This window comes from Poecilia reticulata, linkage group LG2 (genome assembly GCF_000633615.1).
Source record: "Poecilia reticulata strain Guanapo linkage group LG2, Guppy_female_1.0+MT, whole genome shotgun sequence".
NCBI lineage: Eukaryota > Metazoa > Chordata > Actinopteri > Cyprinodontiformes > Poeciliidae > Poecilia > Poecilia reticulata.
The window spans coordinates 1,667,718-1,731,246 of record NC_024332.1 but is presented as its reverse complement, the minus strand read 5'-3'; the positions used below and the strand labels follow the sequence as shown (position 1 = coordinate 1,731,246).

The 63,529-nt window shown below is 39.9% G+C and overlaps 2 protein-coding genes across 2 annotated transcripts in view; one reads left to right on the top strand and one right to left on the bottom strand.

Annotated features, from left to right (window-relative positions):
* The first annotated feature begins 2,860 nt into the window (after positions 1-2,860).
* On the top strand, positions 2,861-51,498 carry mgat5 (alpha-1,6-mannosylglycoprotein 6-beta-N-acetylglucosaminyltransferase). The gene is made up of 17 exons (XM_008428463.2): positions 2,861-2,995; positions 12,410-12,867; positions 16,582-16,746; positions 27,199-27,275; positions 28,284-28,373; positions 31,137-31,208; positions 31,951-32,112; positions 33,242-33,411; positions 33,642-33,776; positions 36,874-37,007; positions 39,530-39,663; positions 45,875-46,024; positions 47,932-48,078; positions 48,154-48,270; positions 48,461-48,535; positions 49,174-49,331; positions 49,444-51,498. Exons 2-17 carry the CDS (start codon positions 12,627-12,629, stop codon positions 49,640-49,642), a joined length of 2,226 nt encoding a protein of 741 aa, XP_008426685.1. The 5' UTR covers positions 2,861-2,995; positions 12,410-12,626; the 3' UTR covers positions 49,643-51,498.
* A 1,167-nt stretch (positions 51,499-52,665) lies between these two features.
* Positions 52,666-63,529, bottom strand: part of LOC103476330 (transmembrane protein 163) — a 21,380-nt gene continuing 10,516 nt past the window's right edge. Inside the window, exons 6-9 of the mRNA XM_008428618.2 lie at positions 59,650-59,746; positions 56,081-56,192; positions 55,003-55,144; positions 52,666-54,844 (exon numbers count right to left, since the gene is read on the bottom strand). Of these exons, the coding sequence (XP_008426840.1) occupies positions 54,784-54,844; positions 55,003-55,144; positions 56,081-56,192; positions 59,650-59,746 (412 nt within the window). The 3' untranslated portion in view covers positions 52,666-54,783. The remainder of the gene's footprint in view (positions 54,845-55,002; positions 55,145-56,080; positions 56,193-59,649; positions 59,747-63,529) is intronic.

The window sequence follows — 63,529 nt, the reverse complement described above, 5'->3', positions numbered from 1 at the left end:
TATATATATATAAACACGGCCTGGTGCGCCTCACAAGATATATGCTATCATAAGAAAAGAACATTATGTGGATTATTTTCAGCAGGAATATGAGTGGACTGTTCACTTTTGTGGCGACACGAAACAACCGTAAATGTGGCCACGGGCTAAATATTTCAGAAATCTATCAAAATTAAAATGAGCATAAGCTTTTTTTCCCCAAAAAACATTTGATCAGAAGTTTAGTCGTCACTTTAGGAAACAAGATCAGTGAAAACAACATTATCTCCTTGCAGAATCTGACAGCTTTCAGTAACTTATTAGCTGTGATAATGCAGAAAAAAGAAAGAAATTAAAATATGTGTTTAAGCCAAAGTAGTGGAAGCTATGGTAACTTTGCTAACCTATTACCTATTACCTTTACCCCATTTTCCATTTAGTTAGAACCACTCACTACAGCTCACACTGATACCCTTATCTCAAAATGTCAGACAGACTTTCATCATTATTTATCACCATTTTGAAGCAACGACCACACTGATAATGTATTAAGAAGAACAGGATTATAAAATGAATGAAGCTTTTGAATATACTCTGTCTTGTCATTTAAATAGATTTAGGATTTAGAGCACAGTGTTGGTAGTGATGTATTCTGATCTCAAGTGCCTTAGTGGGAAACAAGCTCACCTCTACTGTACCTTCAGCTTTTTATATCTGTACAGTACATTTTGTGTGTTTTTAATTTATTCAGAATGATTTTCCACATTGGATTTATCATAAGGTGTGTGATGTCTAAATAAACTATAAGGTATAACTTAAGATTTTGAAATAGAAATTATATATATATATACATCATGAACTTCTTCTGTATTCATGTTCTTTCTAATGATTAGAATTGTGAACCTGCTGTGTTCACTGTTCTCATTTGAATAATAAAACTATTTTCACAGACTGAGCATGAGATTTGTTTTTTATTATTATTGTTGTTGTTGTGTTGTGTAGATAAGTGAGAGAGGGAGAGAAAGAGAGAGACAGTCTATGTAGATTTATTTAACAGTACATTTCCACTTTATTTTCCCTTTTCACCTTACATTTACAAATATATTTTTTAAACACAAATATATTTTTTAAAACATTTTATAAAGTCGCATCATTTTATTTATTTATTTATTTTCAGGGGAATGCTGAGTCACAGGTTCTGTAAACTATGGTGATAAATAACAAAGACCGCTGCCGTAAAATGTGACAGCATTGTTTATTGTCTAACAACCAGCAGTACCGGCAGATGACCAGCAGATGGCAGTAAACACAAAGTATTTGTCTTTCGCTGCAGAAACTATTAGGGATCGTCTTGCATTTCTATATCAGTAAAGAAAAACAATCTCGCTTTGTTCTATCTTTAAGGTTCATGCTGTACATTATTTAATATTAATTAAAAATAATACATTTAAAAATCCCAGAGAAGTGAAATGAGATGATCCACTATTATAATAAATAACACGTTTCTGATTTGGCACTAAAATTTAAGCTATAGATTTAGTCCAGTAAAAGTTTACTTGCTTAATTACAGAATACATGCCTCTAACATAAGTTTTTGCACTAATTTAAGTGATGCATTGTTGATATTTTTAGCTGTAAAAATTGTTCGGTGCTAGAATTTTTCAGATTTTAGATAACTTTAACAAAATTGAAACATTCAATTTAGGGGGGGAAAAAGCCACTTTATTGTACATAATGCTGTAAGTATTGTTTTACTTCTGCACATGATAAAATTGCAGTCACTGACTGTTGTGTAGAGAAATCTGTTTATCACCACAGTCACCGCAGAGACCATCCTTATGATGAAAAGAGATGATTAGCATACTTAGACTGTCAAAATAATTTTCCTTTTTCCTCCTGCATGTTTGAAAACAATTGCCTGCTTCTAAAAGTTATATATGCTTATTTTATATAGCCACTTAGCATGCAAATGAGTTAAGTGGCTGGTAAGAACCCCCATACCACCATGAGGGGCCAATGAGCACCAAGCTAGCATGATATATATATTTAAAAGAAAAAGGAACAATGCATACAAAATGCTATAACACATGGGAAACTGATTTGTGCTGCCTCTGTTGGGGGAAATATAAGATATTAAACTTCTTAACTTGTTTACTGTAAATTGAGTGTTTGTCAGCTGATGTTACTTTCAAATCGTTAAAATATTATGCATTTCAAAAGCCGATTTTTTTTTGTTATTCCCGTTAAGTTAAAATCAATGGTGATATTAACAACAACATGATGTAAACTAATTAAAATGACGCTAATGATAGCAGGTATGTTAGATACATAATATTATTTGTTGACGTGTTGGTATGTGGGGGAACAAATTAAATATGCACAGGGTCCCAAAAAGGCTTGGATCACCCCTGTATGCACACCAGGGTGTCAAACTCATTTTCATTTTGGGCCAAATCAAAAATCTGAATGTTTACAGGGCCAGTTGTGCCAGAATGTATTGATAATCTGTTAAAATATAAATAAATAGTTGCTTGTTTCAGCATTCAGTAAGTGTTTCTTTAAATTAAATAATATTGAACATATTTTCACACTAGTTAGGATTTTGTGATTGTTTTTGTGTTTTGTGTGGCGAGGGGGGGGGGGGGTATTTTTGGCAATCAAATTCACAGATTTGGTGTTACTAATTTAGAAATATTTGTAAGGAGTTTTTAAGATATTTGTGGTATTTGACCCCCGGACCTTGAGTTGGACGCATGGAGTATAGTATACTATAGTATAGTCGTGTTTTACGTTTTTTGGGGGAACTGGTAAAACTCAGACGGTCCCTAAATCTGTGATTGGGCAGAGCTAACACAGGTGGGAGGGGGAACCAGTACGCTGAGCCTGCCTGGGATCCAATCTCCCCAGACCGCTCCGCACGCGCGGACGTGTTCTCCCTGTTCCTCTCTGATCTTTTAACTCTCCCTTCTTCCTTTCTAGCAACACCGAGGTGGTTGTGGGTGGATTTACTTCAAAGGTAAGCTTTTTTTTGTCAGCTGAAAGCCATGGCGGGCATTGTTGTTTTTTTTTTCTTTTTTTTTTTGCCAAGGCTTCTGCTGCTGGTGTTAAAGGAGGCGCAGTGTTTTAGCCGCGCGCGTGAGCTCGGGAGTGGGCGACTTGTCATTGCGGTGATGCGTGTTTTGTTGGTGGTCGACCGAGACGGTACAAAACAGCAAGCCTGCTGTAATTGGAACACGTAGTAGCTCAAATATGTGGAGTAAATGAGGAGAAATGGGGCGGTAAAATGAACAAAGTAGCTAACGGTTATTTAGCCATTTATGGAACGAGGACGTAAGTCGCTGCGGCGAGCTTGGGGTCCCATTGTTATGAGACTACCGTCTCAGCTAGCTTAACATCAAACTACAATATCGTTAAAAACACACTGTCGGCGCAGGGTACAGAGTGTTTAATTATAACTGAATGCTCGGACTGTTTCGGGCAATGTGGTTTTCACACCAGCAGTCTGTAATTCACAACAAGTGCTCGAAGCTGTGTTTTGAAGCAGCTCCACCTGTGTTTGACAGGTTTTCAACAAACTGGTGGAGACGGGATCGTTAACATATCGCTGTGCCTCAAAGGCGACCTTCCTGTCACCATATCGTTGCTTACTTCCTTGTGTGCTTGGAGAACTTTGAACAGACAGCAGCCGGTTCGCCTGGTTCTGCTGACACCAGAGAGAGGGATTGTTTTGGTCCTGCTTTTGGTAATGCTTTGGAAAGCAAGCCTTTTAATTCGTGGATTTTATTTGTCTCGGAGCCGGCCCAAGGCTTAAGCGAACTTTGCTGCTGCTTGGGGACGTTTATAAAACTTAACATATTTCAGGGACATTTTTTCTCTCTCTTTGATACACAAAAAAATGCAATCTAAATTCGCTAAATGGTTGTTACATTAAGTAAAACATAAATTAATGGGTATCTTTCCATTTAGTAGCTGTAATTTATTTTGTTTTTCTCATAGAAAGCATTACTTTTTTTCTCCAATTAAAAACAAACGGCAACATTTCACACATTTTTACCATTTTCTGTTTTCTTAGCATACTAGCCTTAAAAATTGTTAAAACACCAAAACTATGTTTTGGTGTTTTAACTTTCAGACCAAAGTACCTTTAAAAAAATTAACTGATCTGGAAATTATTTTTGCTGCCAATCTCAAATAGTAATATTTATTATTAAAGACTTATTTAAATGTAAATTGTGATGGCATTTTTAAACTAGCTTTAAAAAATGTGCCTCTTTGAAGACAGACATACTTTTTTGAAGGTTGCATTTATTTATTTTTGTTGTACTTTTGCATCCTGGGGATACATTTGCCAGATAGTTATGTGATTATGTTAATTTTTGTCCGTTTGAGAACAAGCAAGCCTAATTAGTAAAATAACTCTTCTACAAAGGTGCGGTAACTGTGTCAGATTGAGTAATTTGGCTCATTGCAGAAGCACTTAGCAAACCAGTTCAGCCATGTTTGTATCTTCTTGTAATCAGGATGACATAATGAGTTGTTTATAGGACATTATGATTGAGGACTGTTAAGATATTTGCTTTGTTTAATGGGAGATCCTCGACTGTATACATTGTAGGCTAATACTGACTGTCCAGAGGTGAGCCTCGGACTGACCCGACTTTATAAAGAGCTCTTTCAGCTGCTATTTTTTTTATTTGCCAGGGCTTTTGGGATTATAAATCCTGCAGAAAAGGAGCTTTGCTTCGGTGGCATGCTTCACTGGCAAGGAATCGTTTGAGGGGTGTTGGTGCGAGAGGGGTGGGCTCTGGTTGAGAGCCAGCGGAGGGTTTGAAGACGGAGGGGAGCTGAGCTGTGGTGACGGAAAGTGAACGCTTTTTGCTCCCTGTGATTAAAGGGCTCCTGTTCTCTCTCCCTGAACAAGCGAACGCATTCACACACAGGCAACACCTGCCTTTTCTTAAAGCAAAACTATTCCGTATTTCCAAAACAAGCACCTCCTCTGTAAGGGATTTAGATTTTAGTGTTAAGTTTCAGATTGTGTAGACGGGATACTGAGAGAGATCGAATCATGGGGGAAAATTTGGGCCACATTCTCTCCCAACATTCAACTCTTGTGGGTGTTTTTTCATCATCTGGTATGCATTTCACTTTTCTGAAAGTTGGCCTAAAGTTGAAAGTTGATGAAGCATTACCAGATGCTGGCATAATAGAAATCCATTTATTGTTTCTTCAGCACAATCTCACTAAAAAATCCAACTTTTAATTTGAGTACAGTGTGGAAAAGATGCTGAAATTGGCCCTAATTTATTTAAATTCTGGGTGATATGGACTTAGTTTTACCATGATGTTTTGTGGTACTTTGTGATAAGAGCTATTTATTACTCTTTTAGGGAACTGTAAGGCTGCGACTGTCAAAGAAATTATGGCCAGGGTTTCCCCCAATGTTTTATAAGTCTGGTGGGCCACCAGGCTTTACTTGTGCCCCCACCAGGCTAAGCAATTTCTTATTTACTTAAGTATTTTTCTATCCATCCATTTTCTTGCACCCTTGTCCCTTAGTGGGGTCGGGAGGGTTGCTGGTGCCCATCTCCAGCTAACGTTTCGGGCGAGAGGTGGGGTCACCCTGGACAGATCGCCAGTCTGTCGCAGGGCAACACAGAGACACACAGGACAAACAACACTCACACACACACACACTCACACCTATGGGCAATTTGGAGAGGCCAATTAACCTGACAGTCATGTTTTTGGACTGTGGGAGGAAGCCGGAGTACCCGGAGAAAACCCATGCATGCACAGGGAGAACGTGCAAACTCCATGCAGAAAGACCGGGGCCGAGAATCGAACCCAGAGCCTTCTTGCTGCAAGGCAACAGCTCTACCAACTGCCCCACTGTGCAGCCCCTTAAGTATTTTTAAAATGTTTAAATTTTTTTAAACTTTGTTTGTGTTCAGGTGTTAATCTTTAAATTTTTCAATAGGACATAATTATCAAGTGATATTTTCAAATTTCCTGTCAACTTTAAAAAAAATTTAGCTCAAAAATATGATGGGCTGCAGAATAAACGACTGCTCCAGCATCCAAACACCGGGCTTAGCATGTTTTCTGGCTGGAACCTTGGATAGCGCTACAAAAACAACTACTGTTTTTGAAATTTGTAATACATTCAAATTAAATCTTTTAATCATATCTTGAGATTTAATTATATTTATTGAACAGACAATGGGAAAAAAAAATCCATTTATGTCAGAATTGTTGATTTTTAGGTTTTTAGCTTTAGAATTCAGGAAGCCACTTCCCGAATTCTAAAGAAAATAATTGCCTATCTAAACCAAGTTCCTCATGTCACCAAGGATGGTGAGCAAAAGGAGGTGAAAACAATCAACAAACCTTGTTGTTGGGGAGTAGCATCATGGAGTCTCCATAGCAACCATTAGACACGATTGACATGCTCTTTGGTTGGGAGGCATGCCTGTAACTTCATTGGGAATTTAATTTTGAAATGTGTTCAGATGAAAAATGAACTTAAAAGAGCAACGATAAATATAGGATTTTGAATTAAAGGTTGGATTTTTTTTTCCAATGCAAAGGCTTTTTATGTAAATTTTTATCATATCTTGAGCAGAAAATTTGTCCAGATGTGTATTGTCAGGTGGATCTGCTTTCCGCACCCACTCTATAAATTCTCTTTGGCTTTAGCACTTTGACCGACTGACTTGCACTTTACCATCATTGTGCAGTTAGTTGCTGTAAAGCAGGTCCGACAACTTCCTCCTTTGCGCCGTTGCCGCAAAACCAGCGCCCAGGTGCTCGTCTTTCCTCCCTCCAAACCTCATTTTCCATGACGTCTTTGTATTTCTTCATGAATCTGGGTCGTTGAAAGTTGACCTTAAAAGTGTCTGCTTTAATCTAAAGGTTAAAGTTTGGGTTATGTTTCAGATAATTACCTACAAGTTGTACCTGCTCCAAAAATTCCCCACAATTACACTCTTAATAGAAAAGAAGAGGATTCTGATTAAACATTCATTTCTGTTGCTCTAATGATACTTGTTTGAAAATGTTTGCTGTATTTTTATTCATTTCATTTTTTATCTGTTACATTTAAAGGATTTATAGGATTCGAATCTGTATTAAGAATGAGGAGCAGAGGAAGGATTTGTTTGGTTTTAGGCGGAGTGTTTAGTATTAGGCCTAAAGTGCAGGGGTTTAGCGATTTAGTGTAGTGAGGGAAAAGCCTCGCTGGCCTTTTCCGTATCAGTGTGTGTTTGTACTGTTGCTTAACGGCCCCCTGCCCCTAAATGCTGCCCTTAATTTATAGAATAGCCACGTCAGCTAAAAATTATTTGCTCTAATGTGTTGAGACAACTCGTGTTATTGGAACAGCAAAACCTTGTGTGGTGGTGACAGGAAAAGGGGTGGGTGTTGTGGCTAGCTTCAAAAGCTCATATGCAAGTCTGCGCCATGCTTTGTCTGTGAGCTTGTTTTGAACATGCAGGTTCTGTTCTGGGTGGTCTCAGCTTCGCACGTCCAGTTGTGTCTGGTTAGACTCGTCAGTCTAAAGGTTCCTTACCTTTGCAGCACTGATGATCCAGAGGTATTTTATAGCTTGAAACTACTTCTATTTTACTTAAATTTTAGCTAAAATCTTTTTTTTTTACAAGATAATTGTAAAATTAGGAATGCTTTCCACTGCTTTCCTGGTGGTAATAAATTATCTAACTGTAGATCCTTTAACTAAAGTTTATTGTGGATTTTCTCTAATCTACACACATCCCCAGTAATGTTTGGATAAACGTCCCTTTGCCAGTTGCACCAACTCTAACATATTTCTTCTGCAGCCCTACAGGAACAGGACAGGTCTGGCTGAATATTCGACCGGTGTTCTTGGCAGAGTTGATGGTTCATTTAAATTGCTTTGCATCTTTGCACAAACGTGTCTTTTGGGCTTTAGACTTTAAAGAGTGTTGAGGTTGGGGCCTTTCCAGACTCTAACTGTACATTGGTTTTCAAATCTGGAACACCAGATTCACTGCACACAGTGAAGGTAGTTAGACTTGCCCAAGGATTGAGAAGGTTTGATCAGGAATGAATCCAGTTTTCTGCTCGGATGAAAAGGTAATTGATCAGTGTTAGCATCATGCTAATTACACCGTTGCATTGCAGAAGGCAGGTGGAGCAATGAAAAGCAAGACTACCCCCAGATTCTTTAACTTTTCCTCAAAGTCTAAATGATTTTCCCCAGAAAACTTGCTAAGCCCGGTGTTTGGGTGATAGGGCAGTCATTCATCTGGGGGCCTGTCATGTTTTTGAGTTAAAAAATGTTTGAAGTTGACAGGAAATTTGAAAATATCACTTGATAATTATGTTCTATTGAAAGATTGGAAGATTAATACCTGAACACCAACAATAAAGTCTTAAAAAAATGCAAACATTTTAAAAAGACTTAAATAAGTAAGCAATGCTTAGCCTGGTGGGTAGTAAAGCCTGGTGGCTCGCCAGGCTTAAAATACGCTGGGGGAAACCCTGCCAAGTTGGTCATATAATCATCCAGAATTATGCCACAATGTTTCCTGTGAGAAACCACACACCTTTCTGGTGAGGGTCTATGAATATATTTGAGCTTGTAATAGTATGTAAAATATCTTTCTTGTTTTTAAAATAAAGTCGTAATGGGATTATTAAGTACGGGTTTCAAATAAACCATTAAAAGGTCCAAGTTGTTTATGTAAACACCATTTTACCATCTTTGTACAAACTCACCACAAACGCATATTTCTTATGAATTTTTGGGAAGTAGATTAAAGAAATGAAACCAGTTTTCCACTCCTCAGTCACACTACCCGTCTGTTTTCCTGAAGACTGGTGAGATTGTTTTTATCGCCCTGCTTCAAAACTGCTGAGGCAATTCCTATTGTGAGGAGTCTTTCAGGGAATCTGCCTCAGGGTGACAGTGGATGTGGTTTCACCCGCCACCCCGCTCCAGGAAAAAGCTGTGCAACTTGTTCTAGATGTTGTTTATGATGAGAGCCAGGTTTACTAACTGTTACTGTCACAATTCATTAAAAACCTGCTTGAATGCGTCTGGATATTTAGATCAGTGCTAAAGTTGATTAGCTAAAAAAGGCAAGGATGGCGTGTTGTGCTTTTTAAAGGGACAGTATTATGTAAAATCCACTTTTTTGAGCTTTGCATCATGATATAATGTTATACACTCATTGAAAACATACCTGGAGAGTTGCCTTGATTCTTTCACACATGTTTGAGAAATCCTTGAATCAACCATTCAGCTGTTTAAAGCACCTGGTTGGACCTAGCCCCACCTTTGAGACAGAGCTCCTCCAGAGCTGCAGTTTCCCAGCTTTTGCCTCTCAGAGCAGGTCCTTCAGACTAGTCAGTAACAATTAGCAAACACCTGGTGAAAACTGCATCTGCCGACATCATAATAGGAGTTGCTTCTCAATGAAACACTGGTAAAAATGTTGTCAGAGGGTAAATAGAGGAGCTATGTTGCCCCTTAGTGTGATTTGTTAATTTGAGTTTTTTCATAAGATAAAAAATAAAAATGCAAATTTTCTTTTTCCCTATCTATTTCTTTTTCCCAATTGACGAGTTTTTTTCTTACAGTGAATGCAGTGTCACTGGAAGTGGAAGTTGGGTGGACGATGAGATAATTTATTTTTTAAAATGAAAAGCTCGTGTAAAGAGAAATTGTTAAATATTCTGTTCGTTTTATGCTCCAGACTTTGTGCTTTTCTCTATTTGGACTGCCTAAAGGAAAATGATTCCTTGTACATTTAATACCTCTTGTTTAACATCTGCACGGCTGCGACTGGATAAGGTGGAGGTAGCTCTGATATCCAGTTACGACACCAGAAATGTGGCGAAGCTGCAGCATAGCCCGTTTCTCTGGAGGACCGAATGAATAATTAAGGAGCGGTGCTTATGTGAAGAAGTTCATTAAGATGCAGACTCACGCCGGTCTCCATGGCAGCAGCGCTGCATCTCTATTGGGCCAACAACCCAAGCTGGCAAGGTGGCGATGTGGGTGAGGTAGGAGGTTTCCCAGAATAAGGGATGTCCCTCGGTTATTACTGCAATCTTCACTTGCATTTGGTTGTGAGATATGAAACTTAAAAAATAATTACATGTCTAAAATCGGCTGGTTGTCACCACCTCTTAGCTCTGCAGCCACCTGGGCATTACATTCCTAGAATCTATTTATATTTCAGGGTAAATGGATGCTTTTTCCAATGCTGATCAATAATAAATAAAGAATATGTCTGAGGCACATTTCTAGTGGTTGTGTTCATGCAACCAGCAGTCAGAAAAAGTTTTTTTTGCAGTTTGTTGCGATACTCTTTCATAATGCACCCCTGCTGTATGGAATATCCCCTGAACTCCACGTAAAAGGAAGTTATTTTCAGCTGTGAAATAAACAAATGGAGACTTTATCTGGGTGGACTTAACAGGTAAGTAAGCAACAGAGGGTGAAGGTTACATAGTCGGGACTCCTGTGGAGCAATATTAAAGCCTAAGATTATTACAGAGTGATTTGGGGATATTGTTCACTCGTAATCCCAGTGACATTTTCATTAAGCCCTCACATCTGGGGAAAGCAGCCTAGGAGTCACGATGGCTGCAGGTTAGACCGCTACTGTTCATCAGCAAGCGTGCAGGAGCCCTGTTGGAAATTAATCTGCATTGTTCCTGCTGTTTCTGTATTCTTGTCACAATCTGTGCCCAATATCGAATCTCAGCGCTTTCGGGATGTTCATCTTTCATCCTGTTTTAGCGCTGCTGCTGTGTTATCTATACTGTAAACCCAACAGTTAAGTTTAAATTTCATTGCTTTTGTCCCCAGCAGAAGGAAATCCCTTTAGAGCGGGCCGGAGAGTACACCGAATCCCCCAGGCTTCAATCGTTCAATTGCTTTTTGTCTCTGCTCTTGAGCCTGCCGTTCAGTCCCTTCTACCAGCGTGTCGTTGTTGCAAAGGATCATATCCTTTTCAACCTCCGCTGGCTGTCATCGTCGCTTTGCTCGGCTTTTGTCGTCGCTTTTGGCCAGTTAAATTTAGACCCTCAATCAGAAAACGACGAAGGGCAACCGAGACGGGAATTACGCATGTCCTCCTTTTCTCTAGAGATCACAGAGCACAGCCTGGGTTTGAAAGTCTTCTTGATGAAAGTGGGAGGTTCTCTGTTGAGCAGGGAGGATGGATTTAGGCAATCCAGGAAGACAAGAGGGAGACTACAGTCTCTGAGAATCTGCCTGTAGCGTTGGCAAAAGAGAATAAGCGTTGCATGGCGTTGCATTGTACTGCAGAGATTTTCCCTTTATCTTTGTCATGCAAACAGTGTAAAGCAAATACTGCTGTTTCTTATGAAATGCTTGCAGTAAATTCAGTGGAATCTGCTTCCAGCTTTCCTTGGCGTATTTATGAATCTGATGAATGGAAGGTAAAGACAAGCCGATAGCTGCTGAAACCTCCCATCCTAACCCAGAGATGATGATGATGATGCTTCTGATGATGATGGTATGGACGGGCAAGAGAATAGTGTGTCCGTTAGGGCGATTATTGCTCTGTCCCAGTTAGAGGCAAATTTATAGAGCATAAGAAAGATGCAGCTGAAAAGCACGGCTGCAGTAATCCCCTCCACACACTTAGCTGCCTTTTCAGCGACATCGGCTGAATGCAGATGAGAGAACATCTAAGATTTCTCTTTCTTTTTTTTTTGTCTTGGTTGCATGGTTGAACAGTTTGCTATTTAGTTATTGTTAGATGCCTGTAGCCAAAGGCGGTTATTTGGCTTTGCATCGACTGCCCAGGGGTGTCAGTTATGACTTGTTGAACAATTTAATGGCTTTAACAGTGCTATCGGCTAATTCACACACACACACACACACACACACACACTCTGTCTGTGCTGTGTTAATTTATTTAGCAGGAAATCCAATGGAACTTATTTCTCTAAATATTTGCATTCAGTTTGTGCTGTTGTCACTGAGAAAGATGAATTTAGATGATCAAAGTGTTTGTTTTTTTGAGCTGACTATAAATTATCTCCATGTCTTGTTTCTGCATGGCTGCATCAATCACTAAAATCACAATGTCTGGATTAAATGAGGAAGTTCTCTTTCACTGTCGAAGCAAAGACGAGTTTCTGAGAAATTATTGTATTTTTTCTAACTGCTGCTTAAAATATATAGCGTCTGATCAGACAGATATGAATACTTGTTTCTTATTCTCTCTCAACTATTTTATTGTCATGTGATGCCAAAATATACTTGTTTTAGCAGTAAATGAGTAAAGAAGTTGTCTTGTTATTCCGATCATCTATAGTTGGTTGTATTAGGTTAGAAGAGGTGGATTCTCTCGTCATCAATGTTTAGCGAACTAATGAGCAGAACTGTCCTCTGATTTTTCTACAGGAGGATGCAGCAAACCCTCTGAGATGTTACTGGGAGGTGATGATGGGCCAGCGACGGTTGTAGTGGTTTGCAAACCCCCGGACACGGCCCCAGCAAGCAGCTACGCTAAGCGACACAGCCATGCCGCCGCTGGCGTCCTGATCCTCCTCCTCCCCCCTGACTTCCTGAATCTTTCTCCAGTCGCGTAAGACTCGCAGCACGCAGCAGACTGTCCAGCATGGCCTCGCCCTTCATGTGGAAGCTGTCCTCGCAGAAGCTCGGCTTCTTCTTGGTAAGCTTTGGCTTCATCTGGGGCATGATGCTGCTGCATTTCACCATCCAGCAACGGACCAGCCACGAGAACAGCGCCGTGCTGCGCCAGCAGATCCTGGATTTGAGCAAGCGCTACATTAAAGCGCTGGCGGAGGAGAACCAAAGTGTTATGGACGGCCCGTATGTTGGAACCATGACGGCTTACGGTGAGTCCTCGGCTTACTGTTTCACATGATCTGACTGACATGTTGCATCACGCTAAAGTATTCATATTTGAATTTAGAAACATGCACCTTTAGTGTAGACAAAATGTAGGAAAAGTCTGTTTCCTAGGTACTTGCATAGTTATTCTGCCCCCAGTATAATGGTTTTTACCAAACTTTTCCAGATTACAGTGACCCAAAACTGCACGCTAATAGCTATAATCTAAAACTCCCTCTGAAAATGCTTGTAACCAAATATAGCTACAGTATCGCAGAAGCTAATATCAAAAATTTCTCTTGGAGCCAATCAGCAGCAAGAAAAATAAATCGCATTTCTGGATTTCATTTGCAAATTCCAGTCAATTACTTGTCAATAAATTTCTAATAAATGTCAGTTTCTGATTGCATGACTAAATCAAACTCCTTTTTAACTCTCACAATGAGATTGAGAGCTTTTATTTCTGTTTTATTTATTGTTTTTGGTTGTTGTACATTACATTTTATGTGTAAAAAGAGTGCAGAAAATGCTACAAACCTAGTAACAAGTCGTATCAAAATGGAGAGCAGGGTTTCCCCCAGAAAACTTGCTAAGCCCGGTGGTCGGGGCGTCGAGGCGGTCCGCCGTGTTTTTGTATTAAAAGATGTTAAGTTGACAGGAAATGTAAAAGTATTGCTGTGTAATTATATGTTACAGGAAAACATCTCCAGTGAAATGCTATTTAAACCCACAACTAGTCTAAAAACAACAAATTTTCACTTCTGTTTAATCCAAATTAAGTCAGCGGCTCCATCAGGCCCCAATGGCTTCAGGGGCCCCATAAACACTATTATTTTAAAACAGACCACAGATACATAAATCTAACACTTGTTTATTGAGATTATCAATGCTGTTAAATTTTATTCAATTCTTTAGGCATACATAAATGATTTTAAATTCTTTAACATTTAACTACAAGATTTTAAGGAGCTGGTAAGTTTACTTTGTAAAATTTCAAAGAACAATATTCATAGTTAAATTGTTTTGTTAAAATACCAACAATCTGTTGCTGTGAGTTTAATCTTTGAATTAACAAATACAAATTAGTAAACTGCAATTATAACTTATTGCTTTTTAGGCTGGCCAATTAAACTACTCCCTTCTCCCATATTTCACTAAATCCAACACAGAAGCTGTTAGAGGTGCTGATATTTTTAGCAACAAAAGGGACCCCTAAATCAGATTCTGCTCAAGGTCTCTAACAGCCTTGGACCGGCCCTGTAATCTGCTGCACTGCGCAGAGATGTGCAACAAACGGGAGATTTAATTCACTGCTGCTAATGTGGCTTTAGTAGCTCTTTCATTTCGTGTCTGTTGAGTTTTTAATAAACATCACAGAAACTATTTTGGTTGGTCGAGTTTATGGGACGAGTTTCTCAGATCTCTGTCCGGCCGCGCACATTAATTCTAAGTAGACAACGCATTTGATATGGTTTGATGCATCGTGTAACCTGAAAAATACTACTACTAATAATAAAATAATATAAAATCAGGGTGATGCTTGACTCCGAGGAGAGCGTTAAAGCTCCTCACCGGGCTGAACCTGCATGATGAGGTTAGCGCTGCTCGTTATCCACAAACTCTTCGGCCACAGACCTAAACTTTACAGAGAAGGCAGACACAGAGCCACATGCTGGGCAGCGTGTTGAGATGTAAACGCCGCATATAATTGTTCGTTAACAAAGATAAATCATTCTCACTGCTCCACAATGCGACCTCTGAATTCGCTACAAGTTATTCCTGCGGTTCACATAGAGCTGGTTTTAAACTCTTACCTAGAGTTCTCCAAAGGATCATAATTCCTCACAGTAGGTTGATGTAAACATCCATACAGGTCAGCCTTTGTCCAGTTTGAGTGAAAGGAGGCACGCGCGATCCTGCCGAGGCAAAGCGCAGAGGCGCCAGCTATGTGATTAGTCCGCGCGCTGTTGGGTTTAAATGCATAAACTATAAAACTATCTATTTTAAACCTATCCTTTAGGAATAAATCTGCTCTGCTAGTGAAATGCCAATAGCAAAAGAAATGCTTGCAGTCCGGCTTTAAAAAAAAAAAAAAAAAAAAAAAAGCATTACAATTTTTATTTTTTTATTTTTCTAGAAACGTAAACAAGCAACGCTTAGCCTGGCGGAGGGGCTAGCAAAGCATGGCGGGCCGCCAGGCTTATAATACACTGGGGCAAACCCTGGAGAGTAATTACGCTAACCTAGCACTGCCGCAGTAAAAAAAAAGCTAGCTGTATGTCTTGAGTCAAATCTACGTTTCAGAATAACTGATAATTAATTTTATGTTTTAGTAAAATGTCAAACAAAAAGATGTAGTGCTGACCCAGCTGCACTAGAGTGTAGTACTGTTTTAGAAAAGGTCTAGAAAAGCCATCAATAACTTATTCATGCCATTAATAGACCTGTGCGACTCGATGGGAGTCTTCATTAGAAACCTGAGATTGGAATTGATTGCAGTCTAATTCCCAGAGAAACAACAGCATACAGTGAAGCTCCTGGAGATTAAATCAGCTCTCCCACAACCTGAAGGAGATGCAGAGGTATCGAGCGAAATGGGAGCTGCACCAGGCTTATGGATTTCACTTGGATTTATTTTCCAGGACTGTAATTCGATATTTGTGTTTTTTAACTTCTGTCTTATTGGTAGTGTTTTTCAGCAGCTTTAAAGAATTTTCAGACTAAAATTGAGTGAAGAATTTCAGACATTATCCAGGGATTATGATTCTCTTTCCATTTTCAGGGAATACTTCCTCGTCCTGTTTGTTTGTTTTTTGTTTTGTTTTTTTCTTCCCGTAATGCGATTGAGTTTCTCATCGCTACAGCTGTGTGTCGTCCACTGTCCAATATCATATAAAAATCCATTTCAAATCCTTGATTAGGAAGCCAGGCAGCAGGATGCCCTGCGCTTCCTGCATTTGTCTTGATCTGATTTGTAATGACTTCAAGAGGCCGGCTGGGGATCCTCTTTGTTACCCATGAAGGACCCATAAAATCCATTTCAATTTAATTCTGTGAATCCCAAAAGCTCTTTCAGGGACCGAGGCAGCTTTATCTATATAAAGAAATGTCATTTTGCAAAACAATTGGCTGAAACTTAAAAAAAAAAGAAAAAAGATAACATTCTTTTTAGACACTTATTAACAACAGCATCTGTATTTTTAAGAACTGTTACTAACATTGTTAAAAATCTATTGCTAATATTGAGATATTTATGTATCTCAATTTATTTATATATTAAGCAGTATTTATGGCTGCTTGCCAGTTAAAGCAACTCTCTGTTAGACTTAACATTTTCCTCTAAATGTCATCGCAATCGCTGCAGGTTAAAGTATTGAGGAGGCCAGAGAATTACGCCAGTACCATCCTGAAAATGTCCTTTCCATCTCATTACCGTTCAGAAATATCCCTATTTGATGTTTCCTTTGCAATATTAATGCAGAAAAAGACAGGAAAATAACAACAACAAAAAAACAAACCTGGTGATGATAAAAAAGCTCTCTTGTCCACAATTCGACATTTCCTGCTACATTCAGAGATCTTAAGATACTAAGGGGTCGATGTTGATGCTCTAAATGTTCTCTGAAGGAGAGACGCAGTAGTACACCTGATCCAACTTGTTCTTAAAGTTGATATCTCTGACTGGGGAGGGAAATGAAGTTGCCTGCTCTCGCCTGCAGACTTGAAGAAGACACTCGCAGTGCTGCTGGATAACATCATGCTGAGACTGGGCAAGCTGGAGTCAAAGGTGGAAAGCATTTACAATGGCACCGGAGCCAATCTGACCAATGGCACCGGCACGGCCACCCCCAGCGCCTCCAACTCTGAAAAAGTGAACGTAGCCGGTACGTACTGGACTTCTTGTTTTTCCTCGTGTTGCGCTAAACGTTGCAAGCATTGCACAGTTTGATGCATTTGGACTTGATCCAGATAAGCTCCTGCTCCTGCATGCTGAGATTTGCTCAAACTTGCAATGAATCCTGAAGGTCTGCCTGCAGATGTTTTCATTGTTTTGGTTTGTAGAAGCAGGGAAATATCTCATGCGACTGTTCCTTTTTACGATTTAAGTCAATAATTACTTTACAGATAAGAAAGGTTTGGGATATGTTGCTAATCAGAACAGGTTTTTCAGCTTTATTTGCCACTACATGGTGATGAAGGCTGTTAATCATAATTTCAAACATTTATTTATTAACAACAAATAAATGCAACAAAAATAGTTGAGGTTTTCCAACCATATATTAGAGCATCATTGTCATCATACCATTTTTGCCATATAGTGATAAACACCATAATTATCTATTATTATGGAAGACAGCATCTCCATGGTTGCGTTATGCTTTGGCTTTTGTGATTTTTGCAAATTTCTTTTGTTTGCCAAGTCTCTTTAACATATATTTTTCTTCCACTTCTCAGTTATGCATCACATTGTTTTGATCTCTTAAAATTACAGTAAAACACATTAAAGTTTGTGTTTGAAATGTAGCAGAATGCAAATATTTTATAAATTTTATTAAAACATTAATTTATCTTTTGTTTGAGCTCCTCTTCTGTTACCCAAACCAGCCACACAACGTCTATAAGGATTTGCAGCAATAGCCTTGCAGAGAACTTTCTAATTCGCAGTTGCAGGACAAAGTGAGGCCTGCGGCTCTCCTGACAGTGAACTCCAGTCCCTTGCACTCCGGAGTGTCCTTTGAAGCACGTCTCCTGTGTTGGAGTGGGTAGCAGGCAGAGCTGTTGTCAGCTCCACTGGCGCTCCTCCCCGACTGGAACGCAATTACACAGATAGGAATCTGGACAGTGAAGGGAACACGCCTGTCTTTCATGGCGGCTGCTATCTAGATGGAGCTGAACAGCAGCCCTGGGACTGAACTGTTTCCACCCAGGATGCTCTAAAGCTTCCCAGCTCTGGACTCCGGCTTGTCACAGACCAAAGCTGGGGCTTTTCAGTCTGATAAGTCCATGTTTTTACAGGAGGAAAGACCCGAAATGTTGGGAAAAGTCTTTTTTGTTTTGTTTAGGTGAGTGTACATATTATATTTTCACATGATCTGCTGCCCTCTGTTTTTCATGCATGTATGTCAGATGTTTTCATCACATACAGAAATACAATTGCAATCATATTATGAGTAACAAAAACTTTTATTGACAGTTAGAATTAGTTAATGCAGCAAGTCAATATTTGCATTGTTGACCCCTTCTTCTTCAGGACCTCTGCAATTCTCCCTGGCATGCTCTCAATCAATTTCTGGACCAAATCCTGACTGATAGCAGTCCATTCTTGCACAATCAATGCTAGCATTTTGTAAGAATTCCTAGATTTTTGTTTGTCCACCCGTCTCTTGATGATTGACCACAAGTTTTCAATGGGATTAAGATCTGGGGAGTTTCCAGGCCATGGACCCAAAATCTCTATGTTTTGTTCCCTGAGCCAGTTAGTTATCACCTTTGCTTTATGGCCATGGTGCTCCATCATGCTGGAAAAGGCACAGTGCATGCAGATGCACTCACACCTGCCTGCTGCCATTCCTGAGCAAGCTCTGCACTGCTGGAAGTCCGATCCCGCAGTTGAAACACTTTTAAGAGACTGTCCTGGCGCTTGCTGGTCTTTCTTGGGTACCCTGGAGCCTTTTTGGCAACATTGGAACCTCTCTCCTTGAAGTTCTTGATGATGCGATAGATTGTTGACTGAGGTGCAATCTTTCTAGCTGCGATGCTCTTCCCTGTTGGGCCATTTTTGTGCAGTGCAATGATGACTGCACGTGTTTCTTTAGAGATAATCATGGTTCACAGAAGAGAAAAAATTATGCCAAGCACCAGCCTCTTTTTAAAGTGTCCAGTGGTGTCATTCTTACTTAATCATGACAGATTGATCTCCAGCCCTGTCCTCATCAACACCCACACCTGTGTTAATGGAGCAATCACTGAAACGATGTTAGCTGGTCCTTTTAAGGCAGGGCTGCAATGAAGTTGAAATGTGTTTTGTGGGATAAAGTTCATTTTCTAGGCAAATATTGACTTTGCAATTAATTGCTGTTAAGCTGATCATTCTTCAAAACATTCTGGAGTATATGCAAATTGCCATTATAAAAACTGAAGCAGTATACTTTGTAAAAATTAACATTTGAATCATTCTCAAAACTTTTGGCCATGACTGTAGTTGATGACTATTTAATTAATTGGAAAAATATTAGGTTTTTGAGATTCCAGCTAGTTTATAAAATTGGATAATTTCAGTCACTGTCCAGTTTTTTCCCCAATGCTTCTCTCTAAATTTCATAAAAATCTCATCCATTTTACAAATCTCACATTTCACATGTCAGAAGAATACTGCATGGATCAGTGGATGACAAATTGACATATTAAGTATATTTACTTGTATATAATTATATATGTTTTAGCATAAATTGCAAGAAATTTAAATGAGTTATTTCTAATTTTTAGCACCACAGTGAACATCATATATAGACATTCGTGTCATACTTGAGGCAGTAATTTGGAGAACAAACACAGGCCAATAAATGACAAAACAAGAACCAAAAGTAAAACAAAACACACACACAAACCCCAGCAATTCTTTCCATAAGTAGGTGGATCAAAAGTAGATTACTAAAAAATAAACAGAGGTTAGAGAAAATAAATAAAATGCAAATGAAACAGAACGCGAGCCTTTTCTCTGAAGATGTTAAATAGTGTAAAGGGAAGCTAAAGCTTTGCGACTTGCTGAATTTAGCTGTAATGGGAAGTCTACACAGATATGCAAACATGCACAAACAAGCAAAAGCAACCTCTAACGAGGAACTTACCTTTCAGCTCTGACTGATGCGGTTTCTCGTAGATTCACATGCTGTCGCTGCCTTGGTTCTCACATGCCTTACACAATTCATAACTGCCAGTTCCATTAAACATGTTACCAAAACATCTGAACCAAATATTGGCAAACATTTGTGTGTTGCATTGTGATTAGAAATGCACCAGTTCAATAGTTAAACCTGTATTGGTCTTGATGTTGAAAACATTGATCCATAAGAGCAGATCTATTGGGTCTAATTCTATGCTTTGTGATCAGCTATGTTATGTATTATACGTTATATTTAAAATTCCTAATTGCACTTTCTGAACCATTTGAAACAAAGTTTGCGGCATATTTTTGCATGTTTGACCAAGTTAATCAACTTATTATCAGTTTATTTGTTTCACATTGTCTGTTAAACTAGTTGCATTGACAGAAAAATTTTAAGTTGTTTGTAGAAGTTTGACCAAGCTTGTGAAGGTAATCGCGTATTTAAGTGTTATCAAATCAATTTGTAATCCAGTATTTTTATTTTAAAAAATGAACATTGAAGTTATTTCAGCGCTGTTTTTCTGTGTCGAATCGGCATCAACCGATACTAATCCTCCAATATCGGTATCAGTATCGGAAGTAGATTGGTGCATCCCTAGTTGTGATGTCATCAGTATGTTTCTATTTTCAATTTTTTGGTCATTTACCTAATTTTCTGTATTTCTTGTGATAAATCTGAGTAATTATTTAGAGGGTGTTTTTTTTTCCTTTTCGAATGTGGGCGGAGCCTGCGTCTTTAAGACGTCGCATGATGTCAGTCTGAGTCTCCAAACAATTCAGCAATGCCGTGTGATTGCTGAAATCAGCCGCCAAATCCAATTTGACAAACTGCTTTTGTCTTTTATAAATGCAGCGAACATTTATGGACTGGACCATATAGATTAGATTTCCTTGAGGAAACCGGGGAGGTTGCTGCCTCTTCTGGCTTGCACAGGAGTCTCTGATAGGATCAGATTGTCCATCCAGCTTTGCCCAGCAGGAGGCAAATGGAACTGGACCCAGTGGCGGTGTGTGAGACGCCTTGTCTCCCTGTGTCTCACTGATGTGGATAATCAACCTACCCACTGGTGCTTCATGTGTGGTCCTGCCAGCGGCGTTTTTAATCTCATCCCACGCTCACACACTCCACGGCAAACAGACAGATGTAATTTATACCCAGGTTGTGATTTGCAGCTAACTGGATCTCGATGCTCTCTTCTCCCATTTAAGCCCCCCTTGCAATATATTTCTCTCTCCCTTGAGTGTGTTTAACTTTATTAATGTCCTTTTCATCTCTGCTACATTGGTGGAGATGTCACCTTTGGCTATTTCTGCAGAAAGAGATGCTTCACAGCTTAATGTGTTTGTACCACTTTGTCTCTCAGCAGTGCTATCTGCTGACTTTTTACCATTCGCAGCAAAAATGAAATCCAAGGACAAAATGGCAGCACTTTGGCTGAGAACAATGTTAATTTTATCCTTTTGACTAAAAGTATTCCTAATAGTACATCCTGCTGTGTATGAATTATTTGTCACTTTACAAGATGGATTTTATTGAAATTGTATGAGATAGTTTTCTCATACATTTTGATTTCTTAAGGTTAAAATATATCTCTACACATAAATTGCATATTTTTCATTTGATTTGCTGTATCGCACATTAAGTTTAATTTCTTATTTGACTAATTAATGAGCACCCAAAGACAAATATAAAAATATTCAGACTTTTAAATTGCTTTAATTCAGGGTTTAAAGGTGGATCTGTTGTTCTTAAACATGATTTAGAGGCCAAGCAATTTGTTGACTGGCTACATTTCACATTTTGAAATTAATCCAGTCCAGATGCAACAATAATAATAATAATAAAAAACTTTCAAAATTCATCCCCAAGCTGTCAAGAACTTTATAGGAACTACATAAATAGATCTATAAACTCAAGTCTGGAGAAGTGTGCAGTTTTAAAAAGAACATGTCACAGCCCTGTTTTTAAACCTCATGTTTAGTATGAAACCACTGCTGTAGCTAACACCTACAGTCTCCAAATGTACACATAATGTGTATTAATAGGACTGGCAGACAAGACTAGTAACAAGACTAGTAACAACAACACTGCAGTCATAAACACGTGGCGCAACTTGCTCATTATTCCTAATAAACTGTAGCTGACATAAAGTTGAAAGCTAAATTTAAATGCTTGTTTAAGTAGCAGCTGGTGCAAATGGGAAAAATGGTATTTTAAATGTAGCAATCTCTAATCGGTAGCAGACCGGATTGTAATTCTGAAGCTCTGGGTCTGCTGGTTGGACTGGTGGGACCTAAACTGAGTAAGATTCCTTTTCGTTTCATTTTCCCCCATGTGACTGCCGCTCAACAGAAACTTGTGAATCATCAAAAGGACAGTGATGCAGATTGAAACATCCTTTGTTTCAATCCCTTTGATGTGGAGTCGTTGAAAGAGTTTCCCCTCGTATAAGAGCAAGCAACAAGTACACCCAACTACTTTCTCTAGCAGACTGTACATCTGGAGAACTCCTCCTACATTTTGATTAAGAAAGCATGGTTGGAATGGGAGGAACATCTGGACCTGACTCCATTGGATGCGACATGTTCTATCTAGTTTCTCTTTCAGCCTAAGTTTCCTTTCGTGCTTTTTGACTTTATTTAATCTGTGGTTCAATGTCAGAATATGTGATCAGATTTTTTGTGTAATGGCCAAAAAACTTCTTAGGATTTATATCTCAGTTTTCACAAAATTCCAGTGTCCAGACTGTCTCACCGCCCGAGCCTCCTCAGACAGTGGAACATTAGTCAAACCTGAGGCCTCTAAAAGGTTTTCTGGATTAATCTCCTGTCCTTGGATTGCTCTCGGTGTGAAATCTGGATCTCTTTCCCGGATAATTTTGTTCAAGCCGATCAGATTGCCCGAGCACAAAAGGCGGATTGGTGGCAGCCAAACTTTGTGCTCACCGCAACAGAGGGGAATGAGATCAGGGTTACGTAGCAGAGGGGGGGGGACTTGGATTTGGTTTTCTGCCTCAAGGACTTCGCTGTGGACCGGAGGTAGAGGGAGACATGTGTTGACCAGCTCCAAACACGTGCTCGACAATCTGGGAAGCCCCTCTGGTTTATGTTACCCCGCTATGTGTCTTTAGGTTGTAGACTGACCTGAAAAAAGCTTTTATTCTACCTCCTCTCCATCTGCTATATGATAGCATTCAACTTCTCCCTTTTTCATGAAGTATTCTTGTCCAGTTGCATTGTCACTGAAAACACAAGTGACTGGAAAGTGACTTTATCATATTTCAACTTCTAACACCAGTTGCATGTGTTAAATGGCTTAATTGGGTCAAAATAGTTGTCATTCTCTTGAACATTGATCTGGGTCTGAACACTATAGCATCAAAGATGGAGTCATAAAGGTGACTATCCAAGAGACCATCGACTCTTCGGTTTGGTCTGGGTCTTCCCAATGGAGGTCCTTGAAGCTTCCCAGTCAGACCGCCTTAGCAAACTTACTTGAATGTGAAGAAGCAGCAGTTCTCATCCAAGTTTCTTCCATATTGTCCATGGATAAAGATTTGGAATGTAGACTGACTAGTAACTCACCACCACAACCGTTCAATTTATCAGTTTATCTCCAATTCCATCCAAGCATCACTAAACAAGACACTTAGAAACCTGAACTCCCACACTTGAAGTAGAGATTAAGTTGTAAAGACCAACCCACTTTTTTCCGGGTTGAGAACCATGACCTCAGGCTTAAAAAAACCAACTCCAGTTTAAGGTCACTACTTGAAAAATGGCAACAGAACATCATCTGCTGAAAGGAAAGATGAAGCCCTGACATTTCCTAACCAGACACCCTCCAAACTACATCTTGAGAAGTGGTCATAAACAGGATCAGTGACGAGGGGCAGCACAAATGGAGTCCAACATGTACTTTTAGGGAGCTTCACTTGGTGCTGAGGCTACAGGCGTACCTCTCGATGCGGGTCATAGGCATTCTCTGGATCAACAAAACACACGTGGACCGGACAACCAAACATCCATGACCCCCATCAACAATGAATCAGGGATACAAACCTTACCTACCAGTTCTCGGACTGAATCAGAAAGCCGTAAAATCAGTTCATTCCAAACACCACAGTCAGTTTTTCCAGGGAGGTTCAGAAATCCGAAAACACGATAGCTGGAACACACTGTGACCTTTTAAAACCCCATCCGCAATTGTCAGGGAACATCATGTACCTTCAAGAGGTTTATGAACTACAACAGGTTCTGCTTGTCATTTCAGCTCCTCTCTCAGTTGTATTTAAACTGGAACTGGCATCGAGTCGGGTTACGTATTTGTTTAAGGATGTTCTAGATATTCACTTCCATTTCAATAAAACTTGTGAGCCACTCTGTTATATTTAGTGTCATTATAAGTTATCCAGGATTCTACCCTCTAATCTACAAGGATCCAAGCGGGACTTCCTGATTATATCTCCTGATCTCTCCACTTGTTTAGCTGTCAGCGCTCTGCAGTTAGCTCTGCTTTCCTCCTGTCTAACTGAGCTGCCACAATGATGGCTAAATTTGCGCACATTAATATCTTCCAGGAAAGTGCCTCAAAAGTGAAGGTTGTTTCGCTTGAGGGGGAAACTGCACTTTTCACCTTAATTTTTTTTATTTTTATTCTGTACAATTACACTCTAAATAAAGCTGTGAATCTTTTTCAGTCCATCTCTACCTCAGATTCCCAGTTAAATTTAGGTCTGGACTTTGACTTAGCCACAAATACGTTCATATCTAAAGGTGTAAACCAGTATTCTATTGTTTAGTCGCAAAAGATTCTGGTCGGAACATTACAAAATGGTGGAAAGTGTATAAAAACTATTGAAGCTTCATTTTTGTTTGGGGACTGAGGTTAAAAACTGAGTGGGAGTGAAAGAATAACATAAGCCAGATTTCCACTGTCCACTTCTGTAGTTGTCAAATGACTTCATGAAATCGGACCAACACATGCAGGGAAGGAGAAGGGGGAAAAGGAAACGTGTGGAGTGTTGCATATCTTCACAGATGAGGCCATTAAAGTGCTATCAGATGAACAACAGCGAACTCTAAGTGCTGGGTAACGGTGACTTCAGTGCAGTCAGATGCCTCTGGATACACCATTCAAGTTGAAATGATCTCATTTTTCTCAGCTGATTATTTGAATGTTTTATAGACTGCTTGCCTCATTTTCTTAACTTTCATACGCTTTCTGCCCTTAGTTTTATTTTATATGCTGCAGCTACGTATAAACTTTTGTACTGGCATGTTTTCATTTGTGGTTTCAGGCTCTAAGAAACCATTTAAACACCATTTTCAGCTGTGTGCTGTTGGCTTCTAGTTTTGTTTGTTCTTCTGTTGGCAGCTTAACTTGTGGTCTTATATATTTTCTTGTTAACCTCACCTGAGGAAGCGTATGTGTGACGTTCTCGTTTGGTTACGTTTGCATCTGACATTTCCTGCCCATTCAAAGCATTCAAACTAATGGGCCCAGATTCCCTGCTGTGTGATACTTTGGACTTGTAGCGAAACAGTCGTCTTAGTCTGGCGTATCCAAGAGGTAAAACTGCCCCATCTTTCCTGTTTTTGATTATGAAGGCGGCTATATTTAGCTTCCTCCTTGGAAACAGCTTATGCTTGATTAAATCGAGGAAAAGATTTGCCTGGTGGCGTTTGTGCGAACCGCTTGATGACAGCCTGCCTTTCCTGGTTGTTCATTTGGTTGGCTGACTGGTGCGCTGATGTGGCCGGGTGACTGAAGGATGGAATAACAGCGGCTCACTCCATGGCCTCTGTCTTGGGACATCCCCTTTACCAAACAGCTGAAAGCTCCTGTTTAATTAGGCTTCTCTTTCAAAGAACACAGCAACCCAGTGTTATTTACTCAAAGCAACTCCACAAATACGGTTGAAAGTTGTTGTAGACTATTTAGAAAGGTGCAGCCTTCTTCGCGCTCCCTTAGACGTTGCATCAGACTAAGCATTTCCTGCTCTGAAGAAGCCGGAGAACCTTTAAACCTTCTAATTAAAGAGTTTACAACCATTTTGTTTGTATTTGGGATGACTGTCTCACAGTAGTTTACTCTAATTTTGGCCCATTCCTCCTGACAGAACTGCTGTAACTGAGTCAGGTCGAAAACACTCACTTTGTTCTCCTTAAGTAACTTTGTCAACCATTGTTCATAAAAAAAAAGACATTTATCTCGAAGATGATATTGTCTCAATATTTCCGCTTGATGCTGTTTTGTGAAATGCACCAGTCCCTCCTGCAGCAAAACTGACATCATCCTTGTTCAAAGTTATTTAACTGCAAGTTAAATGTCCTGTTTTATCGTGTATGTGAATATGTGGTTTTAACTACATGTAGTTCCTTCACACTTTTAAGGACGTGAAAACAGCCTTAAAATAAATTCCTCTTTTAATGTTGTGATTTCATTGAAGCTTGTTTAAGAAAAACAACAACCTTTGACTATTTTGAATTTATTTAGCGCTTATCAACTCTCAGCAGTTAGTGCAAAATGTTGTTTAATGTATGCATTTTCAACCTTTACAAACTGTTTGAGTAATCTTTTAAAGCAGATGTTGGTTATCATAAGACATTGTTTTGAGCTGATGTCATGCTGCTCCTCGTGTCATGGTAACCAGTTATTAGCTTGCATAATTCCAGGAAAGCACCTGCAAAGCCAGCCGAGCAGGTCCACCCTGTTTCCAACAATAGCCTCGCTTTCCCCCTCAATAAATGTGTTTACTTTTTATTTATTCATATAACATTACCTCTTTACCTCTTTCTTTTTTTTAAACACGTTACCTATATTGAAACCATATCATTCTGCTCCAAATCTTATTTTGACACAGTTTTCACCTTCTGCCAGTAAACGTCAGTTCTGATGAAGCCAGCTCCTCTGAATGACAGGCATGAAAGAAAACCCTGCAGGCTCATCTGATTGTGACACTTTCAGCATCACCTTTTGTTGTGAGGAAATGGGTTGGAGAAGGATGAAGGTTTTTATCAGTTGCTGGGTTTGTTGGTGGTGAGTGGTTGTTATTGTGATGGAGTCTAGATTATTTACCACTTGTCCCTATCACATTTTAATCTCTCACACATAACAAGCTCTTTACCAGATAAAAATTAGCCATGTCTTCCGTCTTTTGTTATCATAAACACATTCCCACAGCATTATGCTGCTACCACCATGTTTAGTGTACTATTTAATGTACTTTTTTTCGTTCCTAGCCATCTTATTATCTCTCTGAAATGTAAGATGCTCTGTCTCCGCTCCATCCTTCCTCCAAACTGCAGCATCCTAAAGTTTCTCCTCTAAATTGCCATCTCCAGTGTGATGGTGTCAAAGTTGCAGACCATAAAAAAAATAAACTTTATGGCTGACCCAGTCGACCTTATTGATTTTCTTCTCCCGTTTCCCCCTGCGTTCCCTCAGACCTCCTAAACGGAGCCCAAGAGAAGTGCGAGCTGCCGTCTCTGGATGGTTTTCCTCACTGCGAGGGCAAGATCAAGGTAAATCACAAACACACACTCATCTTTCCATCTGCTCCTACGTTTTTGTTCTACTCCCTTCAATTATTTTTTGTGAGATGTTTTTATTTCTTTATTTAAAAAAGAGGCTGACCTGGAAAGACCCAGACTGTGAACTTGATACATATTTGCACACACACAGTTTGCAAGTTACCACCCACTTCACACACTAGAATGATAAATTATCTGTTGCAAGGGTATGCAAATAGAAAACAGAACATTTTTATCACTGCCATATTGAGTCCATTCACTATTTAATTCCAGGCAGATGACATAGCAGTTCAGCCGTTTGGGTTACTAACAAGTCTGTTTCATTCATATCTTCTTTTTTTTATTGCTGGATGGATTTTTATGTGTTCCTCCCAGGGAAAAATTGAACATTTTGTTTTGTATTTTCATTGAAGATGAATCACAAGTGTGCTTGTTAAAGACATGTTTTTGCTAGGTACTATCATATTTTAACATTTAACCATTTGGTTTTAATATTTAAATTTAAACAGTTTTTTTCACACAAGTGTCAACACACACCCAAACACAGCCAACATTGCATACAAGCTTGAAAAGTCCCTAAACTGCTGTCCCACTGCAGTCAAATCTTCCTAACTTTCTTCTTAAACATCTGATGAATCAATTTTCCTGCAGTTTTATGGACCTCATTTGGTTGTGGTTCAAATAAAACGCCACCCAGACAACCTGTGTGCCAAGGCCTGATCAGATGTGTCATTTCTCCTATACGCTGCTCCAATAGGGTCACTACAAGTCAGTGTGAATGAAGTAGTGAGCTCACAGAAATCCGACTGCTGGAAGGATTTATATTGGCAGCGTTCATACAGACAGATTATAAACAAACAGCAGGCATCAAATGGAAATATTAAACTCCTTAAGGGCTATTATGGTCCCTTTACATTGGTTTCAGACTCTGTGAAAAGCTTGTGAATTTCTTTAATTTGCAGCAGGCTAACGTTTTATTTCTTCTCGTCTTTTTTCCAGTGGATGAAGGAGATGTGGCGCTCTGACTCCTGCTACTCCAACTACGGCGTGGACGGCTCCACCTGCTCCTTCTTCATTTACCTCAGCGAGGTGCATCTGCCATTTACAGCTGTTTAAATTCAGATTAAATTTAAAATCCAGAATAAATATCAAATATTTGTGCTTTTATTTCTGCATCTTAAAAAGAAAAGGATGAAAATGTAATTTTTTTTGCAGAGAACATGAAAAACTAGATCATATAAGAATTACATAAAGGATTCATTTTTTATGTAAGCAAATGAGTGTCCTGCAGAGAAGATGACAAAGGAAATGATTCACTGACTTTTCTATTTGAAGGGATGAGGTTTTAGCCTGCAAGGGAAAAACATGGAATGACTTCACATTTCCTCGGCACACCGGGAAGAGATGGAGTCATTCATTATTGACAAGCCTTAAAGTATAGCGGCTCATGTTCCTTCAGGGGACACTTTTAGACTTTCTGTTTTCCAGGTGGTGGAGTGAAATATTATGAGGTTTAGTTGAAGTCTTTAAAGCTGAAGAAGAAATGTTTTAAATTCATCGCCACCACTGATCTCTAACTCATCCAAGTATATGCTAATTTCAGATCTGCTCCTCTGGCTTTTATCTTCTCTGCTCCAAAAACCGATGCTGCTTTTCGTTATCGTCTCTGTTTGCTTTTTATTCCTCAAATTGCCTCTTTTTTTTCCCCTGCACTTCTGGCAAAGTTTTATCAGTTGATCTAACATCTGCTATTTCAAGTGAGAGCATTCTTTTTTTTTTGTTGACCATGAATAATGGCAGATGGCTGAATGATTTTAACAAAAGTAAGTTTTCAGTCGTGGCTCCGGTTCTGGAAATAGTGTGTTGTGAATATTGTATACAAGCTAAAAGCCTTTCAGGCGGCAAAGAAGAAAACCTAAAGCGCAGCGGATGAAAATAGTGATGGAAACGGGAAACAGGAATGTTTGTGATAAAAACTCAAACAGAAGATCTCTCTCTGCGTCTCTGTTGTTTCAGCTAATCCAAACCCACTCCCCTGCGCTCGGAGTCATGTGAGCGGTTGCCACGGTGACGCGCATATATTTCCCATCCAGAAAACGGATGCGATCAATCTCCCCAGCGCATCTCCTGCTCATCTGTTAACACACACACACACTTTAAGCGCGTGTGTTAGCGTGCATAATTCATGCGAGGAGTGCCGTGTTAACCTTGCACAGGGGCGAACCGGAGAGGGCGACTTATCGCGATGGATGTCAGCAGTGGATGGCTGGGGCTTAATCAGCATGATTTGCAGGAGTTGTGGTTGGAGTCGGAGGGTAAACAAACATTACTTCATAAAAAAAGAGAGAAGCGTGGTTTTCCCCCTGGTATTGTTCGTGATTTGCACGTCAGTGTTGGCTGATCAGAGAGGAAGCGGATGCAGACACTGACAGCTGGGGAACGACTTGATTTGATCTAATCACAGTTCCTGAAATGTGACGAGTATCTATTCTTTATCGTACAAATTAACTACCGCTTGTGGAGGGGTGGTACTTTCTCGTTTACTTTCTATCAAAAGCAACATTTCCAGCTCGTATGTTTACTGTCGGCATATAAAGGTCAAAGTTTCCCCCAGAAAACTTGCTAAGACTGGTGGTTGAACTCTAGAGCAGTCGTGTTTTTCAGTTAAAAAAATGTTTAAAGTTGACAGGAAATTTGAAAATATCACTTGATAATCATATGTTATTGAAAGATTGGAAGAATAATATCTGAACACCAACTATAAAGTGTTAAAAAGTACAAACATTTATATAAGTAAGCAATGCTAAGCCTGGTGGGGGTACAAGTAAAGCCTGGTGGCCCGCCAGGCTTATAATACACTGGGGGAAACCCTGAAGGTTATAGCTTTCCTTGCAAATATATTTCCTGTTTTGACATGTTGAAACTCCGCACTTTGTTTGGTATTTTACACAACAGAGGAACAAAAAAGTGGTGACTTCTTATGTCACCTAGTTAATAAATTATTGATCCTTAATCTCAAAGGATAGGTAAGCAAACAGTATCACCAGCGATTCAGTTGTAGAGAAGTTTAAAACAATTTTGGACTATAAAATAACATCCTAAACTAACAAAGTATTACTTATGAATAAATCTGACGTGCAAAAGATCCGTCAAAAATGTAGTCATTTTTTTCGCGGAGAGGCAGCTACGATAAATCCCTGATGGAGCTAAATGCAGGAAGAGAATCTCGCTAAACATGGAGATACAGCTACAATTATCTAGTTAAGCTCCAGACATAAATCAAATTTAGAATCTATTGTGACAAATTGTTGTCTATAGATGCTAACAATTAAATCTGACTTTTGCAAAGAAAAATTAACAGAAATTTCAGCTACAAGACTTTCAAAGCTGATAAATATCCATTACGGTCAAAGCTGTGACTCAGAGGAAAGTGAATGCAAATGTAGATCACATTAATAGTATTTAAATTTGTAAAGGATTTTACAAACCTTGTAACGTTCCCTTCAACTTCACACAAGTGTGCTCACTTAAAATCCCAGTGAAATGTTTGATTACAAAGTTAGTAAAGCTGCAAGGGAAAATTATGGAGTATTTGTTAATAAAGCTGCAGAAATTCTCTGTCATCCCACAGATGTTTTAAAACCGCTCCTTGCTTTTCTTGGGAACAAGTGCAGAAACAAAGCGATGTTTTTCTAATGACCATATGATGTTGTGAAAACTCTTGCAGCTGTGCTTTACAGTTCACCGTTCCACGTTCAGAGGCAGAAAACAGCAGCTGGCCTCATTAAAAAAATCTACAGTTTAGTTAAAACATGCAGGTAACTGAGGATCTGTCTTCTTTTTCTACTTTAGGTGGAAAACTGGTGCCCTCGTCTGCCCTGGAGGCTGAAGATCCTGAATGAGGAAATTGACCGGACTGGACAGGTGAGAATCTGGTGGTTTAAAACTCCTCAGCTGCTTTTCATCATCATGCTACATACACCTGCTTCTGAGCAAAAATCTGTATTTCATATAATTGATTTGAAGCTATATTTGTGATATTTTAAAACAGCCCAACAGCAACCAGTCTGCTCTTATCAAGGCTAGCAGGCTTGTGCCCGGTCCACAGTAATCAGCACTTAACAAAAACACTCCCCCCCTGCACTCCCCTTCTTCCTCTCTGCTGTGAATGAATCAATATTAAGCACTCTTCATCTCCCTCTCTGGATGCCTCAACAGCCCTGAGCCCTCGGCGCTGGAGAGGCGGGCTTTAGAGATTTTAATTCAGGGCTGGATTTTAATTGGTTCAGTCTGCGAAAGTGATTTCCTGTCGTGATGAGGGATGCTAATGCCCCACAACAGCCTTGTTCCAGCCACCTTAGCAGCTGGTAATGGCTCTGTGGTTTTTCCTCTCGTTCGCTGAGGCTTTCCACCGTTGCTACAGTTGCCTCTGTTTCATTTCCACATTTTTGCACAAGTTTGCTCATCAGGATTGTTACAACACAGGAAGACATTGACATGTTGCAACATCATGATTAACAGCAAATCTCTTTATAAAAAGAAATGCTTTATTCATCATATTGCAGCTCTGATCTGAGCTGGGTCTTAAAGTTGCTTTCTAGAGTGGTGTAAACTGTGTGTGTGTGTGTGTGTGTGTGTTTGTGCGTGTGTGTGCGTGCGTGCGCAGGCGGAGATCCGGACCAGCTTCGCGGGGCTTTACCACTCCATGTCACAACGGGAAGAGTTTCGCTGGATGATGATGAGAATCAAACGGATGGCCGAGCCGTGGGTCAGCGCCATCCGTTCTCTGGCCGCCAAGCAGAACCTGACCAAGCGGCGGAAGAAGAAGGTGAGCTCGATGCGTGGCGCAGCTCCCAGGATTTATCAGAAGATTCTTCAAAACAGACTCGAGCTGGAGATTTTCCCGGGAGTTGCGCAACCGTCCAATGGTGTCACGTCTCCAGAGAGGACACAAACACAAAGCCAAGCACTTATTCACACTTCCAGACTGTCCTACTTTAGCTTGAGGGAGAGCGGAGCGATATGGATGATAGATCTAGCTCTGCATTATGTACTCCACACTTTCCTCAAGCCTTAGGAGGAATTGGTGGTGCTGATCCAAAGCACCTGACCTGTGCGGTGAACCTTAAAGTATAGAAAAAGTTGACGTGTTGAGGGTTTTTGAAAGCATTACTGTTTAACCCTTCCAGGCCAAACGTATCGGCAACGACCCATCTGAATTTGCTGTACCGTAACGCTGCCACACGTTGCACTAGCTGAAAAATTTCAACAGTTTCTGAAAGGGGAGACGATGCTCTTTCCAGCCAATATCAGGTTATTATGGTAGTTTCACTCCCGCCGAGTGATCTGATGAGACACGCTTTTAATACGCAGTAAATTGCTAAAATAATAATTTGTTAGATATTGAACGTTCCAGTTGTTATGGATAAATGGGCAAATATATTTACTCACAGGACATTTAAACAATTAAAATAAGCAAAAATATCCAGGTGGAGATTTAAAAATTGGGTCTTAAATTTTTAAATTTAAAAGTGTTAAAGCCTTGTCAATTAATCAAATTAAAATGAGATCAATAATTTCCATTTGCATGATTTATTGTTTTTCTCTTTCTACCAAAAACTGGATGACAAAGTCTTCAGTCTGGTGTTTTGGTCTCAACTATCCTTTTTTTTTTTTGAAGAACAGTTTTGTCATTTTGTTTATTTATTTAGGATATTTACAACATCTTGTTCATTAGAATTTTTAATGTATCTTTGAGAATCCATTCTTGCCATTACTTTTACTGTACTTGAAAATGATCTCAAAACAATGTTATTATCACTTTAACTTCTGGGATAATTTACTATCCAGCAAAGTTTAAACGTTAGCTCTGTTCTGCTTGATTTCCCGTAGTCACTTCTCTGTAATCCACATCCTCAGTGTCAGGTGTTTAATCTTCTGCCTTCCTTCCCTGGCAGATTCTGGTTCACTTGGGCCTGCTCACCAAAGAGTCGGGCTTCAAGATAGCAGAAAACGCCTTCAGCGGCGGCCCGCTGGGGGAGCTGGTCCAGTGGAGCGACCTCATAACCACGCTGTACCTCCTAGGCCATGATGTTCGCATCTCAGCATCGCTGGCTGAGCTCAAAGAGTCAGTAGCCGAGTTTCTCCATAGCTACAGATGTTTTATTAAAGGAGAAGTGAAACATAAAAGTTCAAACCTATTGTAATATAAGCCGCTTTTTTTCCTCTGTAAATCTTTGTTTACAACTCATGCAAACAAAGATTTATAGCCTTCTTCAGCTTAGTGACTTTATTTGTTTTTTTTTATTGTTGGTATAGTCAAATATTTATTTGTTCACTGCAACCTTTACTCCACAGGATCATGCGCAAAGTGATGGGGAACAAATCTAGCTGCCCCACTCAGGGGGATAAGGTGGTGGAGCTCATATACATCGACATCGTGGGTCTGACCCAGTTCAAAAAGACCCTCGGCCCTTCCTGGGTCCACTACCAGTAAGAGCTTCATTTGTTTGCCATTAACCTTCCATGTATTGTTAAATAACCCAGGAAATTCTCAGATGGATGTATATACAGCACTTTAAATTACTTTTTATGGGTATATGTTTGAATAAAATTAACATTGTTCTTTTATTCTATGAACTACTGACATGTCTCTGAAATTCCAAGTAAAAATTTAGTATTTATTTGCAGAAAAATAACGAAAAAAATGCAGTGCAAAGAAAATTTCAGAAAGATTTCAGAAATCCATTTTTGGTGCAACAACCAGGAGGTTTTCAATTAGGTTTCTTCCAAAGCTGTATATATTTTTTTTCGGTAACTCTTTATTTGAAGGGGTGTGCATAAGACTGACATGACACTGTCATAAATATGACAAAACATCTGTCATGGACATAAAGAAGTCTTTATAAAAATGACAGTTGTTATGAAGTGTCATTCAGTAAATAATGACACTTTTAATGCAAAGTTGCTCTAAAAGTCCATTAAAAGTGCCAACTTTGGATGACTTTGTAAATGATACTAATTTAATGCAAAGTTGGTATTTTTAATGGACTTTCAATGCAACTTTTAGAGCATGTCAGTCTTATGCACACCCCTTCAAATAAAGTGTTAACTTTTTTTCTATATAAATGGAAAAAATACCTTTTTATAGTTTGTAATAATCCACAGGGTTTGTTGAGAGTGTTATTGTTTCCGTCTGTTTCCATAGAAATGTGTAAAGTCAGCGCTCTGTTTTAATATTTACCCTCAGGTTGGAAGATTTTATCAGTGTAATTGAGTCCAAATGCTGTAAAATACTGTTTAAAGTTTGTTTGCTCACAAAAAAACACAGAAGTTATGAGAAAATAAAAGCTGCAAGAGATGACTGAAATAAAATAATGGAAATATTCAGCCAACATAAAGTGCTTAACTTCATAAAATCAAAATGAAGCACAGGTAATGTAACATGTAAAAATGTTTAAGGTGTAAATACTTCTGCAGTGCATTGTGGGTATGTGCTCTACCCTCAGTGGTTAAGCTGTTGAAGTCACATCTGCCCATGTTTCAGAGAGGAAGTTTGTCTGTCGGTACAATGGGTCTATTTTCTGCTCACACATTACTGCAGCGTCCCTAACGGCCCGAGGTCTACCTTTTGTTTACAGCACTGTAACCGGCCCAGTCTATTCTTTCTCAAAGTGCCCCATCGAGGACTGTAGATTAGGTCGCCCTGGTTTGTTTGGAAAAAGCTCCTGCCTGCTCCTCCTGACAGGAAAAGAGGGGCAACAATAAGCCTGGGGGCACTAATGGCTCCGCTGGTTCCTCTTTGCTTGTCACAAACCTTTTGTTTCCCTGTGAAGTAACACCTTCAACCCCATCTGCTTGCGCTGAGCCCAGAGGAAATTGATTTTGCCTCAGGCTTAATGGGAGGTCCAATTAGTGTTTTTCTGCATTGTTGCTACACATTCATATCTGAGCAGTTAATGCCACATTAAGCTGTTTATGTGGTTTTATGAAGGAAGTGAAGAGCTGCTAGAAATGTTATCTTTAATCACAAGAAAAAAAACTAAGTTTGCCTTCTTTTATGTTAATTACTTTCCCTATAAATCCTTAGGTGCATTGATATAAAGATGATAAAGAGGAGAAAGCGTTTTATTTATAAAACTAAAAAGCTTCTTTGTAAAAAAAAAGCTTCTTTCATCATTGTAAAATATGATGTTTTTGTTTACCTCCTTCCTCCATTTTGCTTATTTCTACCATGAAGTAGTTTTCCATTGAGAAAACTGAAGCCATTTGAGAGATTTTTATCTGTCATTTCCTTGGAAATTTAAACTCTTTTCCATCAGCTTGGCTGCAGGAAATATGATTGCTTTGCGATTGCACCGTAAGCAAATATGAAGCCAATAAACCAGCTTACAGAACCTACCCAACTTCAACAAACAGACTAAATGTTCACATTTCAAACTGATGTGGATGAAAATCAACACAATGTGCAACAGCTACTATTGTTCATAAGGTTTAGCATTTTATTAGAAGAAGTAAATACAGGATGTTTCATGTGGAAATGACTGTATTAGAAAACATCATTGTTTCCGTTTCCTCTTTCAATACCAGCCAAATACTTTCCTCGTCAGGCAAAATGATTCAAAAATAACTGAAAGTATTTAAATGCGTTTAGCCGATTTAATTAATTTGTTTTAAACCACAAAAACTGACTCTAAGAGTTCCCATGCGGTGACGCTGGCTCAAGTTTCCATGACGTCCTCACACATTATGGAAACGGGAAAATCTTTTGAATTCATCAGGGATCACTTCATCTGGATTACATCCTTTACTTCCATGATCAGTCAGGTTAAATTAAACGTTGCCATGCATTTGTTGGCTTTCGTACGATTCAGGCCGGCTGAAGGTCTACCTACCACGGACAGATGAAGGTTGTTTTCCTCTGGAGATGGCATGTGGGCTCTCTGTTTATGCTCTACTTTCAGTAGAACGGTTCCTTCTGGTGGATCTGCTCTCCCAGGGGATTCCCACGGTTCACACAGCCAGATGTATGTTATCAAAGTGGGCAGACTATAACTGAAAAACGAGATGTTTTTCTGCTCGAATTGCTCAGGGATAATAACGCCACTAACATGGAGAATATTCAACCAAAACATCATCTAGAAAAGCTAAAGCGAGTATCAGGGAGTGAGTTTGAGTTAAAGGTCAGCAACCAGTTTAAGATTTCCTTCCCCTGGATGTGGGCTAATTAATTGCGTGCCGTGACCTTTGAGTTTGCCGTGTTGCTCACTCAACGGTGTTTTCATCTGACAATTAAATGTTAAATTTAAAGACATTATCAAAGTCTTTAAATTGGCTGGTTTTTTGCAACGTAAAAATATGATTTTTAGGTTTTGTTGAGTTTTGAGGATCTTCTTCCAGTCACCAAATCAACAAGAAGACAATCATGACTAACCAGTAGCTAACATTGTAGTAAAAAGGCAGCTTGTTTTAACTAGTAGCTATAAAGAGTTTCCGATTGGTGCCAGAAACTAACAACTTTGATCGTAGTTGTAGTTTCTGCCAGCAGTTAGTTTAACTCTGATTTCTTCTCTCTTTTGTTGCACTACAGGTGCATGCTGCGCGTGCTGGATTCCTTCGGGACGGAGCCAGAGTTCAACCACGCCCACTACGCCCAATCCAAGGGTCACAAGACGCCGTGGGGGAAGTGGAACCTCAACCCACAGCAGTTCAACACCATGTTCCGTAAGTCCGGATTTCCTTCACAGCCCGGGAAAATCCAGAAAAGTCTGGAACTTAATTGTTTTCCAGGTCTTGCTAAGTTTAAATCCGTTGTACTGTAAAGCCCCTCTTGGTAGTTGCATCAACTCCATTTCCCAAGGCAGAGCAAGAGCCATGTTTTCAGGAGGAAGAGGGCAAAGCCCCCCTGGGGTGCTGACCTTTTCCCCACGGCCAAGAGAAAGTGAAATTTTACCCCTGCTCTTCCAATTTGCGAGGTGAAGCCAGGAGCTCAAGCGCACCTGAATAGCCCCTTTGTCTGCTGAATAGGGTATGTCTTTCTCAGAAAACACTGAAGATCCAGCTAAGAGGCGCTAGGTTAGATGATATCTCGGGTAAAACAAGTGCTCTGTGGTTTGGTCCGAGTGTTAAACCCACAACGTGGCATCAGTTCCAGATACAAAACGCTGGGGATTTTTCTCCCTTTTCTCTTCTGAGCTGCGCCTTACCTTCAGGCTAGAGATTACATGTTCTCATTATGTTTTCACAATGAAGTAATCTTTAATTGTAGGACGATATTAAGGACTGAATTAATTGCTTCTAGACATTTTTATTATTGTATCAGGATGTGCCAAGATGACGCTGTCTCAATTCTCATGATGTTGTGACTACAAACTTTTTCTACTTAAAACGGGCAAATTCAAACTACAAAACTTTCCTTATTGCCTTAGGTTTTTTTATTTTTTTATTTATTTATCTTTCTAGACTTGCAGTTTTGAGCCAAACAAAATAATTTCATGGGCCACAAATGGCCCCCAGGCCACACTTTGAACAGCCCTGATGTTCAGCGTTTGTTTTTCTTGACGCATCCTTTTTAGCCTCGCATGTTTACTTGGGTCAAGAAGGTTCTGGGTTTGAAAACACCTCCTTGTGGATTCTGATTGGTTCATTTGTTGTGATTAGGTTTGGCTCCATAAATCACAGAGTCTGGGGAATTTGGACTGTTTGGTCTCCGGTCAATAAGACAAGACCGAGTTGAAACGACCTCATTAATCTATATCACAGTTGGGATTGCAGCGAGTGTTTTCTTGCTGTTTGCTTTCCGTTCGAATGACCTGCAAGTCCTTTTAGTTTCAGTCTGGAGACAAAAAGGAGGGGAAAGTAGTTTGGTTTTCCCAAGCTGAATGTTTTTCTTCTAGCTTGTAAAATAAAATCAAATTTCTTGGTTATTTGCTGCTTCTAATCCCTTCCAGACTTGGAAAAGAAACACATGTAGGAGATTCAGCTGCAGGCATTGGCAATCTACCAGTCTGATTCAATCAATTACATTGTCTGCATACCTTTTTCCCTCTTTTAAATATTAACTTTTCTCTCCAACACATTCTTTAGAAGTAGCTCCAGAAATCTTTCCCTGAATCCTGGAAATCCGTCTTTTTTTCTGCCTGTGTTTATTTCACGTCAAACCGGTGAAGGAAAATGAACTTCCAGAGAAAGTTGATGCTTTATCATGAAGCAGATTTATCTCCCGACTCCCCAAGTTGATCAGTAGTAACCGAGCAGCTGCTTCTCCAGCAGCGCTGTCCTCCCAGGCTGTTTGTTAGCTAATAGCGATTGAAACTGTAGCAAGCTGAGTGACATTTTGAGTGGCGGCTCTTGTGGGAGAGGAGGCATCTGTTGCCAAAAGCATCAAGAGGGCCGAGCGCTAATTAGCAGCCCGTCCTGTTTACACGGCCAGTTTGCTACGCGAGTGCTAGCGTGGCCTGTTTGTAGCACTGCCTGTTAACCAGGCGTAGTGTTGTTTTGAAAGACGATGCATACGAGGAGCGCGGTGGAGCAGATGTGCTGAATCACGCTGGTGTTGATGTTTCTGTGCCGTTTTGGCGTTGTTGTGATCCTTACATTCCTGCAGGTGTTGATGGGAGTTGTTTTTTTGTTTTCACGTGGCTCCTGCTCACACTGATATGCCGACATCCTCCCACATTCCTGTTTCCCACCCACACAATCCACATGCAAAGTTGGAGCGACCGCGCTAACCAATCCAGCACAATCCTTCCTTTTTGAATGCGAATACTTTGGATTATATTAGCTTAGATGTAATGTGGCTTCATGCTTTCTGTCAGAGTAGAAACATAGTGATTCATTTTCATTCATGCAATACACATTTTTGACATTGCAAATTGCTCAGGCTGTTTTTTTTTTTTACGTAAACCTCAGCTGAAGAAAGAACCCCAGAGAAAATAACTTTCTTACTGCAAACACTGGTTCCTATTTGAAACGATATCATCAGGCTGGTTTCGCTCTTTACTGCTTCTGTTCCGGTCCAGACTCTCATTTGTTTTACAAGACAGATGGCAGCAAGGTGAGGCGCTGCCAGCTTCGGCTGCCGCTCTTGACCTGCTCATCTTCCCGTTCCCATAGTTACCAGTCATTGCTTGGCAGTCGAAGGGAGTAGCATTCGTGTCCCTCAGAGTTTACGATGTGTAGATTTAAACAGACAACTTTTCACACAGTTTTGAGATTCCCGTTTCTTTTTTTCCCCTCCACTCCAGCTCACACCCCAGACAACAGCTTTCTGGGCTTCGTTGTGGAGCAGCACCTCAACGCCAGCGACTTCAGGCACATCGACGACATCAAGAGGCAGAACCAGTCGCTCGTCTACGGCAAAGTAGACAACTTCTGGAAGGTACGGTGGACGTTTTTCAAACCTGATGGCATTTTTAAAGCTACTCCAACACACTTGAACTTGCCCATCTTTCCGTCTGCCCAAAGTCCAGCATAAAGTGAATAAAGTATCATTATGAGGGTATGAATGTGAAGGTGTTGCTGGTTTTCAGGCTGTGAGTCTGCCAGTCGGTGAAGCTTTAAAGAGGGCAGGCAGAGAGGGGGAGCCCATTGCTCACAGCAAGGGGCATTAGCTGCTAATCAGACTCCCGAGTGTGTTCATTACCTCCTGCTTTTAATTAAAGGGCCGTTTTAGGGCTGACTGATAACGAGCTGATAGACCGACTCTGTTTCCCTATCTTGTCCCTTTAGATTGTGCTCTTCTCGGATCTCTTGCTCTGCGCTCCAGAGGGTTCGTTTTGCTAACTCATGTGCATTTTTTAAATGATGCACGCTGGAAATCTGCTGCGATTGTCGGTGCCAGTGGCTCGTTTCAGAAAAACTCTGGTTTCTGCAGAGGTCAGGAACAATACGCAAACAGAATCGTTAGCTTTACTGGAAGACCTTTTACTGCCACGATAAACAGCGGAGCGTTGCTTTGTAGCATATAGATAACCTCTTCCTGTTAGCTCAAACAGGAAGTAGTGGGTGCTGTGGGTTATTGCTCACAAAGGTCTAATGAGATCATTAAAGAAAAAAAGCTTGTTGTTTTTATTCCTTGATAATTGTATGAATAATCGTGTTGCAATCTGTTTTAATATTTCTATTTGTCTATTAGTTTCCGTCTTTTGTCTTGGCACGCATTGTACGATTTTAAACATCGGTTAAGACGTAAACTTGTCACACCGCACAGCTGGTTGCTGCTACGCAACCACATCACACCAATCAGTTAATCAATACTTGGACAGCCAGATACACTGATTGGAAACAAAAATCAAGAGTAAGAAAAACATGAGTTTATATCTCTGTAATATACCACAGCAGTGCTGGACATGTCTGAAAAACATGTCACAGTAGAAGTGTTTCAAATTGATCAATATTGATAACTATTGATTAGTTTTTTGTTTTAAATATCTGAAATCCTGCTGAATTGGTTAAACTTTCCTCTTGTATCCAAAGTTTTCATTCCGCTTTTGTTTTTAATTTTTATGAAACTGTAAAACTGCCGCTGTGCTAGTTCTGAACAGGTTGTTGCTAGGTAACCAAAGAATGAGAGTTGCTAGGTAACCAAAGAGTGAGTTGATTCCACCTAGCTAAGCTAGGTTGGTGTGTAGCCGAGCAGATGCAACCTTTCCTCTGTCTACATTCCCCAGAATCCTGTGCGGTTCTGAATCAGAGTCGAGTGAAATTATTGATTATTCAAACAGAAGTGTAATCTATTGATATGTTATTGGCCTCTGCAGCGGTAGAATCCTAAAGCCTGTTATTTTGATTAAATTATGCATTTATGCATAATTTTATGCATTTATGCATTTTAACATCCAATTTTTGTGAAGCTATCATGGCATTAGGTAGTTTTCCCCTGTTATCTTGACTCTCGCCTGGTTTCTTTTTCCACAGATTGGATGTTTAGCTGAGAATGAATGTGTCTTAGTAAAGTAATAGACCTCAGATAAACTCCAGCCTGTTTGGATGCCCCTCTCTCTCTCTGGCTGATCAGTATGCTTAGGAGCACAGGTGCAGCAGCCACATTCATCCTGCGAGTGTACAGAGAGAAACGCTGCGTGAAGGAAGCAGCCTGACGAATCACCAGCGCTGCATACACACCGTCATTTACACCCATGTTTTCACCACACGGTTTTAGCAGCAGCAGCACTGATGATGAACCCGTTCTATCGTTCTTTTCCTTTTAGAGCAAGTCCTCTGAAGCAGAAACACAAGAATCTAACTCCGAAGCACCTCGGGGTGGGAGTTATTTACAGAGACTGGAAAGCTCGTAAATTGAATCTTGTGCTTGTGTACGTTGGCGCTCAGGAGCTGCCATATTAGATCAGGTTAGAGTGTGTGTGCATGAATCTGCTTGTAGCGCAGGACAAACATAATCTCCCTGCTGCGCCACGGAGGGCTGATGAGCAGCAGAATAACACATGACGGGCTCTTCCTCTGAAGCACCTGCTGACCTCAGACATAAATCGCGCTACGGCTGCGTCTGGTTTGAAATGTGCAGCTTTCCACGCCACTTCCTGCTTCGTTTGCATCCGCGTTGAGGTCAGCGTCATCATTAGCACTGAACTGCTTCCATTAAAGATCCAGGATGTCGGCAGAGAGACCTAAAATAAAATGGCCAGACCACCTCTGAGATGTCCGTTTCCATGGCAACCCCAGCTGAAGAGTAGAGATGCAGAGCGAGCCAGCAGAGAACGACTTCCTGCCTTTTCTTTACCCTTATCTTTATCTCCCCCCATACACACACAAAACTGATCGGTGAATAATACATCCATCTTTAGTAAAATATTGAACAAAATGTAAAAAAAAAAAAAATAGCTTAGGAATGTTTTTTGTCAGGTTTTAAGCCCATGTGAATTCTTCAGTACATCTTATTTTGGCGGTGAAAGGGGGCATTCATGGAGGCAGAAAGGTGAGAATGAGCCGGATACACAGAGAGGTGAAAGCTGCAGGCCTCTGGCTCCAGATCAGAGAACACGATGAAGAAAGAGGAACAACACACACGCACACACACACACACACACACAGATGGCTTAAACAAAGTAAGGTGAGTCAGGCTCATAAACACACACTCAGGTGTGTTTACTGCCAGCTTTATGGTGGGTTATTGCGTTCAGCTGTAAACCTGATCTGTCATGTTGTCTTCTGCACTCTCTCCATTGTTAGTTTTTTTTTAACTAGAAACAATGGAATAGTGGAAGAAAAAATAACAAATTTGCACTTTAAGATGATTAAATGATTAACATGACCACTAGCACAATATTCAAAGTGATACAGGAGGCGTTTCGGGTTAAATGTGAACTAAGAAAGGCAGATAAGAACGTAATCTTTGTATGAGCGAAGCCGTGTTCGGTGTTTACTCCTCTTCCTCACATATGCTCAGCTTGGATGCTGGAGCCCACAGTCGCACAGCGGGGACCGAGCCATCAGCCATCACAGAGCTGCTGTTGCTGCTGCTCCACCGTCTCCCAATCCAAAAGCAGAAAGAAAAAAAAAAGAAACTCCGGCTCTGGCAGAACACCAAACACCAATAGATTCTGGGCTATTCTGTCTAATGGGCCGTAACAGAGCGTTGAGAAGAAACAGGGTTTCCTGACTGCACTCCAAGCACCTCTGGATATTATTACACCACAACTAGTTACTGGACGACTTTTAGATGGTTATAGATGTGCTGCTGGTTTGAATATGCTTCATTTATCAAAACACAACAAAATATTTGATTAATAGCCAAGATATGAGAAAACAACAGTAACATTTGCAAAGGTGGTTGAAGATTATTAGACTAGAGTTTCTCCAGGTCTGGCTTCAATATTAAAAGGGTAAAGATAAATGTTGGTCTAAAGTAGTAAGTACTCCATAGTTTATAAAAGTAGCTAAATGTTGATCTGAGGCACATGTCAATCTCGAGGCCCGGGGGCCAAATCTGGCCCGCCGTAGCTTATTATGTGGCTCTTTAGACTCCCGATTGAGATTGCATCAATAAAACCCTCCAGTTTTTCATAAATCTGCTAAATTCACACAAAATCAATAAAAATCAAAATTTTTCCAGATTTTACTGCAAATTGGTCAAATAAAAAGTCACATTTAACATTTAGCAAACATTCCTAACAAGCATTTTTAATTGGCACCACTAAATGTGCAATTTTGATTGTAAAATGCTGAAACAAACAGCTGTTTAGTGATACTTTAACTATTTAATTGGTTTTATTAATATATCCTGTCACAACCGGCTCTTTAAGAACATGAGTACCGCACAATTTCTAAAAATAATAAACAAAAGTCACCATTTAAACAAGTTGGTAAGATTATTAGAAGGTATTTAACAATGATGTTCTTTATAACTTGGAGAAAGTTGTGTAAATCCAGTCTGTAATGGAAAGTGTCACGCTTTTCCACCATGTATGATCAAGGTGCGTCAGTCAGTTATTGATTAATGATGCTTCTTACGGTTCAAAGGTCACACACGCTTGATATGAAAATCTTCAGACTCTTAATCTGCAGCCAGATAAACGACAAGTCGGACCAAAAGTCACTTCATCGTCCAGAAACGTTTCCATATTTCAGCTGCAGCTTTCATCCTGGTGATCAGAGACGACGCGCGTTACGCTGGGAAAATAAAGGGTTTTTTTTCAGCTGAACTCCAGAGCGTCTGAAGTGAATTTTCATTCTGGCCAACGAGATTCCAGTTCTGAGTCTGGAAATGGCTGCAGACTGTTTGATGTTGAACTCACCGAGTGCTGCCGTCTGCATCCTAATGATCCCAGACTATGTTGGTCGACCCAAAAGTTTTGTAAATTACAAAACAAAAAGTTGCTGCTACTTAAATAAGTTTGTAATCTAAAGACTTTAATGCGATTCCCGGCTCATTTCTGAGAGGCTGTGCGCTTTCCCTCCCAGGACGCTCGTCAGTCAACCCTCCCGTTTCCTCAGAGCCAGAGTTTACAAATTCCCCCTGATTTACACGACCATAAAGCTCCGTCCCTCCTCCTCCTCCTGCAGCTTCAACCAGCCTCGCCAGCTCAAGCAGTAATTTTATAACTCTCTGAGCATGTATTCGGCTCAGAGCATCCATCCATCTGCTTCCTGCTCTTACAGCAAGTTGCAGGCAAAAGCCTGAGATGACAACATGAATTTCTCATGCATTTACCTGCATGCACCTGTTTCTATTTCTGACTTCTTTATTTGTAAATCCGCCCTTCACAAACACAAATCCTTGCTCAGTTCTCCAGAGTGAAAAGATTATAGGATTGTAATTTCACCTCCTAATTAGGGCTTCTCTCTCTCTCTCGCACACACACGCACACACACACACACACACACACACACACACACACATCAGGCTGCTTTAGTTACAGCAGGCTGGCTGGAGGCATCTGATAGCGGAGCCTCCAGGGACCCGGACGAGCGGCTACCTGAAATTTAAGCCCCTACAGGAAGCTCTGAAGTCAGCATGAACACACATACAGAAGGAGAGAGAGTGTGTAAATGTGTCATTTAAAAGGTGTTGCTGCCTCCTGGGTGCCTTTGCTATTTTTAATCGATATTTCCGAGGTGTTTGTGCGACTTCCTGCTCTAAAGAAGGAAATGACACAACTTTATCTGCCGTAGAGTCTCAAGATGTTTGGAAAAACATTTTACTCTCTGCAAGTGTATTTTAGTGGGATTTTATGGAAGATCAACACAAAGGAAGAAGCAAAACCAGTACAACCAGTTGTAAAACCTGGAAATGGAAACTGGAGGATGGGGAAAAAAGCATGCCACACTTTGCAGATTTTTGCTCTCATTCAGAATGCTGCTGTCCCTGTAAAGTAAATAGACGTTGGTGGATGCAACCAGAAGATGTGAATGTTATCTTATACAACTGCAGTAACCTAAAAATATAAAGACATTATTTTAAAGAACAGGTTCGGGGGCCAAATCTGGTCCACTGTAGCTTTTTGTGTGGCCCTCTAGACTTCAAATTACATCAATAAGTCCCTCTAGTTTTTCACAAATCTACAAAATCAACAAAACTCCACTTTTTTTCTGAGTGTTACTGCAGTTTTTTCCAAATTTGCCAAAATATCGGGTTTGCTGAAGCCTCATCCTGACTGGATGTCAGTTTATAGTTTGTGATGCAAAAATTAATAAAAAGTCACCTTTAATGTGATACATTAGTTCAAATATGAATGCTGAAGCAAACAGCTGTTTATTGTTATTTTAACAGTACCAAGACATTCTGGCACCTTGCAGAACATTCAGCTTTTTGATTTGGCCCAAAGTGAATATGAGTTTGACACCTCTGCTTTACAGCATCTTGTCTAACGTTAAGATAATCCATAAAGCCAGCGGCTCTGATCGCTGGAATTTAACTCCGGTGATCTTAGATGAACTCTGACACAAGTTGGCAGAGCTTCCTGGGACGTAAATGTTTTATTAGCCGTAATGAAAGCAGATTAGCAAGACTGCAACAATAATAATAAAGTAGTGTGTGCTCAGATTTTCCCCCACAGTGTTGCTATTTTTAACTCCTCCAGATGGTCAGTTCTGTTTCCACAGAAGTAAAGAACCCGTTTCCTCTGCTGCAGGGTAAGGAGCGCTACCTGGACATCATCCACAGCTACATGGAGGTCCACGGGACGGTGCATGGCACCAGCACCGTCTACCTGCCCAGCTACGTCAAGAACCACGGCATCCTGAGTGGCAGAGACCTGCAGTTCCTGCTGCGAGAAACCAAGGTGAGGCGGACGACTTCGCTTTGAGCTTTTCAGAGGAAACCAATCGAGATCGAAGGAGCTTTTCTGTAGTTCTGCTCACTGTGGAGCCGCTTTAACCAGACAATATTGTGTTTTCCAGAAACAAACCGAGACGTGTCTGTGATCAAAGATGTTTTGCATCAAGGATTTCTCCTTCCTCTCGTTACTCTCTTATACACTGATCAAACATTTTCTGTTGTCTTCAACAGAAGAAGCGAAGCTTGATTACAGATCAGAAGGAAAGACGAATTCAAATCTGATCAGTCTGCTGTGGATTCGTATAGAAAGTGGTAGACATTTACAGATTCAGTGTTTTTTTTCCAGCATCTGCTGCATCCACAGCTGTGGAAGCTCTTTGTCACTCGGTCACAGTTTGCATAACGGCTGTCGTCTTTGTCACCTTTATGGTGGAGAATTTACATATAGATGTGGAGAGGACTTTTTTCTCTTTGTCTCATTCCTGGAAACATTATCAGCATGTAGTCAACGCAAACAAAGGCAGAAATAACTTTTATTACCTCAGCAGCAGTGACAGGATCCACTGGTGTTGAAATATTTCATTTTGCTATTATAATAATCTGCTTCACAAAGCACAAAATGTGATTAAATCTCACATGTTGATTGTTTTTGTTGAGCTGTGTTTTATTTTCCTTCCACTAAACTTTATGCATTAATTACAGGGTTTTAAACAGAGGTTGTTTTCCCTGTTTGGAGCTGCGGATGTTTTACACCCATCTGATCAGCAGCAGGCTGATGCAATAATTGCTTTAGGAGGAGAAAGAGTGTGAAAACACACACGAGACACTTTAACATCTCCTGAAAGCGCGTCAGTATGGTGCATCCTGTCGAATGCGACGCTGCGCTCTGCCTCCATGTGAACAGGATTGTTTAATGTGAGCTAATGGGGAGAATGTGGGTCAAAGCCATATTCCTCATTGATTGCTGTAGTTTTTTTTTTTTTCTTTTAATCCACAGCAGTGGCATCAGAGATGCTGGCTGTTCTCCATGAGCTCCTCCCTCTGAGTCCTTCAGTCTGGTTAGATTCGCTCCTCTCCCTATAAATAGAGCTCCTCTGTTTCTCAGCTCTGAGGAGAAACATTCAGGAAGGTGTGTGTCGCGCTGCCACCTGCTGGTGGAGCGTGGAATAGACACTGCAGGAGCCCAAAGAGCAGAATGATCAGCATGAGACTGAGGCGTCATGTGAGCAGCGGCATATTTTAACCTACAATGTAGCATTGTGTTGACAGCAGGCTGTTGTTGTAGACAAGCTTGACTCTGGACATACGAAGCGTTTTCTAGAAAACCTCATTATGTCTCCATCTGAATGCTGACATTCCTGTAGCCCCCCTTCCTTGTTGCTGTAAGGAAATGTGCCGCCTCGACTGTATTTTGTGCTGATGATTTTGTTTCAAACTACTCGATAGCAGAAACTCGTTGGAGACGGGAGAGGAACTTTACTGCTGCTGTAGCCTGGTTAGCATCTCAGAAAAACTGCTAGCACAAGAACTAGAACATCATTTAATTGGTAAATACTGCAGATAAAAGTAGGACGGATTTCATCTGCATGGATGAGTCTAAACCAGCAGAGGTGCACCGATAAATCGGTGATCTTATTGCAAAGGTCAAAAAATCAACTTCTGTCCTCTTTTTCTTTATCAGGTTATTAACTACATGTTTGCAGTTAATAGTCACTCAGAAACTTTCTTGCTATATTTTGTGACATTTGAGAAAAAAAGAAAAAATCAGAATCAAACAGAAAACTGCAAACAGTGTACACCAATTTATCGCTGCCCATTTCCTTAACTTTGGGAAATAAGTGATCAGTTGATACTTGCAGCAAGAATCAAACTTAGAACCTTTAGGAAACTGATTTTCTTCTTTTATTTCAGCTTTTTGTGGGTCTGTCCTTCCCCTACGAAGGCCCCGCCCCGTTGGAGGCCATCGCCAACGGCTGTGCCTTCCTCAACCCCAAATTTACTCCGCCGAAGAGCAGCAAGAACACAGACTTCTTCAAAGGCAAACCCACCCTGAGGGAGGTGAGCGGTCTCAGCTGTGTGGTACAATGACCCGTCTCTGGTTTCTCCTCCTCACCGCTGCTCTCTTGTCCGCAGCTGACGTCTCAGCACCCATACGCCGAGGTGTACATCGGTCAGCCCCACGTCTGGACGGTGGACATCGAGAACTCTGCCGAGGTGGAGCGGGCGCTGCGCTCCATCCTCAGCCAGAAGGTAGGAGAACAAACGCCTTGTGTTGTTGAGCTCTGGAACAGAACAAAAGCTTTGTTCTCGCCTGAAACGTCTCATATGGTTTGTGATCCATAGCGGCCGCAGCTCCAACTTCACTCACTGCAGTTCCTTTAACATCAGACACAAATCTGTCCAGGTTATCTTGGATTAATGTGTTGTGTTTTGTGGTCAGATTGAACCCTACCTGCCCTATGAGTTCACCTGCGAGGGGATGCTGCAGAGAGTCAACGCCTTCATCGAGAACCAGGTACAGATTCCTCAAAATGAGACCAGAGCCTCTTCAGTAGCTGCTTTTCCTCAGGCGCCATGAAGAAGTTATGGTCTAATCATCTTAGCTTCTAATTAGCAGCATGAGGAGGTTATTAAGGCTGACATCCCTGCAGGGTGAACTCTCTTTGTTTGCTTCATAATGTTGTGTTTTCACAACAATAAAACAGCAGGTCATGAGGTTCCTGTTTAACTTTCCACACACTTCCTCTTGTCTGCTGTCGAGGAAGTCGATGAACAACAGAGTGAAATCAAGAAGTAACCAAAGATGGATTTTACGTTTAGTCGCATTAAAGACATAAACTATGAACACAGGCAGGTCTGGGAGAACTTTAAAGCTGCAGTGTGTAACTCATGAAAGTGGTCAGCATGAGAGATTATCTGATGGGGAAAAAATCAAACTCCTCCCTGTGTTTCTACTATTGCTGTTGGCAGATATACACTGAAAAAACAATCAGAAGCGCGGAAGAGTCTTAGCATGTACCTGAGTGTGATTAACAGCGCTAAGGCCCGCCTCCTGGCTCTGATTGGTTGTTTTTAGTTGGCACAGGAAGAAGGCAGAGGAGCTCAATTTTCACAGCACAAATTTCTCATATCAAACTTGTTTTGTTTTGTCAGGACTTCTGCCACGGTCAGGTCATGTGGCCGCCCCTCAGCGCTCTGCAGGTCAAAAAGGCCGACCTGGGTCAGTCGTGTAAACAGGTGTGTCAAGAGGCACAGCTCATCTGCGAGCCCTCCTTTTTCCAGCACCTGAACAAAGACAAAGACCTGGAAAGGTAGGACTCGGTGATGCACTCGCAATACTTCAAACAGCCACAAGAAGAAAGCAGAGACCACATGCTGGTCGGTAAAAATGTTGATTCTCAGCTGAAAATCTTTGTGTGTCAGGTACGGCATCACCTGTAAGACGGTGGAGTCCAGTGCCGACACGGTGGTCCCGGCCTACAGCGCAAGCCGCCACCACTGCGCGTTCCAGTCGGACCTGCTGCTGTTCAGCTGCGCCGGCGCCCACCAGACGCTGAGGCGCATCTGCCCGTGTCGCGACTACATGAAGGGCCAGGTGGCGCTCTGTAAAGACTGCCTATAGCAGCTACAGCCTGCTGGAGTGAAGAGAGGCGGGGGCCGACTGTGGGACGACACACAAACTTTCTAAACTGTGTGTGTTCATATTTATTATTTTCCCCCAGCTGCAGGAAGGGACACTCCTGTAGCCAACCCGAGCGCCCGACTACTCTGATTCACCAGCAGGGGGCGCCGAGGCTCTTTACTTGAATGAACAAAGGGAGTTGAGTGAGTCAGACTGTAAACCCGCAGCTCATATCAGAGACACTAATGGACTTTACCGCCCCCTACTGGCAGCCACTCCAACTGCTCCATCCATTCCTCCCGTCTTGATCTGACACTGTTATTCTGTAGGTAGGTTTGCACTGGACTGGACACACACACTTGCATAAGCTGAAGAAGAACTCAGTTTCACACTGTAACCGTCTCTGTGAGGGCAGACATTTAGATTTTTTTAATTTGCGAGTTTTAAAGTGGAAAAGTCGGAGTTGCTCTACGTTTTTTATTTGCTTAAGTTGCACATTTAGCGGCAGAGCGGCTGACTATTAGTGAGTCGGATTCTGCAAAAGGCCAGTAGCGTGCGGGTTCGCCGTGCAGTTGTGTCGTAGCCGATAGAGACGTGACAAACACTATGACCTTGCAGCCGTCCAGCAGCATCTCCATGTAGGACCAACCAGCTAAACTCGTAGAAAACGTTTTGTCCAGCAAATGTAAGCAGTGAAATCAGCGTTCCTGCAGTGCAGAACCTCCCTGTTCTTTCTTGGATAATCACTAGGATTTTAATTTGCCTGCAAATTATAGGAAAATTACAGAAAAAAAACTTTGTAGTTCTTGTAATAAATGGAAAAAATGCACTATGGTAATCAGAGGTTTATAAAAAGATTTTAGTGACACTGTATATTGTTTATAAGTTGAATTTTTTTTCTTTTATATTTATTTTGTGGGCAGATCTCTGTGGCTGATTTTTGCTGGAAATGTCTTTTTTTTATTTATAGTGGGGTTGTCTTTATTTTCCTTTTTTCTGTCTAAAGATTTTTATTTATCGAGGGTAATTTAAAAGTGAAATTATGAAATGTATGATTTAAAAGGAGATTTGTCTGCAACTCCAGCTTTTAGACATGAGATGGGACAAAATGAATCTATTAGGTTGACTTCTATACCAGCTCTGCTCAGATAGAAACTGAAGTTTTTATTTTTTTATTCTATGCAAAACAGCTCAAATTCAAACATGAAGTCTGACAAGATTTTCTGTCACTCTTGAAGAAAATATTGGGGAAAAACTTCAGCAGTTTGATCACTTTTGAAATAATATCCTGTCTTTGTCTCATCTCTGTCTCTTTAAGACGGAGACTCCCAGACAAATATTCTTCTTTTCACCCCAAACATTTTGGGCTGTTTTAAACATATTTGGAGAAATTCACGATTCATGTTCACTTGTTTAACGGGTCAATGATCTGCTGCCAAGTTAGTATTTGAAGTTTTTAGAGACATAAATGTGCCTTTTGGTGTTTTCAGTTTGGTTCTGCCTCAATCATCTACATGTCTGATAGTAATGAGATTAACAGTAATGAGAGTAAATTGGATCCTAGCAGCAGATGTGGAATAAACTGATTAATCAGAAGTCTGCAGCTGTGAGGCGAACCTGTTTTAAGTTGCAGCCAAAAGCCTTATTTACGTTACTCAAACCTCACATCCTCAGTTTGTTTTCTAGACCATCTGTTCTAGGCACAAACCATATCTTTTTTTTTTTTTTTTTTTTTTTTTTTGCTCGTTAGTGACGATTGCAGTCCAATCAGCCAAAAGGTGAACAGTGACATTTTGTTTGCTCTTTCTGAGTCAGAGGGAAACAGCTTTATTTTTAAATAAATCTTCTTTCTGTGACCAACAGCTCAGCGTCTGCATTTCTTCAACATCACAGAAACGGTGTATGATGTTTAGGATGCATCTGATTGGGTTAATTTGTTGAAAGCAATATGTTACCCACCTCTTAATTTATAAAACATGATCAGGGCACAAATTAGTCATTAATTAGTATATTTAAGTACAAAGCACATCCTATTTAATAAAAATAAATAAATTGATCCTGCAGGTGACTGAGACCTTCATGTGGTCCATTAGTGAGAAACCGAAAAATAATTGCTGTAGAGGCTTAAGGTGCTGTGCTTCAAACCTGATGGTTGTGGGTTCAAGTCACCCTTATTCCTCAATGAAGTAAAAATCATAGTACATTTTTAGGTCTAAAGTGCCCGACTTTGAGCCGTTAAGCGAGTTGTAGCTGTGCATTTCTACAAGGTGGTTATAACATTATTGCTAATGTTTATCACATGTCTAACTTCATCCATCTCCAGAAAAGTTTCCTTTTGCATTAAACGCTGGAGATAAAGTAAAACATTCCAGATACGGTAAACAACAATGTTGAGCACTGGAGATGAAATAAACTGGGGACAAAGTTGGACATCCTGGACAACTTTAAACATTGAAGATAATATTAAACACCAGGAGTGGATGAATGGATGAAGGGAACATAAATGGATGAAGTTTTCAAAATGTAAATTTTTCTGACAAGTTTTAGAAAAAGTTAAAATGTATTATCCATATTTTTTAACCTTAAAACTATGATGGATAAACTTGACATTTGTTTTTTCTAAGCTTAATGCCAAACTGCTGCTCTATTATGGAGTCTGAATTGTGTCAAATGATAATTTATGTAATAAGTGCGTCATTAATTTATTAAAACTTTCCACTAGTTTTTAAATGCAAGTTTATTCATAAATTGCTTGATTAAAATGTTCTAGTTTTGTAAAATATTTTTCTTTTTGATTAATTTATGCAAATATAAGTTAACAGATCTCAACTAAATGTTCAGCTTGGATTTAATTTAAATGTAAATCATGAACTTCTTGTCGTTTTGATGTTTCTGAACCAAAACTTTATTTACTAGTGAGAATCTAGGTCTGTGCAGATCATTACCAACTTCAGCTGTGATCTCTATAGAAACAGAGACACTCATGTTTTCTGATAGATGGTTCAATAAAAACAAGTTCAGACAAAATGGAAAGATTTCTGAATTAAAAGCTCCTGTTCCATCAATTTTCCACAGGTAAATCTGTAAATGTAACCGTCAAAAGCCAAATAAACTCGTATTTTAAAACTCAAAATGCACGTTTCACTTTCGCTTCAAACGGCCACAAGGGGAAGCAGAGGCCACAAGCTAGTCAATAATGTCAGTTTTGAGTTGAAAGTCCGAGTGCGTCAGGTGTGGAGTCACCAGTAAGTGCCGACACGGTGATCCCAGCCTGCAGTGAAACCCGCCACCACTGCGTGTTCCGGTCCACCAGACGAACAGACATTCTGTTTGTTTTTTCTTAGTCAGAGGCAAACAGCTTTATTTTTCAATAAATCTTTCAGTGACAAACGGCTCAGCTTCTGCATTTCTTCAACATCACAGGAATAGTTTACAATGCACCAAGCTAAACTTGTAAACTTTCATTTTTCATCCCACGTTTTAATGCTGCACCATAAACTACAGTTTTCAGGTTGAGATTACGCTGCAATAAAAGACGGATTCATTTCAAAACCAAATCAGCATCAAAGCACAGTGTTTACATTCATTTACAGCCATGAGGAAAATTCATAAAAATAACAATATCCTGCTGTAACCGGACCTTCACATCCAACAAATTAAATCTCACTTTCTACTAATATTTACATTTCAGCAATTTGCAAAATTAAGGCTTTAGATATAAATATGACCACAGACGGTTAAAAGCTTGGATGAGATATTTCCAGTCAGGAAAGAAGTAAATGATGAACATGAAGGAAGTTTTGATACCGTATCATTTGTTCACGCATCAAGATTAAACTTGGAGCTTCCCGTTTTAATGCCAAAGCAAACAGCTCACATGTTAAATGATTCAGTTGATGTCCAGAACAACTTTGTCAAACCACAACTTGGGAGTTAACTATTTAACTTTATCTTTCTCCTTACTTTAGAGTTCATGGGTTAGTTTCAGATTAATAATTTAAAAAAAAAAAAGTTAACAGCTGAAAGAACAAAAAAAAGAAAGATTTAAATGGGTTTGCTGTATATGTTGTAGTAACTGTTTTTGGTCAGCAGATGGTGCAATTGCTTACCCTGTTCAGTTACTTTCCAACATAACATGAGATAACAGAATATAGGAAAAATATTAACTTCTATTTATTTCCATTTGTCCGTCTGTCTCGCATATATAAAGTTGAAGTCAAAATTATATCTATCAAATTTGAAGTTTTTATCAAATATTTCTTAAATGCTGTTAAACAAATCATTCTTCAATCCATTTTTTCCCAAACACTTGTTTTTTTTAAATGCCTACATTAGTTTGCTTTGCACATAAAAACCAAATTCTTTCACAAAAACTAAAAACTTAAACACAGCTGTGAAATTTTTATTCCATTTTGTAATGCTCACAGCTTCTAATCAATCAATTACAATAAAACTAAAGAGACCTTTTGGTTTAAATAAAAACTAGGATCTTTAAATTATTGATCTGTTTAAAAGGAGTTGAGAAATCTGACAAAAACTTTACATTTCATAAGGAGTCTAATAATTTTGACCCCATATTTGAATCTTTGCATTCAGATTTCTGTTGAAATTTCTGGATTCTGAGAAAATGAAAATGTTTGACATAAAATGTTGGTTGTCAGAATAAAGAAAACATCTTGGACCGGGCTGAGAGCTGGAGCTGAGCCACCATAATGTCGTCCTGCTTCCTTTGCCTAATGGGCTTTTGCACTGACACATCCTCTCTGTAGTCATAAAAAAGTCAAACTGTGGTAATAGAGAGCTGCTGCATCAATCAGCTGCAGCGTTTTACAGCCCAGCTCAGCGCCGGCCTCCTGGAACCGTGCGCTGCTGTTACAGCTGAGCTACGCTGAATCTCTGGACACGAATAAAGGCGTGAAGAAGAGGAGCGTCCATCCACTGTGACCCACAGGATGAGAGATGCTGTATGTACACTGAACTGGAAAACACGGAAAAGTTCCCAAAGGTTTCATCCGTCATTGCTGTCCCTGTCAGTCCAGTCGTGAGCAGATGGAAAAGTCTTCAGCTCCACGACTGAACGAGTGTCTGTGGACAGTGTCTCTCCTGTCTCCCCCTTGTCCCTTTGTGTCCTGTGTGACCCGTCACTCAAAGCGCTCGTAGTTCCTGGTCTGCCTGACCCGGGGGATCATGTCCCGCAGCAGCCTGGAGGACAGAGACGACACTTTGAGGGGAAAACTCCATATCCCAGCATGTAACTCTGGGAAACCCTTTGCTTTTTTGCTTTTACTTTTCAATCAGTTCTTTTGAATATTATACACTTAACATATTTCATCAGAACCAGAGACATTGTTGGCACTTACTTGACTCCGTAGGCGAGGATGATGAGGCCCATGAGGACCCCTACTGTTCCGTCCAGGTACCACACTTTGGGCTCATGTTTGAACACTTCAGCACTGATGAGGATGGAGAACCCCATGATGCCTCCAACCAGAGAGTTAAATCCTGGAAACAGGAAACGCAGTTTGGTAGAAAGCTTAATTCGCTCACACACTGCAGATGCATTCAACCCAATTCAACGTCTGAAGCTTTCAACACATTTTGAAATGTGAAATATGGCAGTGGCAGCACCATTTATGTACCCACCCTGGATTTTATTTTATTTTTGTTGCACATTTTTCTTTCCAAATTTATGCTAACGTATCACTTTAAAGTTGCCTTGCTTCTTCATGCAAGCTTGAGAAATCGTTTAATCTCCATGGCAACTATTCCGCATCAAAAATGCCTAGTTGGACCTAGCCCCGCCCCCACTTCGTTCCTTCAAATTAGCCAGAAGCAATTAGCAAACACCTAATTAAACAGCTGAGCTCAGTATAGGAGCTACTTCTCAGTGCAACACTGCTAAAAATGTTGCTAAAGGGTTAATAATAGAGGAAAAATGTTGCAATGACTTAATGAAGGCGGAGTTTCAGAAAGAGCAGGAGCTTCTTAAAGAGACAGAAGTCCAATTTCAAGGCATTAAATTACAAAGTCTAACTTCTTTTAAGTTATTTTTTATATATGCAGCATTTCTGTAGCAACTAAAGGTAACAGTAAGTTGATTGTACCGTAAAATGGCGCTATGCGTCTGGAAAATACACAACACTGCTCCTTTAAGCTTGTTAGCAAGCTACTGACAATTTATGTTCAGAGATACTGGTAACCTTTGGGGGGAAAAAATTTACTTATACGAGTAGCGTTACTGCACTTTTTACTTTTGCTTGAGTAATCTGGTAAACTATTGCTGCTCTTACTTGAGTAGCTTGATTTTGAAACATTAAATTCTTACGTTTATGCCAATCTGATCATCTTCTACACGTCACTACATCTTTATTGTTTGTATATCGTTTGTCTATGCATTTATATGGCATGTACTGACTTCCTGTTGGCGAGTTTGCTCACCGTCGGTGATGAGCGCTCGGCTGGTCAGCACTTTGCCGAGCATGAACTTGATCACGGCCAGGACGACGCACACCAGGCCGCTGACGATGGACACGCTGAACAAGAAGTCATCCTGAAAGTGACGGAGGACAACAACGCAGCTGCAGTTTTATTCTGATCATGCAGAAATCTGATAAAATCTTTCTCCTAATGACTCTCTTTAGCGTTTCTTTAACTACTAAAACCTCTGGATGCTGTTTAGCTTTAATAACATCCCTTCTGTAGCTTCTTTAAGATTTCAGAGCAGAGAAAGCGAGGCAGCATAAAAGCTGGAGCACAAAGAAAGACTGCGGAGCTCTCAGCGGCTGTGCGGCAGCATTAATATTGCACTACAGCCTTGGAGCCATGAAAAGCTACTTTGGCTCCCTCGCACATCAAAGAATAGAGAAAACCTGACTCAGTGCTGGAGGTGAAACCCACAGAGCAGATTATGTTCACCATCAATTACATTCTTTAATGGGGAAGACAGGTGAGCCGTTCTGTAAGATTTAAGCTCATTTTGATGCTTAAAGCTCAAATAAACGCTCAATAGCCACAGGAATCAATTATAGTTCGACTTCCTCCAAGAGTGGAAGCTTCCGTTATGAAAATTATTCATATTTAATCGATAATTATGAGGCATGATTTAGAAGAGTTTAATTTTCTACATCAAAAAATCTGTAAAATGAAAAGGTGCATATCAAAAAAAGTGAATTTTGTGTAAAGAATAAAAAATTTCTGCCCCTCATTTCAGAAAGAAAAACTCACTAGAGTGAAAGATTTTAACTCTGTTCAGCTTTCTTTTCCTTACTGAACCCCAGAGAATAATTAGACCACCACCATGCTTGACTGTGGAGTTCAGCTTGTTCTGCAAAGTTACTGTCTACCAAACATAGCGTTGTCATTTTTTCAATTTTCAGATGATTAACAGTGATCCATGAGCTGCTCAAAGCTTTGGATGTTGTGTCATAACCTAACTCACAACTTTACCTTTGACCTCTTTGTTTTGTGGATTATATAAATCATTCAAACACTTAGGATTTTAGTTTTCAAGCATTTTAAAACCATTCATCCTCTTCTGATTGGTTGATCAGTCCCACAGGACAACTCCGCCCCAAACAGATGTTTTTAATTATTTTAGGAGATGAGTTCAAACTCAGACATAAATAAGAATTTTAGGCTTTCACCTCGATGCAGAGATCAGCGTTGTTATGGGCGCTAGCTGACGCTAATTGGGAGCAGCCCGGTGTCAAACCAAACAACCCAACCTGCTTCATCTAACCTGCATATTTAAGCAGCTGCTTACCTCATTAATATTTCATGAAGAAGAGAAAAAAGAGGTGGGGTTAAGGGGAAAAATGTACCTAATTGTGGCACAGTGAGGACGGCTGAGCTACTAGACGAGTGTGAGAGGAGGACGAGGAGGAGAAGAAGGAGAAGGAGAATAATAATAATAAGAAGAAGAAGAAAAAGAAACAGAAACAATCTGTCGGCGTTTGTTTATGCTTTGGTGGCGGCCATGTTTCAGCCCCGTCTGTCTGCTTCTCTGCAGCAGCAGATGAATGGTGTGAAAACTCAGTCAGGAAAATAAATCAATACAGGATTTGGAAAACTGACTGAGTTTCTAACAAAGGCTTGGTAATCCATTAAAAACATGATTATTGTAGATCAACAGATATAGATTTGTAAATTTAATAACAGGCAATCAATGTTCAATCACTGCTTTCATTAAATATTAACACATAATCACATCTTTTTAGATTTTATTTGCAAAAGCAATGCAATGTTGAGATTAAATGTAGAGTGTAAATAAAATGTTTTTTCACACTGCATTTGTCAAAACAATAAAAATACAATTACAGCTAGAAGTCTGTCAAACGCAATGCATTTAATTTTAACAAACACATTCTTAAATGAAGTATAAAGTACTTCATTTAAAATACTTAAATGAAGTAATTTATACTTCATTTAAGAATCTCTATACATTCTTGTATATGGTTATTTTTAATAATTTAATTAAGATGCAAAGCTGTTTCTACGGCGACCACTACTGCCTAGCAACAGGGCGATAAAGCTATTTACAGAAGTGTTGAAGCTTGCAAGTCTTCACACCTGAGATTTGTGACATTCTTCCTCCAGCAGCACCGGCAGAGTCACACCTCATCCTCACAGTTAGCGAAAAAAAAAAAAAAGTTTGGAAAAACAAAACCCAGCACAAAACTAGAGAATAACCTCTAAATGTAGCATTTTTTACTCTAAGATCTCAAATTTTACCTGATAAATTTTACAACCAAATCCTAAATGTTGATCATGATGGTTTGGTTATTGTAACAAACACTTAATGCGTCACAACGCACCTTTAAGTGAGGTTTTTAAGGAAATTTATTAAATGGCTGAAACAAAGATTTCTGTTGTGTTTTTAAGGAAAAACTTAGTTTATGCTGTAATTTTAACTGAATATACTCAGGTCACAACTCTCAAAACTAAGATTAATCTGAGGTTTTTATACAGTCCGATTTTACATTAATATGCAGAAAACACCCAATATGGAAGGCCCAATGTCAGCCAATGTGCTTTAACGATGAAGATCACACAATCTTTTATTTCTTTTGACTGCAGAATTAGTAAAAATGTGCAACATCCTCTTTTTCCACTACTGAAGTTCCAGTAGTTTGATATTACATTTGTTGTAGACTGCTGAAAAACTAAACTAATAAAAGAAAGTCAAAAGTGACTGAAATTACAGAAGTAGTCAAAAGGGTGGGTTTCAACTCAGAATTTCATTTTGTTTTCTGATAAAATATGGCTGAAATATGATTCAGCCATTATTAAATACAGCTTATATAAGCAAGAACTAGTTCATGTTGGAGTAGTGAACTTAGTGCTGAACTATGAACACGAATCAATTCGTTTTTACCTGGCTGAACTGAATTAAAACTAGTTCTTGTTCAGGATGGACTTTGTGTTTATGCCAATATATGACATTTAATGTAAAGAGAACCATATACTATATACAATCTGGTTTATTTTTGTCTCTTAAAGACAGAAAGTCATCGTTATGATAGTCATTGTTTTTATTTATTTCCTTCAGCAGGGTCTGATCACTGTCTGAATGCTGTTTATTTTGGATTCTAAAAGGTACAAATATTAGACAGAAACAGCTGAATTTATGTTTATAACTCTGAAATCTTTGGCAGAAAGTCCTTGTTTCAATCTGACAGAGCTGCAAAAATAACCACAGATTCCACTGAAAAATCTGATTATGCATGCAGCATTTGTCTTGCATTCCCAAATTCCAGTTCATGTGTGCAGGCAGAAAGTCAGGAGACTCTGGTTAGCCATGCAGCTGTCACCAATAGTTTACAGTATTCTGATTATTTTAAGTCATTTTTACCCCATAACGTGAGTTTGACAGCGTCATCTCCTGACATCCTGGATGTGTTGATCCAAATTTCTCTTATATGAATCTTTTCCTGCATGTTTTAGTATTAGAATAAATTATTTCACTAGAATATTTATTTATCATGGATTTGTGATTGATAAATTCTCACCACTTCTGGCAGCAGCTTGGTGGCCAGGTCATGGATGGCCTTTCCCATGATGCAAAGGGAAGACAGGATGAAGATCACACCCAAGATCACGCAGGCGCTGACAGGAAGAAGAAGTCAGATGGTGATCAGAAACAGGAAACAAAAAAAGGACAAAATCTGAACAATGTGGGGTTTCACATTCAAACAAACCAACTCAAATCTTCCTTACATTACAATAGTGTGACAGAGTGTATATATGTGTGCTTTGAGTATTGATTGAGAAGCAGCAGATGTCCTTTAACGACCTTTATCCAATTAACCGAGTCTGGAGGGAGGCAGGAGCCAGCTGGAGCATATGTCCTGGTCATGCATGGTTACCAGAGTGAGTGCGCTCAATGTCTGAAGGCTCCTCTCGAGCAACACTGGAGAGCAGGGTTTTGACTGGATGAGGTAACCACGGCAACAGCCAGCATCCCTTTGGGAAGTCCGCAGCAGGACAAACATCCCCGCTAACTGGCTCCCTGTTGTTTCCCGCACAATGCCGATGCTGCTGGTTTTTCTGCGGCTTTCAGATAAACTACCTTTCTATTTAGATTCATAAACAAGCAGAGAATAATTACGATCAGAATGACGGTGTCGGATTCTGGGAACAAAAGGTTATTTCAAGAAAGCTTCAAATTTGATTTCCGAGAAAGAAAAAAAAGTCCTTAATATCTTCTGCTATCAGACCTCAAGTGTGTTACCGTGGTAACCAGACAGTCTCTGGGGTTCACCGTTCAACCGAGTCTCGTTTATGAAACGCAGACAGGTGGACAAATTAAAAAGAATAACATGGATCCCTGGCAGGCTGATAAAAAAGAGCGATGCCGTCTGCAGAATCAAAAGCAGACTCAGAGCGCGAGTTAAGGTGCATACCACACTGCAAAGGCACAAATATTACCAAATATTTGTCTAGTTTCCAGAGCAAATATCTTCATACACTTGAAACGAGACAAAACTAACATACAAGGAATTTTCATCAAGATAGGAGTTTGTTTTAGGTCAATAATTCATTAATATTGATAACACCAGTTCCACTTGCTGAAAATGTCTTGTTAACTATTACTTTTTCAATAATATTAAAGAATTGTTAACTTAATAACAAGCTCATATATTTTGCTGAAAACGTACTTGCAAGTTAGGTTTGTCTTATTTGAAGTGTACTAAAATAGACAAAAATATTTGGTAAGATTTTCTGTTATTTGTAGTTCATTTTGAACTAATCACCAGCTCCCAGCTAGCAAGAAAATGTCCGCACGACGTCCGTGCACGTAGTCTGAAAGTCGAATGTTCGGACCTGACGTTCAGCAAACGTCGTCTGAACATTCGTTCCCAATTAATTTTCTTTTTTTGCTGTCATTTCACTTGATTTAGTTTTTATTAGGAGGTGTGCCGACCAATCGGCCACCGATCACAATCGGCCGATTTTTGTGAAAAAGTGCATGATCGGTGATCGCAGATCACGGTCTCTTGTTGCCAATCACACAAACCGATCACCTGCATCTCATTTCGCAGYCTGCYTGTGCAGCTGGTCTCCTCTTTCCTTCACTCTGCGCAAACGCGCAGCAACAAATCCTAAGCGATGTGGAACTATAATGCACTGAGTGACTGGGGAAGTTTGCGTGTTGCGGCGGAAAATTGAAGCACGTCAAAATGCATCAATACGACAAATCTAATATGGCATAAAAACAAGTGGCGGAGTTTGGCTACATCGAGGCTCACTGTAGTAAAAAAGACATATGGAGGATCAGATAGCAGGTAAAGCAGCGCACAGCTACAAACACTCACCCGGATCAGCATGAAGGTCAGAAAGCTAAACAAATAACCCGCAAAATTATTTAAGTCTTCGAGCTGCGATGTAAGACGCTGGTTCTGCTCTTGCTGTTGAACCGCTGCTGCGCTACATGTAGTAATATTTCAGACGGAGCGCCGCTTCTGCTCCACCTGGTAGTGACTCTCACACCGAACTTCTGCTTAAAGCTGCAGCATCTAACCTAAAAAAATACAATTTATTTGCATATTAAAACTTTCGCTGTCCTAACATGAGACAGATATCTGAAAAAATAATCGATCTCCTTCCTGTTCTGCATAATTACTCCGCTCAGTCAGAAACAACCAATCAGAACTAGCAGTAATCAGCTAGTCGCCATGCTAGCTGGCGGCTAGCTGCTTACTAAGTTACTGAATGAACTCAGAATCCTGAGTTCATTCAGTAACTCAGGATTGTTTATTGTAATGGAACCTGTTTTTCCCTTTGAATGTTAAGTTTTATACTTGAATTTTTTGGCAATGTTGAGAGGTTTTATTTTGACTTTTTGCATTATTTAGCCTCTTCAGAGCCTTCATATGTTTTCAGTCTGTTAAAGATAGTATTACCGATAGCAGTACAATTTGCACAATGCCCATTTTGGTTTTTTTTTCTTGGAAAAAGTTATTAAAAGCAAGTTTTTGTCTAAATTAAGGTGAATTCATGGTTCCTTTTTCCACATAATGTAGCCAGTAGTGCTTATGATTAAAAAAATAATAATTATGTGATCGGTATCGGTGATCGGCCCTCATGGGTGATTGGAATCGGCAGGAAAAACACCTGATCGGCATATCTCTAGTTTTTATATCTTTAAAACTTTTATGACTGTTATTTTTTTTTAACAATTTTTTATTTTTCACTTCTTATACAAAGTGCATACTTCCGAATGTTGTTTGAACGTTCTTGAACGTCTTACGGACGTTTTTATAAATGCTGCTTTAAAAAACTTCCAAAAAAACAGAGGCATTACAAAGAGCTTTATTTCTCCCTACAAAATAAATGTAAGATTTTTTTTTTGTTACTCTTGCTGTTATTCTAATGCAAACGTCTATTCTATGTCTTAATAAAAAAATAAACAAATATTCTGACTTGACGTTTGCCGAATTTTAATATATTTAAAACCTTTATGGTGGTTAATATTTCTGACAAAATATTTTTTTTTGTCATTTTAGAGAGTCTGAATTTTGTCTGAAAGTCATCTGTCCGTCCGTGTTTGTCGTTTAAAAATTGGGTTACTAGCTTCAGTACCTTATTTAGCCAGTAGGGGGCTCCACGCCCGTCCAAACATTATCCTCGCAATTCAAATAATGGTTATAAGTCCGATGTTTCTCATTTCCGTTCCTGCATAATCTACGTTGCTAACTGACAGCAGAATCTAGAGCAGGGGTGGGCAACTCCAGGCCTTGAGGGCTGGTCTCCTGCAACTTTTAGATGCGTCTCAACTTCAACACACCTGAGTCAAATAATGAGGTCCCATTAGCAGGACTCTGGAGCAGGACTCTGGAGAACCTGACTGCACTGAGGAGGTGATTCAGCTGTTGGATTCAAGTGTGTTGGACCAGGGAGACATCTAAGAGTTGCAGGACACCGGCCCTGGAGGACCAGGATTGCCAATCTAGAGGACCAGTAAGCACTGAAGTTGTCTAGTTAATGGTTTCTTGTGGATGAACAAAAAATCTAAATGTTCAGTCTGATCCATAATAGTATGTTGTTGTTGAGCCTGTGTTTTATCCTGAGCTACTGTAAACACTGTCTGTCTTTTCCTTCATTCTGGATCATCAACTACAAAATAATATGCAGCTGGACATATTGATAGCACAACATTCGCTGGTATCCCAGCACAAACTACTGGGTGATGTTCTGTTTTTTTAAACAATGTTTGTTTTGCTTATTTATCTGCCAGCTAATTTTCTTTTACTTCAATATGTGGAGGTATCTGTATAAAAGTAACTATTAAACAAATTAATTATCCAAATTAAGGTGGTGCATCTGCTGCTTCAGGAAATTTCAGCATCGAACAGAGCACCTCCCAACACAACAGCCTAGATTTGCGCT

What these genes read in the sequence shown, in the direction of transcription:
- mgat5 (XM_008428463.2), top strand. Translation starts at nt 12,627, where the DNA reads ATGGCCTCGCCCTTCATGTGGAAGCTGTCCTCGCAGAAGCTCGGCTTC. An exon ending in ACTGCGAGGGCAAGATCAAG is followed by an intron (nt 27,276 to 28,283) that starts GTAAATCACAAA and finishes TCTTTTTTCCAG; the next exon opens with TGGATGAAGGAGATGTGGCG. An exon ending in ACGCCTTCATCGAGAACCAG is followed by an intron (nt 48,536 to 49,173) that starts GTACAGATTCCT and finishes TTGTTTTGTCAG; the next exon opens with GACTTCTGCCACGGTCAGGT.